A 60,948-nucleotide genomic window follows, 5' to 3' on the forward strand; every position below is an offset into this window, starting at 1 on the left:
TTGTTTACTGTGAGGATTACGTGACAACCAGGAAAACAAACGGAGGGAGATCTGTTTGTGTGTGGTGTGTTTAAAGCCAGATGTACTACGACAGCTCGGCCTTGCTTGCATCTGCTGGCACAAGTGTGCCATTTTCCATCCCCTGTGAAACCTTGGGCAGACTAGATTGAGGTCTTGCTATACATCACACACAAAGCCTGTCACAAACAGCCTCTGAGGACATTCAGCTGGCAGGGAGAACATCTGTAAAATAGTGATCGATAACAACTTGGCTGTCCGACTCTCTTCAACTCGCTTTTAACAGAGTTGTTGGTCAATTCGAAATGGAAATCCTGAACGGGCCAATTCATCAAAAAATAAATAAGGGCCTTTCTATTTTTGAAGAAGACACTGTTCAGTGAACGCTTGGCAGAGAGAGGCTTTCCCACTGAACTTGACAGTAAAGGAATGATTTACTCAGAGAAGCTAATGGGCTCCAGACCACAGCGGTAGCTACAGGGCTTTCTAGAGAGGGATCACAGAGAGACAAACCATTGGTCAAACCCCAGAACTGTGCTCTGGTGCATTGTTCTTCTTTGTGGCCATGAGAGTATTTCCATGCTATGAATATTTTTTACGGGCATGTTGTTGTAAGAGATTTGCACACATTTGCTTGTGGTTCAGAGACAGTTGAAAAGGCTTGTGAATCCAATGCCTTTTCGTTATTTAACACTGATACGTTGAAGGTCGACTATTACAGTGTGCAGTGTATGTAATCGTGAACGAGTTGAATTGAGGAGGTAAATTAACACATCTATGCAGGTCTTATTATAGATGGGCAATTCCACGGTAAGCGTGACATTAGCTCAGTTTCCATCCAATTTGATGGATTGTCATGTGAATATGCTCAAATCGGCATTTAAAAACATTTTCTATCAAATGGACTTGTGGCAGATAAGACTGTGTGTGATGTAGTCCACATAAAAACACCTATTGCAGTGAAATTCCCAATGTACCGAATAAAAATATACAAGTTAATGGGTTTCCATCACATTTTCAACTCTTGACGGTTCTCTCAGAAATTGGGTCTCGTTTTATATCAAGTGTGCCCACGCTGATAGAGGCACGTGCGCTCTAGCCATGATGATCATGCCACCAGAATAAGACCATCGATATTTATTGGAAAGGAGCATCAAGCGCACCAGCTTGCACTTTAACCAACCTGTGAAGTTCAATAACTTATTTCATCTGTAGCCTAATACACTGCATGCTTTCGCGGTGAGTTGTAGTGAGAGTTTACTTCGATATGATGGTTATTGTAGAAACATTTTGCGCACAAGAGTTTCCACCACCATTTCTCGCATAATTAATTTGATCAACAAAAAGATCCCACTTTGTGTAGCGCATTTTGTTTTGTCGACATTTGGAAAGTTTACCGACTACATTTCTGTTTCCACCAGGCTGGTTGTGACATTTTTTTTTATCCGACATGTACTTTACGGCTCATAAAAAAAGGTCAGACAGAATGACTGAGTTGACATTCGGCCATGTGCCTCTGTATGATCCAGTACGTCAAAGTGATATTTCGAAGCTTCAAGGGCAGAGACTCAAAACGATTTCCAAGTCTAGCCTGGGGACACCACTTCACTGCAGAAGACGGTCATCGCAATTTAGCACAATGAGAAATCCAATGTCCTCTGCCTGTCCTCCTACGTCTCTCTTTGGACTGCATTCACCAAATAACACGAAGATATAACGCAACAAAAAACTACTGCAGATTTGATATCGACTAAACTATCAATATTCTGATCACAAGCTGATAAAAAGGGATTCCAAATAGAGATTCCGAACAAACAAGTACCTCTAAAAATGCCACTTCGGCATGTTGGTTTCTTGTTTGGCAGTCCATCTCCTCTTTCCACCCACAGGAGGTTAAACAGCTCCTATTAACACACCATAACAGGTCATTATCCTGTCTGATCATGTCAGGGGGAGAGGCGGGCAGGCAGGAGTCCGAGGCTGAGGCTTGGTTAACACTTCACACAGACCAGGGCTGAGGGCCACGCCTCCGATTCTTCAGCTGGCACAGAGCACTTCCTCAGCACTGACTCAAGAGCACTCCAGTGCATGCCAATACAGAGAGCTCCCTGCTCCACAATACCCAATCTGTCCCTTGCTTCTCTACCAAAACCTCAACTCGGAGCTACTGAACATTGCACAAAGTTGCCATATACAGTGCCTTGCGAAAGTATTCGGCCCCCTTGAACTTTGCGACCTTTTGCCACATTTCAGGCTTCAAACATAAAGATATAAAACTGTATTTTTTTGTGAAGAATCAACAACAAGTGGGACACAATCATGAAGTGGAACGACATTTATTGGATATTTCAAACTTTTTTAACAAATCAAAAACTGAAAAATTGGGCGTGCAAAATTATTCAGACCCTTTACTTTCAGTGCAGCAAACTCTCTCCAGAAGTTCAGTGAGGATCTCTGAATGATCCAATGTTGACCTAAATGACTAATGATGATAAATACAATCCACCTGTGTGTAAACAGTGCAATGCTTGACGCACAACGAAGAGCTGCTGGCAAAACGCAAAGAAAGTGCTGTTTGAATGAATGTTTACACGCCTGCTTCTGCCTACCACTGCTCAGTTAGATACCTAGATACGTGTATGCTCAGTCAGATTATATGCAACGCAGGACACGCTAGACAATATCTAGTAATATCATCAACCATGTGTAGTTAACTAGTGATTATGATTTATTGATTGATTTTATAAGATAAGTTTAATGCTAGCTAGCAACTTACCTTGGCTTACTGCATTTGCGTAACAGGCAGTCTCCTTGTGGAGTGCAACGAGAGAGAGGCAGGTCATTATAGCGTTGAACTAGTCAACTGTAAGGTTGCAAGATTGGATCCCCCGAGCTGACAAGGTGAAAATCTGTCGTTCTGCCCCTGAATGAGGCAGTTAACCCACCGTTTCTAGGCCGTCATCGAAAATAAGAACGTGTTCTTAACTGACTTGCCTAGTTGAAAAAAGGTTATATAAAGATTAAATAAAGGTGTAAAAAAAAGCGGCCCTCGGTGCGCAAAAATACTGATTGTTATTTAAACTTGAAATCGGCCCTAATTAATCGGCCGACCTCCATCTGATATACCACGGTTGTCAACCAATCAGCATCCATGACAGTGTTTCCCCTGTATTCATTTAGTAGCGGCGCCACACCAGAAATGTAGAAAAGATAACTGGCCTACATATGTTTTTAATAATAGTATCTTGGAGAACTACAAAACCACCAAAATAAAAGCTAGAGAATCGAAAATTCTAAAAACAAAGAATTTAGGAATATTTTGGGCATGGCGAGACGCAATGAACGGCAAAATGCGTAGAACTGCAGGAAATTAGTTTTACACTGAAACATTCTCTCTCAGCTCAATGGAAAAATCTGCAGGAAACACTTTTCTCTCTGCCGCCAATTCCGGAGGGATTTAAGCCATGCCCCCAACCCCGCAAGCCGCCACCTCCCCCTTCCATGATGGTTGCCACCTCTGCTAAAAATAAATAAATAGGGGAAACACAGGAAATATATTATGTCCATCAGTGATGTGGGTGGCCCATGCTAAAATGTCAATTGGATGACATATTACTACAGTCTCTACTCTAGACAGTCTCTGCTTCACTCAGCATACTGGCATACATATGTTTACAGGAGCACAATTTTACAAACAACACGACAGTACCAGAGTTTATACAAGAAACAAAGCTGGCTGCAGAGAGAAGAGCAGAAACGCTCTCAGGAAGCATTGCACGCAGTTGGTTTTCTGGCAGCTTTGCGGCATGGTACAGTGGGAAGATGACGCACACTTACATCATCGCCTGGTCAAACAGAGAGAGAGCAGCTTTTCCTGTTCAACAGCATATGCTTTACACAGCATGTCCCATCGGAGGGCAACCAGTAACAGAGCTCTGTTCTGGTCTGTGTTGTTATGAGGACATTTTTGAGGCCGTATGCATCACGGGTGCTGATTTAGAAACAGTTTGCCTTTTAAATCCTAAAGAATAAGAGAATATGGAAAGGGTGGGCCTGATCTGTTGTGCACTCACTCGCTCCGAGAGTCTGACATCAGAATTGCCGGCCGTCCAGTCACAACACACCCTGGAAGACATCCTAAAAATATATATGGATTTAAATCAAATCCCTCCAAGTTAACCTGTCATAGAAAACCATTCTGCAGATATCAACATGCATTTGTGGTTTTGTACAGATGTCTGGGCTAGGTTATGCTTTAATAACTGCAGTCTGGCCTCAACCTCAGAGGTGCAGTCCCCAGGGAACGAAGCTCAAATCCTCATGACTGGGTCCCACATTTGATGAGGGCTCATTGGGCTCAGGTCAAAAGTAGTATTTAGGGAATAGGGTGCATTTGGGATACAGACCATGCCTCTGCTGCTCTACCAAAAGGGCAATCATCAAGTATCTGTCAGAAAGGAGAACTCTGTAGTCGAGCTCCTGCTATATATACAGATGAAGTCAGAAGTTTACATACACTTAAGTTGGAATTATTCAAACTCATTTTTCAACAACTCCAAACATTGTTAACAAACTATAGTTTTGGCAAGTCGGTTAGGACATCTACTTTGTGCATGACAAGTAATGTTTCCAACAATTGTTTACAAATTATTTCACTTATAATTCACTGTACACAATTTCAGTGGGTCAGAAGTTTACATACACTAAGTTGACTGTGCCTTTAAACAGCTTGGAAAATTCCAGAAAATTATGTCATGGCTTTAGAAGCTTCTGATAGGCTAATTGACATCATTTGAGTCAATTGGAGGTGTACCTGTGGATGTATTTCAAGTCCTACCTTCGAACTCAGTGCCTCTTTGCTTGACATCCTGGGAAAATCAAAAGAAATCAACCAAGATCTCATAAAACAAATTGTAGACCTCCCAAAGTCTGGTTCATCCTTGGGAGGAATTTCCAAATGCCTGAAGGTACCACGTTCATCTGTACAAACAATAGTACGCAAGTATAAACACCATGGGACAACGCAGCCGCCATACCGCTCAGGAAGGAGACGCGTTCTGTCTCCTAGAGATGAATGCACTTTAGTGTGAAAAGTACATATCAATCCTAGAACAACAGCAAAGGACCTTGTGAAGATGCTGGAGGCAACTGGTACAAAAGTATCTATATCCACAGTAAAACAAGTCCTATATCGACATAACCTGGAAGGCCGCTCAGCAAGGAAGAAGCCACTGCTCCAAAACCACCATACAAAAGCCAGACTACGGTTTGCAACTGCACATTGAAACAAAGACAGTACTTTTTGGAGAAAGGTCCTCTGGTCTGATGAAACAAAAATAGAACTGTTTGGCCATAATGACCATCGTTATGTTTGGAGGAAAAAGGGGGAGACTTGCAAGCCGAAGAACACCTTTTTTCAAGTATACCAACCATGAAGCACGTGGGTGGCAGCATCATGTTGTGTGGGCGCTTTGCTGCAGGAGCGACTGGTGCAATTCACAAAATAGATGGCATCATGACGAAGGTAAATTATGTGGATAGATTGAAGCAAACTCTTAAGACATCAGTCAGGAAGTTAAAGCTTAGTCGCAAATGGGTCTCTCGAATGGACAATGACCCCAAGCATACTTCCAAAGTTGTGGCAAAATGGCTTAAGGACAACAAAGTCAAGGTATTGGAGTGACCATCACAAAGCCCTGACCTCAATCCTATAGAAAATTTGTGGGCAGAACTGAAAAAGCATGTGCGAGCAAAGAGACCTACAAACCTGACTCAGTTACAACAGCTCTGTCAGAAAGAATGGGCCAAAAGCCACCCAAATTACTGTGGTAAGCTTGTGGAAGGCTACCCGAAACATTTGACCCAAGTTAGACAATGTAAGGCAATGCCAATCAAATACTAATTGAGTGCATGTAAACTTCTGACCCACTGGGAATCTGATGAAAGACATAAAAGCTGAAATAAATCACTTGACTATTAATCTGACATTTCACATTCTTAAAATGAAGTGGGATCCTAATTGACCTAAAACAGGGAATTTTTACTTGGATTAAATGTCAGGAATGGTAAAGTACAGTTTAAATGTATTTGCCTAAGGTGTATGTAAACTTCAGACTTCAACTGTATGTGTGTGTGTGTGTGTGTGTGTGTGTATAGTAGACAAATTGCCTGCGTCCCAAAGGGCACCCTATTCCCTATATAGTGCACCACTTTTGACCAGATGTCTGTGCAAGAAGTCTCTAAAGGGTATTGAATGGAAACAAATCAAATCTCATGAGTGGAATTGTTTTTTGTGGAAAGGAATCTTTTGTACAGTACATCTGAGCCATGTGGAGATGTTTATTCAAATGGTCAGACATTCCTCTGAGACAATCCTCTCCTTGTGCTCGGTGTTCCACACACTAGGCCTTGACATTTCAGAGAGGGTTTTCGGTTATGGAGAGCTCAGAACAGGCCAGCATCCCCACAGAGACGTGCTTCTGAAGAACACATTCATGGAGCTGGGGGAACAAAACTAGAGATAGGGAATAGGACGCCATTTGGGATGGAACCTATACATATTGTTCTACTTTTGACCAGGGCCCATAATACTATAGGTAAAAGCAGTGCACTATATAGGGAATAGGGTGCCATTTGGGACTTATTTATGGAGCTGGGGAACAAAACCAGAGATGAGAATGGAACCTGTACAAAATGTGATTTGATTTATATGATAATTAATAGTTGCCTACATAGAAAGTTGCTCCAGCCTAGCAACAGTACTAACATTATCGAGGATAATACAAAATAAAGGCCGAAGGCTTATTTCCATTGTGGTCCTCAAAATGTTCATTATGGTCCTACACTCCATATCCACCAAGCCAAACTGACACCTGGTTAAATTTCATAGTAAGCCAGCTTAATGTTACCCAAGACCCATACGAATGGTCTCATTGACACAATACTCTACCAAGTTTCTGGTAAATTCTGGGAGAAATGTGTCTGAATCCGAAGTGGAACCCTTTTCCCTACAAAGGCTCTGGCCAAAGGTAGTGCACTAATGGGTGTAGGTTGCCGTCTGCTGCCACTATCAAGTTATACTTGGCTTCCTCAGAATAAGGATCCGTGTCCCGGAACCATTTGAATGTTCTTGAGACTTGAATAGCAATGATCCTCTGTTTAATTCAACCTGAACTTAGGCTCCATTTCTTTATAACCTCAACATGAAGATGTCTGTAGCAAGAAGACAAGTTCCAACACCAATGGCCAATGCTAGACATAGATTGTTGATGAAGAAATAGAAACACCAAAAAAATGTAATCCCACTGTTAATGCTTCAAGGAGACCAAATAAGCCTGCTGGGATTCAAACTTGGGAGTTGCTTCAGCTTCTACAATGGCTGTCTTCTGCATGCCTGGGTTAGGCCAAACAGACCACCAGCTTCAGGAACATACCAGTGGCGTTCCTCAAACACTTCTGTGGAGGCTCCTGGAGAACCTTGTTCTCAAACAAACTCGCTCGGAGCGTCTGGAGATGAGCACCGAACCACTTGCGAGACAGTTATGCATCTGACAAAAGGTGGATGAAGATGTGCAATAACCTCAGAGAGCAAAGCAGGGAGCAGATGTCATAAAAGCTCTTGCTCGGTTTATGGAAGAATACCGTAAAAAAGGTAGAGCTTCTCAGCAGTGGCAAAAATGAAACTTCTTCCCATCTCAAGACAAAGCCTTGTAAAGTGTTATAAGTGTCCCGTAGTGGGGGCTGGTGTGGGGAGGAAGGGTCATCATAGTAAATGACTGGAATGTAAATGAATGGAACAGTATTCAACTCACAGAAACCAAGAGCAGTCATGGGATTTAAAAGTGCTACCAGCCACCACTAGACGAGACATGGGCACACACGAAAAGATATGCCACTCATTGGTCTGTTTTGTTTCCCATGGAGCCCTCATGGGGCCATGGACCATATGTAGCTATGCAACTAGACCTTGATTCACATGGCGGGCTTGGCGGCCAAGGATGGTGCAAAAACTCCGCTGACTGGATCTCTGCCAGGTTGCAAGTAATCTGTTTGCATAGCACTCTGTAAACCACTTACGCACATGTTATGAAGTGTTATGACTTAGATTCCCGTTAACAATGTTCCAGGAGGCCACGAGCGCTGCCCTTACAGATGCCCTCTCCTGGAAGAGACCTAATAATCCCTACTACTTGGTCACTTCCTGTAGCATGCCCAGTTCCCATGGCAGTCAAATTGTTTCAATCGGGGCCTGTATTCATAGTCTCAGAGTAGGAGTACTAATCTAGGGTGAATTTTACCTATTAAATCAGAATGACTAAGAAGGGGGACCTGATCCTAGATTATGGCCCCAGGTAGGGACTGTTGCAGTGACCGCATTACCACCACACCGGCGGTTACGAGTCATGAAGGCAGTCAAATTCCACGTGACCGTTTAATCATGGCAATTAGCAGTACCTACTTCTTTGTTAACCGCACTCCAGCCATGGAATTCTAAGCCAATCTTGTCTGCTAAATGGATTTGTGTAGGCCACAGCCATTTGGCATAGCCAGATCAGGACCTAACATAAGGACAACTCAGTGTATGCTATTCTGTTCTTCTGAAATAGACTACATTTTCATCACATCATGTTTATTTAGAACTGTCTAAAATAAATAGATTTATTATGAAGATGGGATTACATGGATTTATTATACTTTTTTAAATGTAGAGAGTCTGCATCAGTGGCTAGTAGGCTGAATGTGAAAGCCATAAGATGCTAAATGTGTTTATATTAATTAACGGTCAATTTGCTTGAAAATCACCGGTTGACGAAATTGTGTGACCGCCACAGCCCTAGCCCCAGGAGAACTACTGTATGTAAATGTAAATTTTAATAGCACATGCCTAAAGTATGAGCAATGCCTCTCAGGGAAGGCAGAACTAAACTGTGATGCTGGCTATGGCTCATGCCTCACATCAGTACAAATCACCTCTCCATTAGGAGGCCTAGGATACGTCCCAAATGGCACCTTCTTCCATTCATAAAATGCACTACGTTTGACCTGGCCCCACAGGGCTTTGGTCAAAAGTAGTGCACTATAAAGGGAATAGGGCTCCATCTGGGCCATTGGGCCACAGGCCTGAACAGCTGCTGGTTCACTAATGACAACACAATAGAGGTCGGCCGATTAATTAGGGCAGAATTCAAGTTATAACAATCGGTAATCTGCATTTTTTGGACACTGGTTGTTGCCGATTACATTGCACTCCACGAGGAGACTGCGTGGCAGGCTGACTACCTGTTATGCGAGTGCAGCAAGGAGCCAAGGTAAGGTGCTAGCTCGCATTAAACTTCTCATAAAAACAATCAATCTTCACATAATCACTAGTTAACTACACATGGTTGATGATATTACTAGTTTATCTAGCTTGTCCTGCGTTGCATATAAGCAATGCAGTGCCTGTTCATTTGTCATTGAATCACAGCCTACTTCGTCAAACAGGTGATTTAACAAGCGCATTTGCAAAAAAAGCACTGTCATTGCACCAATGTGTAACTAACCATAAACATCTATGTCTTTCTTAAAATCAAAAGACAAGTATATATTTTTAAATCCAATAAATTTTAACCAATATCCAATAGTCAAAGGTATATGAAGAACAAATGTTATAGAGAGAAATAGTTCTATAATAACTACAACCTAAAACTTCATACCTGGGAATATTGAAGACTCATGTTAAAAGGAACCACCAGCTTTCAAATGTTCTGAGCAAGGAACTTAAACCTTAGCTTCTTTACATGGCACATATTGCACTTCTATTTTCTTCTTCAACACTGTTTTTGCATTATTTAAACCAAATTGAACATGTTTCATTATTTATTTGAGACTAAATTGATTTTATTGATGTGTTATATTTAGTTAAAATAAGTGTTCATTCAGTATTATTGTAATTGTCATTATAAATAAATAAATAAATAAATAAATAAATAAATATATATATATATATATATATATAAAGCCAATACCGATTAAATCGGCCAATTTTATTTATAAAAAAAAAGTCATATATGCTTCAGTGGTTATATATATATATATATATATATATATATATATATATATATATATATATATATATATATATATTTTTTTTATTTATTATCTTCCAATAAATCAGTATCGGTGTTGAAAAAATGATAATCGGTCGACCTCTACAACACACCATGTTCTCCTTCACAGGGACCGAACTAACGTACGTGTGGGCTTTTCATGAACACATCATGTGTTCAAAAGCTGTAAATTCAAATATATGACCGCTTTTGTCAGTACCTTGCACGCAGCAGGAAACTGGTGAAAATCGTCATGGACGCAAAACCTACTACGCTATTAAAAAACGCCCTGCAATCAAATATTTAATCATGACACATTTTTAGAGCAATAAACTAATGATTTGAAACCAAACTTCCACCTCAATGATGTTTGCTCACTTCCCTTCATGGAGTTAAAAAGGAACCTCTGTCACTGGTATAAGATATATGATGGAAACTATTCAGAGAATGCTTGCCAAAGTCATGCTTCAGTGGTTGACTCCACAGTGAGCCTGTGGTCAAGGGCTGTGTCCCAAATGGCTCCCTATTCCCTTTTTAGAGCACTACTTTTGACCAGGGCCCAAAGGACTCTGGTCAAAAGCATTGCATGAGATAGGGCATAGAGTGCAGGGCAGAGTCATTGCCACAGGGATCATCACACATAATCACACAAGCTTTTAATCCAGCATTGTGCCCGTTTTTGGAGCTGGAAGCCAGGCCACTGTCTCACACAGCCCTGCTGTGACAGAGATCAAACAGTTCAGCAACAAAATGTGCAACATCCTAGCCTGGGTACCAGTAAATGTGGCATCATGCCACACCTTACCTGTTTGTTTGGCATGACAGGAAGTGGTAAGACAACACCAACAGACTGGTAGCAAGGCTAGCAACATTCTATGGACTCATAACACATTGTGGACTGTGGGATGTCAATAATTACTCTACGGTATTGGGAGGTTGTTTGAACTTGAGGTCGACCGATTAAAATCGGAATGGCCGATTAATTAGGGCCGATTTCATGTTTTCATAACAATTGGAAATCTGAATTTTTGGACACCGATTTTGCAGATTTTATAAAGACAATTACACCCTTATTTAATCTTTATTTAACTAGGCAAGTCAGTTAAGAACACATTCTTATTTTCAATGACGGCCTAGGAACGAACGGTGGGTTATCTGCCTCGTTCAGGGGCAGAACGACAGATTGTCACCTTGTCAGCACGGGGGAATCCAGTCTTGCAACCTTACAGTTAACTAGTCCAATGCAATAACGACCTGCCTGTTGTTGCACTCCACAAGGAGACTGCCTGTTACGCGAATGCAGTAAGCCAAGGTAAGTTGCTAGCTAGCATTAAACTCATCTTATAAAAAACAATCAATAATCACTAGTTAACTACACATGGTTCATGATATTACTAGATATTATCTAGCGTTTCCTGCATAATCTGACTGAGCATACAAGTATCTAAGTATCTAACTGAGCGGTGGTAGGCAGAAGCAGGCGCGTAAACATTCATTCAAACAGCCATTTCTTTGCGTTTTGCCAGCAGCTCTTCGTTGTGCGTCAAGCATTGTGTTGTTTATGACTTCAAGCCTATCAACTCCCGAGATGAGGCTGGTGTAACCGAAGTGAAATGGCTGGCTAGTTAGCACGCTAATAGCGTTTCAAACGTCACTCGCACTGAGACTTGCAGTGGTTGTTTCCCTTGCTCTGCATGGGTAACGCTGCTTCGAGGGTGGCTGTTGTCATTGTGTTCCTGGTTCGAGCCCAGGGAGGAGCGAGGAGAGGGACAGAAGCTATACTGTTACACTGGCAATACTAAAGTTTCTATAAGAACATGCAATAGTCAAAGGTTAATGAAATACAAATGCAACTACAACCTAAAACTTCTTACATGGGAATATTGAAGACTCATGTTAAAAGGAACCACCAGCTTTCATAAGTTCTCATGTTCTGAGCAAGGAATTTTAAACGTTAGCTTCCTTACATGGCACATATTGCACTTTTACTTTCTTCTCCAACACTTTGTTTTTGCATTATTTAAACCAAATTGAAATAATGTTTCATTATTTGAGGCTAAATTGATTTTATTGATTATATTAAGTGAAAATAAGTGTTCATTCAGTATTGTTGTAATTGTCATTATTATAAATAAAATACATTTTAAAAAACTGGTCGATTAATCGCTATCTGTCTTTTTGGTCCGCCAATAATCGGTATCGGCGTTGACAAAACATTAAATCGGTCGACCTCTAGTTAGAACATAACAAGAACAAGTCCATAATTGAGCCATTGCCTTGGATAGTCTTGTTTGAACGTTGATTGGAACGGCTGCATAGACTTTGATCATAGGGCGTTATCTAAGTGGTGCAGGACAGTGTGTGATGCACATGACCAGCGCAACAACTCGTTCTTCTCACAATCACATGCCCATCCTGAGGCATTGCAGATCAGATCAAAATTAAATGATATCCTTGGGCAAGCCCATCAAATGGAACCTATTCCTTTTGGTGGTTGCAATAATTAGGCTGTCAGTCAAACCCAAAACAACTCATCTCAATTCTTATTGCACAATATCGAGTAGGCCTATAGGTTTGACTAAGCACAGGAGTGAGGAAGATGACATTCATCCTTTCACACCCAGCACGGACAATGAAAAGGAAACACTGTCAACAAGTGGTCTGAGTGTTTTTCCTGTACCCCAATACTAGGCCTAATGGCATACATGTCACATCAGGATTTGAAACAACAGTCAAAAAAAGTTCCACTCGGTGGATGTCAGACTCAATACAGGCTACTCGATCGTTAGTCTTGTCAGAAGCAGTAATATTCCATCTGAACGACGTACGGTTTCTGAGGATTTTGTTCAAGAACAGGACAAAAAGAAAAAGCTTCCAAGAAAAGTAATGGCAGTCAGTCAACACCATTTCTTCTTATGAGGTGAATTAAGACCTGGGTTGTGTCCGAAATGGAACCCTATTCCCTACAGTGGCAAGAGTATGTGAACCCTTTGGAAATACCTGGATTTCTGCATAAATGTGATCTGATCTTCATCTAGGTCACAACAAACACGGTCTGCTTAAGCTAATAACACACGAACAATTAGACATTTTCATGTCTATTAAACACAGTGTAAACATTCACAATGCAGGGTTGGGGAAAGTATGTGAACCCTTGGATTTAATAACTGGTTGACCATCCTTTGGTAGAAATAAACTCAACCAAAAGTTTTCTGAAGTTGCGGATCAGACCTGCACAATGGTTAGGAGGAATATCCAGTAGCGCTGTGGAACATCCAGGTGCACTTTTGCAAAGTTCAGACGTGCAGCAATGTTTTATTTTGGACAGCAGTGGCTTCTTCCGTGGTATCCTCCCATGAACAACATTCTTGTTTAGTGTTTTACGTATTGTAGACTCGTCAACAGAGATGTTAGCATGTTCCAGAGGTTTCTGTAAGTCTTTAGCTGACACTCTAGGATTCTTCTTAACCTCATTGGGCAAACTGCGCTGTGCTCTTGCAGTCATCTTTGCAGGACAGCCACTCCTAGGGAGAGTAGCAACAGTGCTGAACTTTCTCCATTTACATACAATTTGTCTTAACGTGGACTGATAAACGTCAAGGCTTTTAGAGATACTTTTGTAATCCTTTCTAGCTTTATTCAAGTCAACACTTCTTAATCTTAAGTCTTCTGAAATCTCTTTTGTTCGAGGCATGGTTCACGTCGGGCAATGCTTCTTGTGAATAGCAAACTCAAATTTTGTGAGTGTTTTTTATAGGGCAAGGCAGCTCTAACCAACATCTCCAATCTCGTCTCATTGATTGGACTCCAGGTTAACTGACTCCAATTAGCTTTTTAAGAAGTCATTAGCCTAGGGGTTCACATACTTTTCCCATCCTACACTGTGAATGTTTAAATTATATATTCAATATAGACAATAAAAATACAATAATGTGTGTTATTAGTTTATGCACACCATGTCTATTGTTGTGACTTAGAAGATCAGATAAAAATTAGATGACCAATTTACGCAGAAATCCAGGTAATTCCAAACGGTTCACATACTTTTTCTTGCCACTGTATACAAAACCACACTTCTTTTGATGGGCCCAATATAGGTAAAAGTGTGCAATTTGGGGCATATCCATTGAGTTATGAGGTGAATTAAGGCCTGGTGTTTCTCTCTCTGCCGGAGGCATTCCACTATAAAACGGCAGGGAAGTTACCAGAGAGGGTCCTATACGGCAGACCAGTGCCGGAACACCCAAACTAAGCTAAATCCAGACCACTATTAAGCATGTGTTCAAAATGGCACCCTATTCCTTTTATACTGGGCTACTTTTGAGTGCACTACGTAGGGAATATGGTGCCATTTGGGTGCCAACCTGTGTCAAGTTGGCATTAATACTGACCTTAGTACATCCATGACCAAAGAGTTTTGTGACATGGTCACTTGACATCACACTGCTCTCAAACCCAACTAAAATTGCCAGTGTCGGGAGCAACAGCAGCAGCAATAGCTATATACTAAACGACTAAAGTGGGTTTATTTTCTGCTGTGGGTGAGAAGTTCACAGGGAGCTCTGGGTTTTTAGATCAAAGCACAATGCACACATAATGAGTCTTTGATTTTGGGCCTCATTTCCACCCTTGAAGCCCAATTCACTCTCAGCTTGAGAACAGTCAGTATTTCCCCACTTTTCGCTCCCTGCAATCAGGTCGGCTGCTTAGTTAGACTTCTACGCATGTTACGATTATTGTCTGTTTCTTACCATTGCGTTGATTGTCAGTTTGGTAAGACCAACAGAATTTCGATGCGAGGGCAAAGGAAAACTTTAACCAATGTGTAAACTACACTGACAACACACTCTGCAAAGTAATTCATATGCAGGATTATATTGATATAGAAAAGGCTAAGTGCAGGCTGAATCCCCCAGATATGCCACACCAGTCTGCCTCCCAGTCACAGCCTCGGGATAAGATTAGGCCAATTTTTCTCCAGGACTCCACAGTCAGACCTCACTGAATAATTGAAAAGACATGCACTGCACCATGTCATCTGGGTTATTAACATGAAAACAAATGAGACTGCTCCTCCACACAACGCTGTGCCATGCAGGATTTATTGATGGAATTCTCATGGTCCTGTAGATCTAATATCAATGTAATCAAGTGCAATATGGAGAAATTGCTGTGCCATTTCCTGGTTGCAGTAACTTGAATAGTTCGCCTAATTTCAGTTTGTGACAAAACAAGCAGTCATTGTGTAGAGAATCATTGTACCATCTAAACCGCTATGAAATATATTTTCCATAACCAAAAATATTGTATATTCAGCTGTTTGAAGCTGGTGTAGAAAACTGAAAGTCAAAGACGCAAAAACTCAACTTAACGGGAAGCATAGAAATAGCGCACATGGAACAGATCTACTGCTTCTTAGACTTGCTTTCAATGAGAATGACAGATCTATAACTCACCTGTCTATGTGAATTTGGTCAGGTCGCCCAAAAAGTTACATATTGTAGCTTTACATTAGATAACAATGCTCTTAAACACTAAATATATATAAAGGTCTTAAGCTTTGCAAAATGGTTTGCACACAGCAGCCATATTCAAAAACAACGTTTCTGCTCGTCTCCTCCTGTCTTAGTGGGAAAATGAACATTCTGTGGAAGTGAATCAAATAGCCTGCGACTGTATCAACAAATTGACATTCCCAAAACTGGGCAATCAAATGTAACCTGTTATCCTGCTCTCAGCTGTCCAGGCATGCCAGTACAACCATCATATGGTAAGAAATTGCACAATGTAATAGTCAACAGTACCATTTATAACTCCATCCTCCGGGGCTTTTTGCACTCAAGATGCATGAGGCCCAACTAAGCTTCTTCCACTTCCAGTTCAACCACTTGAGACAAAATTAAAACAAACCAAGGCGAGAACCATTGATCAAGGTGACCATGAACCTGGGAGAACCTTGCAGAAGGACAACCATCTCTGCAGCAATCCACCAATCAGGCCTTTATGGTAGTGGCCAGACAGAAGCCACTCCTCAGTAAAAGGCACGTCTCACAAAGACATGGCGGTTGGAACCAAAAATCAAACATCTGGACTCATCAGAACAAAAAGGAAACATTTCCACTGGCCTAATGTCTATTGCACATGTTTCTTGGCCCAAGCAAGTCTTCTTATTGGTGTCCTTTAGTGGTTTCTTTGCAGCAATACGACCATGAAGGCCTGATTCACACAGTCTCCTCTGAACAGTTGATGTTGAGATGTGTCTGTAGGGTTGCAAAGGGTCGGAAACTTCCCAGTAAATTTCACGGAAGTTTTCCATGGGAAGTTAACCCTGGGATTTTGCCTAAATTCATTCAAAAAAGTTAGCTGAAGACAGTGAGCCTTTTGTGTGGGAGACACATGGCAATTCTAGGTCATGTAGCATATTTTGGTTAAACTATCCCCAATTCAATGGAATTGCAACCCTCTGCATGCTCAGTGCATTCTTCTATCACATGTACAGCTGATTCTCAAGATCTTGCACACTGATGAGATGCTATTGAGCCCACACTACTACACTGTCTGAGCCAAGGACTACATGCTTTCTGGTAAGTTTTGATTAAAATACTGGGTGGGGTGAATGCATTTTATATGACATGCATGCCTTTTTGTTAACTAGTAAATAGTAGCCTACAGCAAAGTGTGCTTAAAAAAAATTCTAACCTGTTAGCAATTTCTGCTAGTTAGTTCTTGCTACCATGTGGGTTTCAACTTGCTTGAACCTGCTAACTGAGTGTTAATTCACCTGTTTTAATACATCTTAAAAAGGAGTTGTTTAATCTAACTGTTCGACTATTTATCTGTACGTGGAATTGTAATTTTTTTTTTTTTACAATTTTCTTCTTCTTAATCTTTACAGGAAAATGCCACGGGCACTATCTGATGTGTGGAGACATTTCACTGCAGCTAATGTAGAAGGAAAAGCGGTGTACATTTGCAAATACTGTGCCAAATCATGTGAAGAATGCAACAAAGATGCAGAATCATCTGCCAAGTACATACATTTCCCTCAGCGCTCACAACAACCAACCTCTGACAAAAGTCCCTCTACTTCTATTCGAGGTGAAAATTATGACCCAGACACCTTATCGATAGCAACAGCTCATGGTCCTCCTGGAATCAGAAGTGTTTTCTTTTGACTCAATGGAGGAACGTGGTCAGAGAAATGCTGATGAATGTCTTGCTCGAGCTGTGTATGCAACTGGGTTCACCTCTGATGCACACAGGCAATGTGTATTGGAAGAGATTTCTGAATGTTCTTTGCCCAGCATACACCCCTCCAACCAGACATGCTTTATCTACTCATTTGCTGGATGCAGAGTTCAACAGAGTTCAAGTGAAGGTCAAGCTCAAAAGCAGACTGTATTGCAATCATCTCTGATGGGTGGTTGAATGTTCGTGGGCAAGGAATAATTAACCACATCTCCACCACTCAACCAGTATTCTACAAAAGCACAGACAATGGACAGACAATGGTCTCCACATTGCAGATGAGCTGAAGGCAGTCATCAATGACCTTGGACCACAGAAGGTATTTGCACTGGTGATAGACAATCCTGCAAACATGAGGGCTGTTTGGTCTAAAGTGGAGGAGTCCTACCCTCACATCACACCATTGGCTGTGTTGCTCATGCATTTAATTTGCTCCTCAAGGACATCATGGCACAAAAAACAATGGATACACTCTACAAGAAAGCCAAGGAAATGGTTAGGTATGTGAAGGGTTATCAAGTTATAACAGCAATCTACCTCACCAAGCAAAGTGGGAAGAATAAGAGCACCACAATGAAGCTGCCCAGCAATACACATTGGGATGGTGTAGTCATCATGTTTCACAGTCTCCTAGAGGGGAAGGAGTCTCTCCCAGAAATGGCCATATCAGTCTGTCGATATGGACAGAACCCATAAAGAGGATTGTCCTGGATGATGTATTTTGGGAGAGAGTGGTAAGCAGCCTGAAAACCTATAGCAGTAGCCATTGCACGGATTGAGGGAGACAATGCCATCCTGTCTGATGTTCAGACTCCGCTTGCAGATGTAAGAGAAGAAATCCATACTGCCCTGCCCACTTCACTGTTGCTCCAAGCAGAGGTAACTGCAGTTCTGAAATACATCAAAAATGTCAGACTTCTGCCTGAAGCCCATACACGCCACAGCGTACATGTTGGAGCAGAGATCAACGAGGCCTATGGTGTCATCACTACCGCGTCTCGCCACCTTGGCCTGGATGAGGGCAAGGTTCTTCGCAGTCTGGCAAAGTACACTTTCAAGCAAGGGCTTTGGGATGGAGATGCAATATGGCAGTCGTGCCAACATATCTCATCAGCCACCTGGTGGAAGGGACTTTGTGGATCTGAGGCAAATACAAGGGTTGAACAATTGGTGGCCACCTGGGAAAATTTTAGGATTTGAGCCTGACAACAAGCTATCCTCAACAACGTTGGAAAGTGACTGAAGATCACTTTGTGACTGTCTCAGAGCGCTACGGACAATTCCTTTGCCCTCATGGCTTCGTTTTTGCTCTGACATGCACTGTCAACTGTGGAACCTTATATAGACGTAACAAAATGTAGGGAAAGTGAAGCAGTCTGAATAGTTTACGAATGCATTGTAGATGATTTACACCAACAGTACATACTCATCATGTACACACACAGAGAAGCCCAGCTCATGAGCTCCATCATCTGCAGACTTAAATTTAGAATAGAAAATGAATGTGTTTATGCAACAAATGTTACTGCATTGAATCGTATCGAACCGCATGGATTCATTCTCTAATCAAACCGAATCGTTTCAAACTAAAAAGTATCAGAGCCCATGTATCTAGACACGTATCTTATCGTCTTGAAAAGGAAAGATGCACATACCTAATATATATACTATTTCTTAAAGCTTTCTTCCTTGACTGATAGTTAGCCTAGCAAGCTACAGCTTCTTAGCCATCTTAACATAATAGGATAATTAGCAAGAGGAACAAAGACAAACGGGTGCAGGTGAAAATGTAGGCTATCCAATAGGCATGAAATCGATACGAAACGTTATGCTTTTTATCTAGTACCCCATTTCAAAAGATCCTGCAGTATGCTGGTGCTAACTAGCTAGCTAGTTAGCAAACAGTCAGCTAGCTAACAACTCTCAGGGAATCAAATCTCGGATTGTTAGCTAACTAGTTAGCTAACTAGCATCCTTATCCTCTACTTATAGACCACCTCATTAGGTTTGCATTTTATATCCCTGTTAGATCGGTAGTTAACGCTACATTTTAGTAGTCATCTACTATCTTTCCATGCACTATGGTAGGGAAAGGGTGAAGTCCAAAAGGAAGTTTTTCGTGGGGTTTGCAGAGGGCTCGACCAGTTATGACGATGCATCATTCAACATCAACAACTCAGCCGAATTTATAGCAAAATCATTGTTTTAGTTCCGCATCTTTGATGTACATTTCCCTTTCATCGCTGTTACAAATCTGCGACATGTTCGTTCGACACTCGCTCCAGGCATTTTGCACCATTGTTTCCAATCCGCTATGAACACTTGAAACAAACGCGTGATCCAAAGTAACAGCGACGTACCTTTGCAATGGCTTTTTTGTATCTCATGACGGCTTGCTGGATGAGAGTATGGACTTTGATATTTCCATCTCCGCACGGTACCACCACCCTAGTCCTTCCAAAACACACCGTCACTTTCATAGTTTAATATCCGATATATTTTGCCCAGATTCGGAGGTAAACCGACGATAAATTCTCTCTTTGAACGTCAGCCGAAACATGAAGTTTCTGTGGTTTTTAATCCTTAAAGAGTTGAGACCGAACGATCTTTCACCTTATCTCCAGGGACGACATTGTTCGCTTGTATTTCTGACCACCTGTTTAGTCTTTCTCCCTCTATTTCGACGTTCCCAGACGAGACTAGAGCAGGGAGCAAGAGATTCACCCAGGGATTGGGGAACGGCCTCCACCCGCTGGTCAAGTTTGGAACTGTCGAAGGTGATATAAAGCGCGGACAAGGCAAGCACAGCACACATTGCCTGCATAAATAATTGGGTCATTTCTAAATATTAGGAGATCTTACCAATATTCGTTATGGAAAGATAGCCCTATCACCAATCACTCCAAAATCTCACCAATTAATTTAATTGTTATAATTTGTGTGTGTATGTGAGTGAGTGAGTGAGTGAGTGAGTGAGTGAGTGAGTGAGTGAGTGAGTGAGTGAGTGAGTGAGTGAGTGAGAATATCTATGTTCTGCAACATGAAAGTTAATTTAAATAGAACAGCTTCCTGCTTAAATCTAAAAAAAAAGGCCTATTTTGAGAAATCCAACTTTAACAAAGATGCCCATCACTTACAATATAGTGTATTATTATTATTATTGAATAACAGCAGTCTCAAGTACATGTTCTGGCCACAGAACCTTGATCTCCACCTGCCCAATGACATTTTGGTGATTTGTTCTAGTGCCCAGCCCTAAAACTGAAACCAAGCCCCAATGAAAACCAGAGTAAATCCATGTGTGAAGCTTGTGAAACAGCTGCCTTGGCACATAGACCAGTTCTTCAGAGCATGACTATGTATGTGAGGATCCTCCTCTCACCATGCCTGTGTCCCAAATGGCACCCTATTCCCATAGGGCTTCGGTCAAAAGTAGTGCGCTATAAAGACCTATTCCCATAGGGCTCCGGTCAAAAGTAGTGGACTAGAAAGACCTATTCCCATAGGGCTCCGGTCAAAAGTAGTGCACTATAAAGACAATAGGTTGTCATTTGGGATGTATCCCATTGGTGTTTTTTTTTTTTTATATGGGCCTGTGCCCCATGAACATTATTGTCCCAAAAGCAGTCGCTCTAAGGCAGAACACCAAAGAGCTACTGAATACCAGGCAGTTTGTGTACCAACTACAGTATGGCTTAAATGACTTTTTTTATACAGTCCTATGCCCCATGATTGATCAGTGTATTTTACTGCCCTAAAAGTCTGAGTTTATGGGTGAGTCGCACAAGATACAAGGCAGGAAAACAATCTATATTATATTGTAACTTTTCCTAGCATAGGTTCATGGACTTACAGTGCAAACATAAATGTGTCTATCTGTGTTCACACTTTATAAAAAAGGTCATACAAAAGGGATGCTTCAAATGTTTGCTGTTCCTGTGGTTAGATTTGAATAAATATTTATCAACATTGACCACCTGATAGAAGATCTTGATCAGTTGCTGTAAATGCTTTGAAATGACCTTTAAATCAAATTGTATTTGTCACAGGCGCCGAATACAACAAGTGTAGACCTTACAGTGAAATACTTACTTACAAGCACAATGCAGTTAAAAAATGTCGAGATAAGAATAACAAATGATTAAAGAGCAGCAGTAAATTGAGGTAGTATGTACATGTAGATAGAGCTATTAAAGTGATTATGCATAGATAATAACAGAGTAGCAGCAGGGCTAGGGGGAGGGGGCCAATGCAAATAGTCTGGGTAGCCATTTGATTAGATGTTCAGGAGTCTTATGGCTTGGGGGTAGAAGCTATTTAGGAGTCTCTTGGACCTAGATTTGGCGCTCGCTTGCCGTGCGGTAGCAGAGAGAACAGTCTATGACTAGGGTGGCTGGAGTCTTTGACCATTTTCAGGGCCCTCCTCTGACACTGCCTGGTATACAGGTCCTGAATGGCAGGAAGCTTGGCCCCAGTGATGAACTTACTGGGCTGTTCGCACTAACCTCTGTAGTGCCTTGCGGTCGGAGGCCGAGCAGTTGCCATACCAAGCAGTGACGCAACTAGTCTGGATGCTCTCGATGATGCAGCTGTAGAACCTTTTGAGGATCTGAGGACCCATGACAAATCTTTCAGTCTCTTGAGGGGGAATAGGTTTTGTCGTGACCGCTTCATGACTGTCATGGTGTACTTGGACCATGTTAGTTTGTTGGTGATGTGGACACCAAGGAACGTGAAGCTCTCAATCTGCTCCACTACACCCCGTCGATGAGAATGGGGGCGTGCTCAGTCCTCTTTTTCCTGTAGTCCACAATCATCTCCTTTGTCTTGATCACGTTGAGGGAGAGGTTGTTGTCCTGGCACCACACAGCCAGGTCTCTGACCTCCTCCCTATAGTCTGTCTCGTAATTGTCAGTGATCAGGCCTACCACTGTTGTGTCATCAGCTAATTTAATGATGGTGTTGGAGTTGTGACTGGCTGTGCAGTCATGAGTGAACAGAGAGTACAGGAGGGGGCTGAGCACGCACCCCTGAGGTACCTCTGTGTTGAGGATCAGCGTGGTGGATGTGTTGTTACCTACCCTTACCACCTGGGGGTGGCCCGTCATGAAGTTCAGGATCCAGTTGCAGAGGGAGGTGTTCAGTCCCAGGGTCCTTAGCTTATTGATGAGCTTTGAGGGCACTATGGTGTTGAACGCTGAGCTGTTGTCAATGAATAGCATTCTCACACGTGTTCCTTTTGTCCAGGTGGGAAAGGGCAGTGTGGAGTGCAATAGAGACTGCATTATCTGTGGATCTGTTGGGGTGGTATGCAAATTAGAGTGGGTCTAGGGTTTCTGGGATGATGGTGTTAATGTAAGCCATGACCAGCCTTTCAAAGCACTTCATGGCTACAGAAGTGTGTGCTACATGTCGGTAGTCATTTAGACACTTAGGGTTCTTGGGCACAGGCACTATGGTGGTCTGCTAAAAACATGTTGGTATTACAGACTCGGACAGGGTGAGGTTGAAAATGTCAGTGAAGACACTTGCTAGTTGGTCAGTGCATGCTCACAGTACACGTCCTGGTAATCCGTCTGGCCCTGCGGCCTTGTGAATGTTGACCTGTCTATAGGTCTTACTCACATCGCCTGCGGAGAGCGTGATCACACAGTCTTCCTTTACAGCTGGTATGCATGTTTCAGTGTTATTTGCCTCAAAGCGTGCATAGAAGTAGTTTAGCTTGTCCGGTAGGCTCGTGTCACTGGGCAGCTCTCGGGTGTGCTTCCCTTTGTAGTCTGTAATGGTTTGCAGGCCATGCCACATCCGACGGGCATCAGAACCGGTTTAGTACAACTCAATCTTAGTCCTGTATTGACGCTTTGCCGGTTTGATGGTTCGTCAGAAGGCATAGTGGGATTTCTTATAAGCTTCCGGGTTAGAGTCCCGCTCCTTGAAAGTGGCAGCTCTAGCCTTTAGCTCAGTGCGGATGCTGCCTGTCATCCATGGTTTCTGGTTGGGGTATTTATGTACGGTCACTGTGTGGACGACTTCTTCAATGGACTTATTGATGAAGCCAATGACAGATATTACGCAGGAATCAGGAGGATAGAATTATGGTCAGATTTGCCAAATGGAGGGCGAGGGAGAGCTTTGTAAGCATCTCTGTGTGTGGAGTATAGGTGGTCCACAGTTCCTTTACCTCTGGTTGCACATGTAACATGTTGACAGAAATTAGGTAAAACTGATTTAAGTTTCCCTGCATTAAAGTCCCTGGCTACTAGGAGCGCAGCCTCTGGGTGAGCATTTTCTTGCTTGCTTAAGGTGGAATACATCTCATTCAATCCTATCTTGGTGCCAGCCTCTGACTGTGGTGGTATGTAAACAGCTACAAAGAATATAGATGAAAACTCTCTCGGCAGGTAATGTGGTCTGTAGCTTATCATGAGAAACTCTACCTTAGAGACATCCTTAGATATTGTGCACCAGCTGTTGTTTACAAAACTACATTAGACCGCCGCCCCTTGTCTTTCCAGATGCCGCTGTTCTATCCTGCCAGTACATTGTACAACCAGCCAGCTATGTTGTATGTTGATATTGTCGTTGTTCAGCCACGACTCTGTGAAGCTTAAGATGTTACAGTTGTTAATGTCCCGTTGGTAGTTTAATCCTCCCAATAACTTGTCCATTTTATTGTCCAAAGATTGCATGTTTGCGAGCAGAAGTGAGGAGAGTGGGGGTTTATTCAATCGCCTCCTACTCCTCCGAAGGCAGCCCGCCCTCCAGCCTCTCTTTCCCCGCCTCTTCACACAGATCACTGGGGTCGTGGCCTGTTCCCGAGGGAGCCGTCTATCCTCCGCCTTGGGCTCGTCAGAGGAGTGGAAGAAGAAAAAGGATTCTGCGAGTTCATGGTGAGTAATCGCAGTCCTGAAGTCAATAACTTATTTTTGGTCATATTAATTTTTGGACAACATTACGTCCAAAAATTGTTTCCATTTTTTTATTAAAGTTACAAACAATGCAGATAAACTAACAAAAAACACAACCTGTTGGGGGCACGTCAAACTTATGCCTTCTGCTCCGGCGCCATTTTGATCAAACTTAACAAATGTGATCTCATGCCAATTTATTGCGGTGACCCCGTCAACATTGCCACCATACCTGGTTACAAGGAAGTTAAATATTTAGGAATTGTTATCACTAGAAACATTCCAGATAGAGAATCTTTAAACATCGATAATAGGACTCATTCCATGAGAGTTTCATGAAGTCAGTGCTTTTGTCCAAGACAGATGGTTTATTTAGAATCATTTACCCAAGTCAGTCCCTTTTTCTTTCTTCTAGTAACACAAGTGTCAATTGTTTGGAGGAATAAAATGCATTATATTCAGAAATCACAATTAGGGAAAGACTACGATCGTGGAGGTTTACAGGCTATTGATTTTGAGTCATTAGTGGGTGCTTTTAGAATTAACTGGTTGAAATGTCTGTCTAATCCTAGCTCTATGTGGTATCATATCCCTAACAATCAGTTTAATAGACTTGGACTTGAAATCCTAATGAAATATGATTTGATTCTTATATTTACCTGTGAAATTGTCTAAGTTTCACCAGCCAAATGTTATTTTTCTAGAAAATGATATTCAAGCATAATTTTTCCCCCAACAAAACATTGACTTGGAATAAGAGTTAACAAAATTAATAGGAATTCCATTTTCAAAGGCCTTCGGTTTGACAAGTGTATTCATTTTTCACATGATTTGGTAGACAACACTGGGGAGTTTTTGCCGTTTGATGAGTTCATTGATAAATCTCAGGTTAATATTACTCAGAGAAAATACATGGTTTGCAAAGAAATTCAACTTCCTTTACTATGACTTAACAATGAGGTTCTCTTTTTTCCAAGTTAACAAATGAATGACAAATGAATGATAAAAAAATGCAACAATAAGTGGAAGTGATTGGCAATTAAGTAATTTTGGGTGATTATAATATATTGCTATGGAACTGACCAACCCATGCTATGGTCAAGAGAGACTACCTTGTCATGTTATCCCAAAAGTTTAAGAAACTCATTTTAAAATATACTTTTCCCATTTACCCTGTAAATGATATCTGGCACAAAAGTTTTTCATTTTTCACCCATTGTATTCACATAAATGTCCCTGTATTGATGTGTAATAGTGTTGTTGCAATAAGTAAATCAAGTGTTTGATAGCATTCCAGACATGAACCATCCTCCCCTAAGCAGCCTCCGCTGAACTAGCTGGAGAGGAACCATGCTCTGAGGAGTGGCCAGTCCTCTTTTGGCTGTGCCGGGTGGAGATTAGAGTACATTGCCATTAAGTACGGATCGTTCAAGTTGTTGAAACGTTCATAGTTGACCAGCACGGTCAAATATTAATCACAGTGGTTGTAGAGGGTGCAACAGGTCAGCACATCAGGAGTAAACGTCAGTTGGCTTTTCATAGCCGAACATTGAGGTCGAGAGACGAAAACAGCACGTCCGATGAACAGGTCCATGTTCAATATCCGCAGGCAGAACAATTGAAACCAGTTGGCTTTAATAAATACATCTTGTACGTACACACACGTCTTTACCCAGCAAGTGTGGAAACGCAAAGCTACATTCTGAGATTCGAACCACCATACAGCGGCCCCACTACATGGTCTACAGGGAACGGATGAGGTAAGGAAAGGTAACACTAATATTCACAGACAGCGCGCCAACATCCACGTGAAATGTTCTTTTAAAGCTACACAGTTTGTGGAATAAACTCAACAAAAAAACACATCCCTTTTACAGGACCATGTCTTTCGAAGAAAATTGGAAATTTACAAATTAACATCAGATCTTCATTGTGAAAGGTTTAAACACTTTCCCGGCGCTTGTTAATGACTTAATGAACATGCACCTGTGGAAAGGTTATTTGGACATTAACAGCTTACAGGCAAGTAAGGGCAGTCAGGAAAATGCACACTAGAGGCTTTTCTGACTGAAAGACAAGAAGCCCAGGGTCCCTGCTCATCTGCATGAACGTGCCTTAGGCATGCTGCAAGGAAGCATTACGGAAACAGGACAGACAGTTGATTGTCCTTGCAGTGGCAGACCACGTGTAACACCTGCATAGGATCGGAACATCACACCTGCGGGACAGGATGGCAACTGCCCAAGCTACACAAGGCACAATCCCGCCATCAGTGCGCAGACTGTCCAATAGGCTGAGAGGCGCTGGACTGAGGTCTTGTAGACAGGTCCTCAGACATCACCGGCAACAACGTCACCTATGGGCACAAACCCACCCTCGCTGGACCAGACTGGCAAAAAAAAAAAAAAAAAAGCCTGACGAGTCACGGATGTCTCACCAGAGGTGATGGTCAGTCGCATTTATCGTCTAAGTGTTACGAGGCCTGTACCCTGGAGCATGATGATTGGGAGGTTGAGGGTCCGTCTTAGTCTGGGGAGGTGTGTCACAACATCGGACTGTGGTTGCCATAGCAGGCAATCTCAATGCTGTACAGTACAGGGAAGACATCCATGTGGTACCCTTCCTGCAGGTTCATCCTGACATGACCCTCCAGCATGACAATGCCACCAGCCCATACTGCGCGTTCTGTGTGATTTCCTGCAAGACAAGAATGCCAGTGTTCAGACATGGCCAGTGAAGAGCCAGGATCTCAATCCCATTGAGCACGTCTGGGTCCTGTTGGATCAGAGGGTAAGTGCCATTTCCCCCCAGAATTATCCGGGAACTTGCAGGAGCCATTGTGCAAGAGTAGGGGTAACATCTTGCAGCAAGAACCGGCAAATCTGGTGCAGTCCATGAGGAGATGCACTGCAGTACTTAATGCAGCTGGTGGCCACACCAGATACTGACTTACTTTTGACCCCCCCCCCATTCAGAGACACATTCCATTTGTGGAACTTGTTAAGTTAAGGTCTGCTGAATCTCATGTTCATAAATATTTAAATGTGGTCAATTTCAGCAAAGCCCTCCCCTGCCCTCATTTTGGAAAATCTGACCACGACTCCATTTTGTTGCTGCCAGCCTATAGACAGAAACGCCCGATTCCACGCTTCAAGATTGCTTCGATCACGTGGACTGGGATATGTTCCGAATAGCGTCGGACAATAACATTGATGAATACGCTGATTCGGTGTGCGAGTTTATTAGCAAGTGCATAGGTGATGTTGTACCCACAGTGTCTATTAAACCCTTCCAACCAGAAACCGTGGATTGATGGCAGCATTCGCGCAAAACTGAAAGCGCGAATCACTGCTTTTAAATCTGGGCAAGGAAACCGGAAACATGACCGAATACAAACAAACAGTGTAGCTATTCCCGCCGCAAGGCAATCAAACAAGCTAAGCGTCAGTATAGAGACAAAGTAGAGTCGCAATTCAACGGCTCAGACACGAGAGGTATGTGGCAGGGGCTACAGTCAATCACGGACTACAAAAACAAAACCGGCTCCGTCGCGAACCACGATGTCTTGCTCCCAGACAAACAACTTCTTTGCTCGCTTTGAGGACAATACATTGCCACCGACACGGCCCGCTCCCAAAACCTGCGGGCTCTCCTTCACCGCAGCCAACGTGAGTAAAACACTTAAACGTATTACCGGGCCAGACGGCATCCCTAGCCGCGTCCTCAGAGCATGCGCAGACCAGCTGGCTAGTGTGTTCACGGACATATTCAAGCAATCCTTTCCATGTCTGCTGTGCCCACATGCTTCAAGAGGGCCACCATTGTTTCTGTTCCCAAGAAAGCTAAGGTAACGGAGCTAAATGTCTATCGCCCGTAGCACTCACTTGCGTCATCATGAAGTGCTTTGAGAGACTAGTCAACCCACTCCAATAGGTTCACAGACGCAATCACACTGCCCTAACCCATCTGGACAAGAGGAATACCTATGTAAGAATGCTGTTCATCGACTACAGCTCAGCATTTAACACCATAGTACCCTCCAAACCTGTCATTAAGCGCGAGACCCTGGGCCTCGACCCCACCCTGTGCAACTGGGTCCTGGACTTCCTGACGGGCTGCCCCCAGGTGGTGAGGGTAGGAAACAACTTCTCCACCCTGCTGATCCTCAACACGGGAGCGTTCTCAGCCCTCTCCTGTACGCCCTGTTCACCCATGACTGCGTGGACATGCACGCCTCCAACTCAAGTTTGTAGACAACACTAGTGGTAGGCTTGATTACCAACAACGAGACGGCCTACAGGAAGGAGGTGAGGGCCCTCGGAGTGTGGTGTCAGGAAAACAACCTCAAAACAAAGGAGATGATCGTGGACATCAGGAAACAGCCCCCTATCCATATCGACGGAACAGTAGTGGAAAGTTCCGGACACATTACGGACAAACTGAAATGATCCACACACACAGGCGGCACAACAGCGCCTCTTCAACCTCGGGAGGCTGAAGAAACTCGGCTTGTCACCAGAAACTCACAAGCGAGAGCATCCTGTATCACCGCCTGGTACGACAACTGCGCCGCCCACAACCGTAAGGCTCTCCAGAAGGTAGTGAGGTCTGCACAACCTACCTGCCCTCCAGGACACCGACACCACCCCATGTCACAGGAAGGCCAACCTGTTCACCCCACTATCATCCAGAAGGCGAGGTCAGTACAGGTGCATCAAAGCGGGGACAGAGACTGAAAACCAGCTTCTCTCTCAAGGCCATCACTGTTACCCCCATCACTAACATTGAGTGGCTGCTGCCAACCTCTAACCACTTGATATAATGTTTACATACCCGACATTACTCAGAGGTATATACACACTGTACTCTAAACCATTTTCTGCATCTTGCCTATGCCGGTCGGCCATCCATATTTTTTATGTACATATGTGAAATTGTTAGATATTACTGCATGGTCAGAACTAGAAGCACAAGCATTTCTCGACACTCGCATTAGCATCTGCTAACCATGTGTATGTGACAAATACAATTGATGGGGTAGGGAAATGTAACACTTAAAATTCACAGAAGGTGCTCTGACAACAGCATGATCATTTTCTACTTATTTTAAAGCTATATACACTGTTCCTTTACGTTAATGTTTGTGGAGTAAGACAACTTTTTGGGTCCTAAGAGAATTCTATTCTTCAAGAAACAAAGTGAAGCAATGTTTAATAACCACTCATGAGATGAAATACGTACACCCGTTTTATTGACAACAAGCTACAATTAGACAAGTCAAATGTCATTTACAGCAACAAATACCTTCAAAGTAATTCACTATAACATGAAACATTTACAGTTAAATGCTACTCTGGTGTCAGCATCCTTTGGTTTCAATTGACAGTTTGAAGGATTAAACAGGTTCTTATGGAGCACACGGAGGGATAGCTCTTTCCACATGATTCATCGTTCCAGCCGTTTTCAGCTTAAGAGGAAACACGAAATAGAAATGACCTCTCGATGTACACACGAAAAGAGAAAAGTAGGTCACATTTATTTGTTAAACTTACTCAAAAAGTTTAATTTGATGAATGATAATGTACCTCCAAAGTTGATCTGAATACATGGCTCTCTGGCACCATTGTGGTTATTCGGCTCCCCTTCAGCCCAGCTCTCGTGATCAAATTTGGAGCCGTCACTCCAGAACCATAGCCTGTCCTGTGTGGAAGTAGTGAGATCTCAGTATCAAATGTTACATGTGCTTGCTGAACAATTTCTAAAATACAACACTCATGGTCTTTCCTCCAACAAAACGGTAAAAGCACCACTACCAAAACGTGCAGACTGACACTGGAACTGTTGGGTGTTGATACACATTTCTAGAAATGCCAAAATTAGAAAAAGACAGCTAGTAAGTTGTTTCTGCGCCATTGCAAAGAGGAAGAGGCGAAGCGAGAAGGATAACTAAGCCCAAAATCTGTCTTCTCAAGCGGGTAGCGTTTTTCCTGGTCACCAAGCAACTCGTTTTTGTATGGCCGTCAATAAGATGTCGAATTTCATTAACGAAAAACATAATGGCTTATTTGAGCAAATATACGTTTTGTAATGCTTAGGTCGTTACGAGTACTGATACAAGTAGCACACATGACATGCCAGAAACTGAGAAAAACATTTCTCGGAGTTGTGCCTGTCCCTCGAATCTGCCCGACATTGCAGACTCTTCACATCGTTAGAGGCCAATGGAGTATCTGGTTCATCTAATGGATCATCTGTGGCAATTGCTCTGGATATTTCGAGATGCTCAACTCAAATCTAGACCTACAACCAACAGTATTTCTTTTGCTTTTGACAATGACTTCACACGAGGCCTAATACTTCAAATCACATTAATATCAGTTTAAAGAGATGACATTGGGCCATGTTTACTTGAATAGTGTTTGGTTAAAAGGTAGGCAAGTAACTTCATGCCTACTGTGCCAAAGCAATTTACAGTTATTAAAATGGGAGTGTGGATATAATGGTAATATCCAAATTCCACGTAGAACTCGAGTTGCGAATGTCAATCTTTCCTCTGCGGTACCTCAAACTGTGGTCATTACCAGCTGAGAAACTGGCGAGTTGATTACTCCTGGCACAGAGTTGTCTGACCAGTGTCTTAACACCTACTCCGAGCTGATGGTTTTATTAGTCTTAAGTATTAAGGCATCTTCACTTTGGGTACCTTTTCCACCTTTGCTTGAACAGCATCAAATCCGCCAATCCAGGTAAGAGGGAAACTGCCAGTCGTGATCAACACCACCGCCTGTAGAAATTGGGACTCTTCATAGCTGTGCACAGATGCCAGGTTTGCGCCAAGGTACTTTACAGTGTTGTACACAGGCTTCAGTTTTTCTCCAAGTAACTGACAGTGGCGCTAGAGCAAGCAGTACACAGACAAAGACATGTCATAATGGAAGTATTAGTCAGTTGTCCAGTCTGAGAATTTGTCTTCTGGAATCTCAAATATAGGAATTAGTTCATCTCAGTCTTAACCCATGCCTTGAGGGTTCTAATATACAAGAGGGCCCAACTCCACACAATATTGAAAAGCCTATAGAAAATTGCAATTACAGCATATTAAGGGGAGGTTCAGTATTTTACATGAGGCGCCTGTTAAAATAAGGCCAAAGCACCTTTAACTCAAAAAACTAAGTTGACTTCAATTGTAGAAAGTAAGCATTATACCTCTGCATTGGGCCATGTCCTTGCAGTTTTGACAAACATGAAGCAGCGTGAATTAAATTGGAACCAGCCTCTGGGGCATGGGTTTCTTTGGTCTGCTGCAAATGTCACCAAATCATCTGAAAGGAGAAGACAGGGAGGGTTCCGAAATTGCAGCAGACTTTAAAGGATAGTCCAGACTGACCCTTGCATCAAAAATAACATTTGGAGATCAGTCATGCCACACTACAACAAAACATACACAATCAATGATGTAAAGCACAAACTCATTCCACAGAGCACAGAGTGTCTACAGGTTTTCGCTCCTCCCTCGATCGATCAATTTAGGTCACTAATTAGTAAGGAACTCCCCTCACCTGGTTGTCTAGGTCTTCATTGAAAGGTAAGCCAACTGCAGATGCAAGAGACTCCGTGGAATGCGTTTGACACTCGTGATGTAAAGTGTGAGGCTGACTCTTACTTGCTATGCGCGCAGTCATTCTGTCGCCCAGTGTAAAGGCAGCGCTGAGAAGCAGTAGAAGGGTCAACATCGCCATGGTGATAGTCTCCTGAGAGACACACACACACACGAGATAAGCCATCAGTGTTTCCCCAACCTCTCCTCGAGTACCCCAGCAAGTCCACTTAACACATTCAACTAATGAAGGGCTAAGGAATACCAGGTATCATCTCTTCCACCACAGAGTAGATTAGCCTGGCACACGGGAATAAGGAGAAGTCTATGCTCTTGGGTTCTCTCCCCAAAACAGCACCCTAGATAACTAACCCCGATGCATGGCACACCTAGTAAGTCACCTTTTTGCAAATGAAATTGGCTGGTAAAGTACATTTTTCTAGAGCAGGAGACGCAACTTGCCTGGCATGAGCTACCTTTTTTTAATACACACGTCGCAAGCGACTTCTTTCAAATAGGCTCATTCTTCTCTGCCCTACAACTCTTCAGTGTACCGTTCTGGCAATAGACACAGTAAAATGAGTAATAAACTACTGTGATTTTAAACCCCAAATTACAGCCATTTTCATAAATGTTCTCAGTTCAATTTCCTGGTTTGCCACTCAATTACAATTGGTAATGGAGTCCAAGGCAGTGCTTAAATCACATCAGAATACCATTTATTTTATGTCTGGAAGAAAAGTAACACATGAGAAAGCAATGCGTGTTCTAATGTGCCAGTCTAGCGATGGTTCTGTATTGCCAATTGATGCTCATTTCATGGCAAGGTTTGCAAATAACAATAGATACTTGTCAAAAGTATAGAAATTGTATACCTTGCAGTTAATACTTAGCTGTGAAAGAATCTGGCAACCCACTAGGCATCAACTGGCTACACAGGGAGTGAGCGACAAGGCAATATTGCTGGAAATTAATTGGCAGATATGGTTTTAAATGTGACGTTTTAAGCCAATAGTTGACTAACCAGAGGTGGGATAACGTCAAGTCGCGTTGATTTAGTAACTTGCAGTGTCTGATACTTGAGATGTGTTTGACAGTTGAACACGTGATAAAAATAATAATAATTCAAATCTGAATTGTTTGGCAAACTACTATGACCTGTTGGAGACCCCTGCCCTATGTAACGCACTACATTTGAACAGGGTCACATATGCCCGATGGGTCCTGGTCAAAAGTAGTGCACCACATAGGTTACCATTTGGGATGAAAGCAGATACAGTACTAGATGACTATGTTGAACTCTCACCTGTAGTCTGGTCATGTCAGCGCTCTGTTTGTGAGTTGAGTTCTACTGCTTCCTGCTCTCCTTTTTTAAGGACCCATCCAGTCAGACCCCTCCCTCTCTCATCCTTTAACCGGTCAAATAATCAACTAATCATCAAGCTTTTATCATTTGAATCAGCTGTGTTGTGTTAGGGCAAAAACCAAAACGTATAGCCACGGGAAGAAGTTTGTTGGTGCAGGGTACTTTTAATGAATGTTATTTTCAATTGGGGTGCTGGAAAAATATCTTTGCCTGTGCTACAGGCGCTCTATTGGTCCACTATTATAGCACAACTTTTGTGAAAATGTAACAAATCTATAAAAAGTTAACATATATATATATATATATTGGACACACCTACTCATTCAAGGCTTTTTCTTTATTTTGACTATTTTCTTTGCAGAATAATAGTGAAGACATCAAAACTGTGAAATAACACATGAAGGCCTGATTCACACAGTCTCCTCTGAACAGTTGATGTTGAGATGTGTCTGTTACTTGAACTCTGAAGCATTTATTTGGGCTGCCATTTCTTTTCTTTTCTTTTTTTAATTTAACCAGGTAGGCAAGTTGAGAACAAGTTCTCATTCACAATTGCGACCTGGCCAAGATAAAGCCAAGCAGTTTGACACATACAGTGGGGCATAATTTGCGAAATAAAAATAATGGGATGCAAAGGAGCAAAATAAATAAATAAATAAAATAAAATAAATACAGTAGGGAAAGAGGTAGTTGTTTGGGCTAAATTATAGGTGGGCTATGTACAGGTGCAGTAATCTGTGAGCTGCTCTGACAGCTGGTGCTTAAAGCTAGTCAGGGAGATAAGCGTTTCCAGTTTCAGAGATTTTTGGAGTTCGTTCCAGTCATTGGCAGCAGAGAACTGAAAGGAGAGGCGGCCAAAGAAAGAATTGGTTTTGGGGGTGACCAAAGAGATATACCTGCTGGAGCGCGTGCTACAGGTGGGTGATGCTATGGTGACCAGCGAGCTGAGATAAGGGGGGACTTTACCTAGCAGGGTCTTGCAGATGACATGGAGCCAGTGGGTTTGGCGACAAGTATGAAGCGAGGGCCAGCCAACGAGAGTGTACAGGTCGCAATGGTGGGTAGTATATGGGGCTTTGGTGACAAAACGGATGGCACTGTGATAGACTGCATCCAATTTGTTGAGTAGGGTATTGGAGGCTAATTTGTAAATGATGACCGCAGCTGTTTTCCAATCTTTGGGACGACACGAAAGAGAGGTTGAATAGGCTAGTAATAGGGGTGGCAACAATTTCGGCAGATAATTTTAGAAAGAAAGGGTGCAGATTGTCTAGCCCGGCTGATTTATAGGGGTCCAGATTTTGCAGCTCTTTCCAGAACATCAGCTGAATGGATTTGGGAGAAGGAGAAATGGGGAAGGCTTGGGCGAGTTGCTGTGCGGGGTGCAGTGCTGTTGACCGGGGTAGGGGTAGCCAGGTGGAAAGCATGGCCAGCCGTAGAAAAATGCTTATTGAAATTCTCAATTATAGTGGATTTATCAGTGGTGACAGTGTTTCCTATCTTCAGTGCAGTGGGCAGCTGGGAGGAGGTGTTCTTATTCTCCATGGACTTTACAGTGTCCCAGAACTTTTTGGAGTTAGTGTTGCAGGAAGCAAATTTCTAGCTTTTGGCTTTTCTAACTGCCTGTGTATAATGGTTTCTAGCTTCCCTGAAAAGCTGCATATCACGGGGGCTGTTCGATGCTAATGCAGAACGCCATAGGATGTTTTTGTGTTGGTTAAGCGCAGTCAGGTCTGGGGAGAACCCAGGGCTATATCAGTTCCTGGTTCTAAATTTCTTGAATGGGGCATGCTTATTTAATTCATTGATAATTTGTGTGAGATTGAGGGCATCAAGCTTAGATTGTAGGATGGCTGGGGTGTTAAGCATGTTCCAGTTTAGGTCGCCTAGCAGAACGAGCTCTGAAGATAGATGGGGGGCAATCAGTTCACATATGGTGTCCAGAGCACAGCTGGGGGTAGAGGGTGGTCTATAGCAGGCGGCAACGGTGAGAGACTTGTTTTTAGAGAGGTGGATTTTTTAAAGTAGAAGTTCAAATTGTTTGGTTACAGACCTGGAAAGTAGGACAGAACTCTGCTTTGCAGTAGATTGCAAAACTGCCCCCTTTGTCAGTTCTATCTTGTCTGAAAATGTTGTAGTTAGGGATGAAAATTTCAGAATTGTTGGTGGTCTTCCTAAGCCAGGATTCAGACACAGCTGGAACATCCGGGTTGGCAGAGTGTGCTAAAGCAGTGAATAAAACAAACTTAGGGAGGAGGCTTCTAATGTTAACATGCATGAAACCCAGGCTATAACGGTTACAGAAGTCATCAAAAGAGAGCGCCTGGGGAATAGGAGTGGAGCTAGGCACTGCAGGGCCTGGATTCACCTCTACATCACCAGAGGAAAAGAGGAGGATAAGGGTATGGCTAAAAGCAATGAGAATTGGTCGTCTAGAACAGAGAGTAAAAGGAGGTTTCTGGGGGCGATGAAATAGCTTCAAGGTATAATGTACAGACAAAGGTATGGTATGATGTGAATACAGTGGAGGTAAACCTAGGTATTAAGTGATGATGAGAGAGATATTTTCTCTAGAAACATCATTGACACCAGGGCAGTAAAACGGGTCCGGATAGGTGATTGTAGCCCAGGAGTGGCTGATGGAACTCTTCAGCTGGCTAGCTCCGGAATAATTGATGTTTGCTCCGGGATCGAAGTAAGCCGGTAGTCACACGGATAGCAGCTAGCTAGCTGCGAGATCCAGGTATAAATGTCCAGAGCTTGCGATTGAAATCCGGGAACATGGAGAGAAAAATAGGTCCGGTGTGTTCCGGTCCGAGCCGCTCCGTACAAAACTGGCGATAGATTTTCGAGCTAAAGGATAGCTGATGAACACAAACCGTGGTTAGCTTAATACTAACGATTAGCCAGTAAAGAAGCTAACTAGCTTCTGGCTAGCTTCTGATTAGCTTCTGATTAGCTTCTGGTTAGCTTCAGGGTAGCTTCTGGCTAGCTTCTGGTTAGCTTCTATGGAGGATTACAGATGAGGGAAATAATACTTTCTTTTATTTTTATAAATTTGGTGAGGCGGGTTGCAGGAGAGTGTTTTGAAGTTGAGTTTATGGAAAAGAAAAAATATATATAAAAAGGTATGCGAAGAAAGTTGTAAATATATATATATACGGGACACGACAAGACGAGGACAAAAGACGTCTGACTGCTATGCCATCTTGGTGACAGTGTGAGGCTGGTAACTCTCATGAACTTATCCTCTACAGCAAAGGTAACTCTGGGTCTTCCTTTCCTGTGGCGGTCCTCAGGAGACCCAGTTTCATCATAGCGCTTGATGGTTTTTGCGACTGCAATTGAAGAAACTTTCAAAGTTCTTGAAATGTTCCTCATTGACTGACCATGTCTTAAAGCAATGATGGACTGTCATTTCTCTTTGCTTATTTGAGCTGTTCTTGTCAAATAAATGGAATGATCTTCTGTATGAAACACAACTGACTGAACACATTAAGAAGGAATGAAATTCAACAAATTCAGTTTTAATAAGGATGTTAACTGAATGCATTCCAGATGACTACATCATGAATCTGGATAGAAAATAAAGCTGTCGTCAAGGCAATAAAGAAAAATAAAAAGATTTTGATTTGTTTAACACTTCTTTGGAATGATTCCATGTGTGTTACGTCATAGTTTTGATGTCAAATTCTACAATTTAGTAAAGAATAAAGAAAAACCCTGGAATATATATATGTGTCCAAACTTTTGACTGCTACTGCTCTTTACTTGTCAGTTTTCCAAATGGGGACCTTATTTGTATTTTGACCTAAACACGCAAATAGAATTATTAGCAAGCAGTGCACTGGGTTAGTCAGATTTGATTAAATATAACAGAACAGATGAACTGGCGCGACACTCACTCTCATGGGATGGGTTGCCAAAAAGAACTAACTGAAAGCCACACTCCCAGATCTGTTTATGCTGTTCTGTCAATGCTATCACTGTTTTGGTTTACAGCAAAAATACAGTTGAAGTTCAGCTGATATTTTGATGCTTCTATATCCCTGGATATCACCTGCAGGAATAAGTTAAGCTTATTCCTACTCTGCTCCTGTATTTTTTCCAAACATCGACCAGTAGCATTGAGATGATAGAATTTGCCTTTGGAAAAATTTGAGGCTTTTTGACACTGGCTTGAGCGGGTCTTACCAGAGTATGTGTATACAAGCGTCAACAAGCCTTGTTACCATATACCCTTTGAGAATGAATGAACAAATTGTTACTTCACACAAACATATGTACCAGATTCCTTTTGGGAAATTCATTTGGGTAGTTTTCTTTGCACATTGGAGGACCCCTGCAAAACCAAGCGTGAGGTAATGGCAATGATGTCATGTGTGCTATCCACATCCTGGTGCTGAACTGTGAAAAGTCATGCGGTGCTGAACAATTTGAATCAGCTTGGCTCGTGTCTTGTGGAATCAAAACTGATACATTAATGAAATCGTTGCACTAAATGAATTATTTGGAAACTAGAATCTGATTAAGGGAAAGTTACACACTTTTTTCTGTGAGCGCAATCAACAAACTATTTGTGCATGCCCAACGGAATGAACCTTGTGGTGCGGGGACTGCCATATTGTGTCATCATTTTGCCATAAGGTGTAGACATTTTTGCGGTTTTGAAGCTAATTTCCAGTAATTGTACACATTTTGCTATATGAGTGAGAGACTAATACATTCAATGGGGGCCTGTCATGCCAAATACTGTCCCCCACTGCGTCACAATGGGATTCGATCGACTATTAGCGTCCATTGCTATATCGACGGAGTGATTAGAATTTGAGATCACAGCCTAAATTGTGTTCTTTTCTTCATCGCTATGCAAACAAGGCTGATTTCTGCGACAATTTCTCTGTTTAAACAAACTCTGTTTAGCTTGTGACATGGAAACGTTCATTCAAACTACTTTTTGGGGTACCTCGTCAACATTACAACATGAAATCCATGTCTTAAACGTTGCTACGTTTCGGGAAATGGCAAAGAAAACGTGTATTCTGCTTGACACATTAAAGTTACTTACCTTACAGATCACAAAGTAAGCTGATGTCCACTCCATTCAGATGTAAATCCTTTTGATTCAGTCACTGGCTTGTCTGGCTGTCATGTTTTATTTAACCTGCCCTCATCTACACTGAAATAAATGATTCATCCCCCGCCCCCTCATATATATCATCTGGTGTAGGTCCAAGGATACAACAATGAATAACCTGGAACAAATAAATACCATCAAAGGATACCTTACAGCTTCCAATAATGAACACCTTGTGAAACCCAACCTGTCAATATATTTTCATACATAAACTTTAATCGTTTTTGGTACAGTTGTGTCATGAATTTTTTCAACTGATTTTCTGTACACTCACATGGCAATCATAGACTAAAATACTGAATTCTGGTTTGTGGAATATAGAGGTGGTGGTTGCTGTGTGGGTGGGAGGTTCTGCCTGTCCCTTGTTCTCAACAGGCAGCCAGTCTCGGAAGGGGGACTGCAAAGTCCAGGCACTGCTGCTCTCTTGAGAACAGGAGCAGAGTTAAAGGGAACAAGGTAGGAGACAGACACAAACAAGCAAACACACAGGTTACACTGAGAACATGTCATGGATTGGTGCAGTGTTACAAATGGGAGATATGTACTTCAACACTTTTGGAAGATATAGCCTAACTGGTCCCACTCCGACTCAGAGCACAGCAAACCAAACTGATCCGAACTCACTGGTTCTGGTGGATGGGATACCTCCTGGGGGGCTCGGCCAGTCGATGGTCCAAAAACTTCCACCACATCAGATGGGGTTTCAGGGATCTGAAAGTACGTTATACAAACATTTGAAAGACTACAGTATGTGCAATAACAATTGCATTGTTTACCTCAGTCAACAGCTGCGGCTCCCGTTTGTACTCGGTGGAGGCCTGGAGCTGCTGTTGTGTGCAAAGAGAGACTCACCTTCAGGTTGTTCTCACATCCTTCCTGGTACCAATCAAGGGACTTGCCCATGGCGGTCTTGAGGGTCTCGTTGGTCCAGTCACCAAACCTGGAGGAGGGGGTAGGAAAGCGATATTGAAATATGTCTAATTATGTACCATGGAAAAAACAAAAGAAATTGTAAAAAAATAACCATTCATGACCTCGGTCACTCAAGATTACCGTGGGTGTTGATGTCCACCGTCGTCTTGGAGGTGGCCTCGCCAGTCTCGTCCTTGATGGGTATCATACAAAACAAAAATCTATTTTTGGTTCCAAGCACCTTTAATGGTTCACAGAAGGGAATTTAGATTTAAGCACGTACTCTTCTTTCCCTTACTGACCCTAATGGGTATTGCCTCCACCCACTTGGTAAAGTGACGGCCTTCAGTTCAATACCATGATCACGGTGATGAAATTATACTAGCTAGCTGTGCACGGAGGGAGTAAACACGTCACACTGCGCATCATGGGATTCCATATGTAATTCATTTCTAAAGCCCTTTTTAGGTCAGATTTCACACAAAGTGCTTCTACAGAAAACCAGCCTAGAACCCCAAACAGCAAGCAATACAGATGTAGAAGCACGGTGATCCGCAGGCAGAACAGTTGAAACCAGTCTAATACATTTGGCTCTAATAAATTCCATCTGTACTCACACGTCTATACCCAGCGAGAGTTTGGAAACGCAAAGCTACATTCTGGGATTCGAACCACCAAACGGCTGCCCCACTACTTGGTATTTGTTATTTCTTACATTGTTACCCCAGGAAATCTTAAGTTTCATTACATGCAGCCGGGAGGAACTATTGGATATAAGAGCAACGTCAACTCCCCAACATTACGACTTTCCCGAAACGGCTCCTCTGTTTGGTCCACCACTCAGGACAATGGATCGGATCCCAGCCGGCGACCCAAAACAAGCAGCGCGTAGAAGGGGCAGACGGAGCGGTCTTCTGGTCAGGCTCCGTTAGACGGGCAAATCGCGCACCGCTCCCGAGCATACTACTCGCCAATGTCCAGTCTCTTGACAACATGGTAGACGAAATTCGAGCAAGAGTCGGTACAGCCACCTGGTTTCTTCACGTATCGCGCCGACAGAAACAAACATCTCTCTGGCAAGAAGAAGGGCGGGGGTGTATGCCTTATGATTAACGAGACGTGGTGTGATCATAACATACAGGAACTCAAGTCCTTTTGTTCACCAATCAAATGCCAACCGCATTATCTACCAAGAGAATTCTTCGATACCCCACCCAAGCAGACACATCGACGGCCCTGAAAGAACTTCATTGGACTCCATGTAAACTGGAAACCACATATCCTGAGGCTGCATTTATTGTAGCTGGGGATTTTAACAAGGCTAATCTGAAAACAAGGCTCCCTAAATGTTATCAGCATATCGAATCATTGTTATTCTAACTTCCGCGACGCATACAAAGCCCTCCCCTGCCCTCATTTTGGAAAATCTGACCACGACTCCATTTTGTTGCTGCCAGCCTATAGACAGAAACGCCCGATTCCACGCTTCAAGATTGCTTCGATCACGTGGACTGGGATATGTTCCGAATAGCGTCGGACAATAACATTGATGAATACGCTGATTCGGTGTGCGAGTTTATTAGCAAGTGCATAGGTGATGTTGTACCCACAGTGTCTATTAAACCCTTCCAACCAGAAACCGTGGATTGATGGCAGCATTCGCGCAAAACTGAAAGCGCGAATCACTGCTTTTAAATCTGGGCAAGGAAACATGACCGAATACAAACAAACAGTGTAGCTATTCCCGCCGCAAGGCAATCAAACAAGCTAAGCGTCAGTATAGAGACAAAGTAGAGTCGCAATTCAACGGCTCAGACACGAGAGGTATGTGGCAGGGGCTACAGTCAATCACGGACTACAAAAACAAAACCGGCTCCGTCGCGAACCACGATGTCTTGCTCCCAGACAAACAACTTCTTTGCTCGCTTTGAGGACAATACATTGCCACCGACACGGCCCGCTCCCAAAACCTGCGGGCTCTCCTTCACCGCAGCCAACGTGAGTAAAACACTTAAACGTATTACCGGGCCAGACGGCATCCCTAGCCGCGTCCTCAGAGCATGCGCAGACCAGCTGGCTAGTGTGTTCACGGACATATTCAAGCAATCCTTTCCATGTCTGCTGTGCCCACATGCTTCAAGAGGGCCACCATTGTTTCTGTTCCCAAGAAAGCTAAGGTAACGGAGCTAAATGTCTATCGCCCCGTAGCACTCACTTGCGTCATCATGAAGTGCTTTGAGAGACTAGTCAACCCACTCCAATAGGTTCACAGACGCAATCACACTGCCCTAACCCATCTGGACAAGAGGAATACCTATGTAAGAATGCTGTTCATCGACTACAGCTCAGCATTTAACACCATAGTACCCTCCAAACCTGTCATTAAGCGCGAGACCCTGGGCCTCGACCCCACCCTGTGCAACTGGGTCCTGGACTTCCTGACGGGCTGCCCCCAGGTGGTGAGGGTAGGAAACAACTTCTCCACCCTGCTGATCCTCAACACGGGAGCGTTCTCAGCCCTCTCCTGTACGCCCTGTTCACCCATGACTGCGTGGACATGCACGCCTCCAACTCAAGTTTGTAGACAACACTAGTGGTAGGCTTGATTACCAACAACGAGACGGCCTACAGGAAGGAGGTGAGGGCCCTCGGAGTGTGGTGTCAGGAAAACAACCTCAAAACAAAGGAGATGATCGTGGACATCAGGAAACAGCCCCCTATCCATATCGACGGAACAGTAGTGGAAAGTTCCGGACACATTACGGACAAACTGAAATGATCCACCCACACAGGCGGCACAACAGCGCCTCTTCAACCTCGGGAGGCTGAAGAAACTCGGCTTGTCACCAGAAACTCACAAGCGAGAGCATCCTGTATCACCGCCTGGTACGACAACTGCGCCGCCCACAACCGTAAGGCTCTCCAGAAGGTAGTGAGGTCTGCACAACCTACCTGCCCTCCAGGACACCGACACCACCCCATGTCACAGGAAGGCCAACCTGTTCACCCCACTATCATCCAGAAGGCGAGGTCAGTACAGGTGCATCAAAGCGGGGACAGAGACTGAAAACCAGCTTCTCTCTCAAGGCCATCACTGTTACCCCCATCACTAACATTGAGTGGCTGCTGCCAACCTCTAACCACTTGATATAATGTTTACATACCCGACATTACTCAGAGGTATATACACACTGTACTCTAAACCATTTTCTGCATCTTGCCTATGCCGGTCGGCCATCCATATTTTTTATGTACATATGTGAAATTGTTAGATATTACTGCATGGTCAGAACTAGAAGCACAAGCATTTCTCGACACTCGCATTAGCATCTGCTAACCATGTGTATGTGACAAATACAAATTGATGGGGTAGGGAAATGTAACACTTAAAATTCACAGAAGGTGCTCTGACAACAGCATGATCATTTTCTACTTATTTTAAAGCTATATACACTGTTCCTTTACGTTAATGTTTGTGGAGTAAGACAACTTTTTGGGTCCTAAGAGAATTCTATTCTTCAAGAAACAAAGTGAAGCAATGTTTAATAACCACTCATGAGATGAAATACGTACACCCGTTTTATTGACAACAAGCTACAATTAGACAAGTCAAATGTCATTTACAGCAACAAATACCTTCAAAGTAATTCACTATAACATGAAACATTTACAGTTAAATGCTACTCTGGTGTCAGCATCCTTTGGTTTCAATTGACAGTTTGAAGGATTAAACAGGTTCTTATGGAGCACACGGAGGGATAGCTCTTTCCACATGATTCATCGTTCCAGCCGTTTTCAGCTTAAGAGGAAACACGAAATAGAAATGACCTCTCGATGTACACACGAAAAGAGAAAAGTAGGTCACATTTATTTGTTAAACTTACTCAAAAAAGTTTAATTTGATGAATGATAATGTACCTCCAAAGTTGATCTGAATACATGGCTCTCTGGCACCATTGTGGTTATTCGGCTCCCCTTCAGCCCAGCTCTCGTGATCAAATTTGGAGCCGTCACTCCAGAACCATAGCCTGTCCTGTGTGGAAGTAGTGAGATCTCAGTATCAAATGTTACATGTGCTTGCTGAACAATTTCTAAAATACAACACTCATGGTCTTTCCTCCAACAAAACGGTAAAAGCACCACTACCAAAACGTGCAGACTGACACTGGAACTGTTGGGTGTTGATACACATTTCTAGAAATGCCAAAATTAGAAAAAGACAGCTAGTAAGTTGTTTCTGCGCCATTGCAAAGAGGAAGAGGCGAAGCGAGAAGGATAACTAAGCCCAAAATCTGTCTTCTCAAGCGGGTAGCGTTTTTCCTGGTCACCAAGCAACTCGTTTTTGTATGGCCGTCAATAAGATGTCGAATTTCATTAACGAAAAACATAATGGCTTATTTGAGCAAATATACGTTTTGTAATGCTTAGGTCGTTACGAGTACTGATACAAGTAGCACACATGACATGCCAGAAACTGAGAAAACATTTCTCGGAGTTGTGCCTGTCCCTCGAATCTGCCCGACATTGCAGACTCTTCACATCGTTAGAGGCCAATGGAGTATCTGGTTCATCTAATGGATCATCTGTGGCAATTGCTCTGGATATTTCGAGATGCTCAACTCAAATCTAGACCTACAACCAACAGTATTTCTTTTGCTTTTGACAATGACTTCACACGAGGCCTAATACTTCAAATCACATTAATATCAGTTTAAAGAGATGACATTGGGCCATGTTTACTTGAATAGTGTTTGGTTAAAAGGTAGGCAAGTAACTTCATGCCTACTGTGCCAAAGCAATTTACAGTTATTAAAATGGGAGTGTGGATATAATGGTAATATCCAAATTCCACGTAGAACTCGAGTTGCGAATGTCAATCTTTCCTCTGCGGTACCTCAAACTGTGGTCATTACCAGCTGAGAAACTGGCGAGTTGATTACTCCTGGCACAGAGTTGTCTGACCAGTGTCTTAACACCTACTCCGAGCTGATGGTTTTATTAGTCTTAAGTATTAAGGCATCTTCACTTTGGGTACCTTTTCCACCTTTGCTTGAACAGCATCAAATCCGCCAATCCAGGTAAGAGGGAAACTGCCAGTCGTGATCAACACCACCGCCTGTAGAAATTGGGACTCTTCATAGCTGTGCACAGATGCCAGGTTTGCGCCAAGGTACTTTACAGTGTTGTACACAGGCTTCAGTTTTTCTCCAAGTAACTGACAGTGGCGCTAGAGCAAGCAGTACACAGACAAAGACATGTCATAATGGAAGTATTAGTCAGTTGTCCAGTCTGAGAATTTGTCTTCTGGAATCTCAAATATAGGAATTAGTTCATCTCAGTCTTAACCCATGCCTTGAGGGTTCTAATATACAAGAGGGCCCAACTCCACACAATATTGAAAAGCCTATAGAAAATTGCAATTACAGCATATTAAGGGGAGGTTCAGTATTTTACATGAGGCGCCTGTTAAAATAAGGCCAAAGCACCTTTAACTCAAAAACTAAGTTGACTTCAATTGTAGAAAGTAAGCATTATACCTCTGCATTGGGCCATGTCCTTGCAGTTTTGACAAACATGAAGCAGCGTGAATTAAATTGGAACCAGCCTCTGGGGCATGGGTTTCTTTGGTCTGCTGCAAATGTCACCAAATCATCTGAAAGGAGAAGACAGGGAGGGTTCCGAAATTGCAGCAGACTTTAAAGGATAGTCCAGACTGACCCTTGCATCAAAAATAACATTTGGAGATCAGTCATGCCACACTACAACAAAACATACACAATCAATGATGTAAAGCACAAACTCATTCCACAGAGCACAGAGTGTCTACAGGTTTTCGCTCCTCCCTCGATCGATCAATTTAGGTCACTAATTAGTAAGGAACTCCCCTCACCTGGTTGTCTAGGTCTTCATTGAAAGGTAAGCCAACTGCAGATGCAAGAGACTCCGTGGAATGCGTTTGACACTCGTGATGTAAAGTGTGAGGCTGACTCTTACTTGCTATGCGCGCAGTCATTCTGTCGCCCAGTGTAAAGGCAGCGCTGAGAAGCAGTAGAAGGGTCAACATCGCCATGGTGATAGTCTCCTGAGAGACACACACACACACGAGATAAGCCATCAGTGTTTCCCCAACCTCTCCTCGAGTACCCCAGCAAGTCCACTTAACACATTCAACTAATGAAGGGCTAAGGAATACCAGGTATCATCTCTTCCACCACAGAGTAGATTAGCCTGGCACACGGGAATAAGGAGAAGTCTATGCTCTTGGGTTCTCCCCAAAACAGCACCCTAGATAACTAACCCCGATGCATGGCACACCTAGTAAGTCACCTTTTTGCAAATGAAATTGGCTGGTAAAGTACATTTTTCTAGAGCAGGAGACGCAACTTGCCTGGCATGAGCTACCTTTTTTTAATACACACGTCGCAAGCGACTTCTTTCAAATAGGCTCATTCTTCTCTGCCCTACAACTCTTCAGTGTACCGTTCTGGCAATAGACACAGTAAAATGAGTAATAAACTACTGTGATTTTAAACCCCAAATTACAGCCATTTTCATAAATGTTCTCAGTTCAATTTCCTGGTTTGCCACTCAATTACAATTGGTAATGGAGTCCAAGGCAGTGCTTAAATCACATCAGAATACCATTTATTTTATGTCTGGAAGAAAAGTAACACATGAGAAAGCAATGCGTGGTCTAATGTGCCAGTCTAGCGATGGTTCTGTATTGCCAATTGATGCTCATTTCATGGCAAGGTTTGCAAATAACAATAGATACTTGTCAAAAGTATAGAAATTGTATACCTTGCAGTTAATACTTAGCTGTGAAAGAATCTGGCAACCCACTAGGCATCAACTGGCTACACAGGGAGTGAGCGACAAGGCAATATTGCTGGAAATTAATTGGCAGATATGGTTTTAAATGTGACGTTTTAAGCCAATAGTTGACTAACCAGAGGTGGGATAACGTCAAGTCGCGTTGATTTAGTAACTTGCAGTGTCTGATACTTGAGATGTGTTTGACAGTTGAACACGTGATAAAAATAATAATTCAAATCTGAATTGTTTGGCAAACTACTATGACCTGTTGGAGACCCCTGCCCTATGTAACGCACTACATTTGAACAGGGTCACATATGCCCGATGGGTCCTGGTCAAAAGTAGTGCACCACATAGGTTACCATTTGGGATGAAAGCAGATACAGTACTAGATGACTATGTTGAACTCTCACCTGTAGTCTGGTCATGTCAGCGCTCTGTTTGTGAGTTGAGTTCTACTGCTTCCTGCTCTCCTTTTTTAAGGACCCATCCAGTCAGACCCCTCCCTCTCTCATCCTTTAACCGGTCAAATAATCAACTAATCATCAAGCTTTTATCATTTGAATCAGCTGTGTTGTGTTAGGGCAAAAACCAAAACGTATAGCCACGGGAAGAAGTTTGTTGGTGCAGGGTACTTTTAATGAATGTTATTTTCAATTGGGGTGCTGGAAAAATATCTTTGCCTGTGCTACAGGCGCTCTATTGGTCCACTATTATAGCACAACTTTTGTGAAAATGTAACAAATCTATAAAAAGTTAACATATATATATATATTGGACACACCTACTCATTCAAGGCTTTTTCTTTATTTTGACTATTTTCTTTGTAGAATAATAGTGAAGACATCAAAACTGTGAAATAACACATGAAGGCCTGATTCACACAGTCTCCTCTGAACAGTTGATGTTGAGATGTGTCTGTTACTTGAACTCTGAAGCATTTATTTGGGCTGCCATTTCTTTTTTTTCTTTTTTTTAATTTAACCAGGTAGGCAAGTTGAGAACAAGTTCTCATTCACAATTGCGACCTGGCCAAGATAAAGCCAAGCAGTTTGACACATACAGTGGGGCATAATTTGCAAATAAATTCATTAAAAATCCTACAATGTGATTTTCTGGATTTTTTTCTTCATTTTGTCTGTCATAGTTGAAGTGTACCTATGATGAAAATTACAGGCCTCTGTCATTTTTTTAAGTGGGAGAACTTGCACAATTGGTGGCTGACTAAATACTTTTTTGCCCCACTGTACAACAACACAGAGTTACACATGGAGTTAAACAAACATACAGTCAGTAATACAGTAGAAACAAGTCTATACACGATGTGAGCAAATGAGGTGAGATAAGGGAGGTAAAGGTGAAAAAAAGGCCATGGTGGCAAAGTAAATACAATATAGCAAGTAAAACACTGGAATGGTAGATTTGCAGTGGAAGAATGTGCAAAGTAGAAATAAAAATAATGGGATGCAAAGGAGCAAAATAAATAAATAAATAAAATAAAATAAATACAGTAGGGAAAGAGGTAGTTGTTTGGGCTAAATTATAGGTGGGCTATGTACAGGTGCAGTAATCTGTGAGCTGCTCTGACAGCTGGTGCTTAAAGCTAGTCAGGGAGATAAGTGTTTCCAGTTTCAGAGATTTTTGGAGTTCGTTCCAGTCATTGGCAGCAGAGAACTGAAAGGAGAGGCGGCCAAAGAAAGAATTGGTTTTGGGGGTGACCAAAGAGATATACCTGCTGGAGCACGTGCTACAGGTGGGTGATGCTATGGTGACCAGCGAGCTGAGATAAGGGGGGACTTTACCTAGCAGGGTCTTGCAGATGACATGGAGCCAGTGGGTTTGGCGACAAGTATGAAGCGAGGGCCAGCCAACGAGAGTGTACAGGTCGCAATGGTGGGTAGTATATGGGGCTTTGGTGACAAAACGGATGGCACTGTGATAGACTGCATCCAATTTGTTGAGTAGGGTATTGGAGGCTAATTTGTAAATGATGACCGCAGCTGTTTTCCAATCTTTGGGACGACACGAAAGAGAGGTTGAATAGGCTAGTAATAGGGGTGGCAACAATTTCGGCAGATAATTTTAGAAAGAAAGGGTCCAGATTGTCTAGCCCGGCTGATTTATAGGGGTCCAGATTTTGCAGCTCTTTCCAGAACATCAGCTGACTGGATTTGGGAGAAGGAGAAATGGGGAAGGCTTGGGCGAGTTGCTGTGCGGGGTGCAGTGCTGTTGACCGGGGTAGGGGTAGCCAGGTGGAAAGCATGGCCAGCCGTAGAAAAATGCTTATTGAAATTCTCAATTATAGTGGATTTATCAGTGGTGACAATGTTTCCTATCTTCAGTGCAGTGGGCAGCTGGGAGGAGGTGTTCTTATTCTCCATGGACTTTACAGTGTCCCAGAACTTTTTGGAGTTAGTGTTGCAGGAAGCAAATTTCTAGCTTTTGGCTTTTCTAACTGCCTGTGTATAATGGTTTCTAGCTTCCCTGAAAAGCTGCATATCACGGGGGCTGTTCGATGCTAATGCAGAACGCCATAGGATGTTTTTGTGTTGGTTAAGCACAGTCAGATCTGGGGAGAACCCTGGGCTATATCAGTTCCTGGTTCTAAATTTCTTGAATGGGGCATGCTTATTTAATTCATTGATAATTTGTGTGAGATTGAGGGTATCAAGCTTAGATTGTAGGATGGCTGGGGTGTTAAGCATGTTCCAGTTTAGGTCGCCTAGCAGAACGAGCTCTGAAGATAGATGGGGGGCAATCAGTTCACATATGGTGTCCAGAGCACAGCTGGGGGTAGAGGGTGGTCTATAGCAGGCGGCAACGGTGAGAGACTTGTTTTTAGAGAGGTGGATTTTTTAAAGTAGAAGTTCAAATTGTTTGGTTACAGACCTGGAAAGTAGGACAGAACTCTGCTTTGCAGTAGATTGCAAAACTGCCCCCTTTGTCAGTTCTATCTTGTCTGAAAATGTTGTAGTTAGGGATGAAAATGTCAGAATTGTTGGTGGTCTTCCTAAGCCAGGATTCAGACACAGCTGGAACATCCGGGTTGGCAGAGTGTGCTAAAGCAGTGAATAAAACAAACTTAGGGAGGAGGCTTCTAATGTTAACATGCATGAAACCCAGGCTATAACGGTTACAGAAGTCATCAAAAGAGAGCGCCTGGGGAATAGGAGTGGAGCTAGGCACTGCAGGGCCTGGATTCACCTCTACATCACCAGAGGAAAAGAGGAGGATAAGGGTATGGCTAAAAGCAATGAGAATTGGTCGTCTAGAACAGAGAGTAAAAGGAGGTTTCTGAGGGCGATGAAATAGCTTCAAGGTATAATGTACAGACAAAGGTATGGTATGATGTGAATACAGTGGAGGTAAACCTAGGTATTAAGTGATGATGAGAGAGATATTTTCTCTCGAAACATCATTGACACCAGGGCAGTAAAACGGGTCCGGATAGGTGATTGTAGCCCAGGAGTGGCTGATGGAACTCTTCAGCTGGCTAGCTCCGGAATAATTGATGTTTGCTCCGGGATCGAAGTAAGCCGGTAGTCACACGGATAGCAGCTAGCTAGCTGCGAGATCCAGGTATAAATGTCCAGAGCTTGCGATTGAAATCCGGGAACATGGAGAGAAAAATAGGTCCGGTGTGTTCCGGTCCGAGCCGCTCCGTACAAAACTGGCGATAGATTTTCGAGCTAAAGGATAGCTGATGAACACAAACCGTGGTTAGCTTAATACTAACGATTAGCCAGTAAAGAAGCTAACTAGCTTCTGGCTAGCTTCTGATTAGCTTCTGATTAGCTTCTGGTTAGCTTCAGGGTAGCTTCTGGCTAGCTTCTGGTTAGCTTCTATGGAGGATTACAGATGAGGGAAATAATACTTTCTTTTATTTTTATAAATTTGGTGAGGCGGGTTGCAGGAGAGTGTTTTGAAGTTGAGTTTATGGAAAAGAAAAAATATATATAAAAAGGTATGCGAAGAAAGTTGTAAATATATATATATACGGGACACGACAAGACGAGGACAAAAGACGTCTGACTGCTATGCCATCTTGGTGACAGTGTGAGGCTGGTAACTCATGAACTTATCCTCTACAGCAAAGGTAACTCTGGGTCTTCCTTTCCTGTGGCGGTCCTCAGGAGACCCAGTTTCATCATAGCGCTTGATGGTTTTTGCGACTGCAATTGAAGAAACTTTCAAAGTTCTTGAAATGTTCCTCATTGACTGACCATGTCTTAAAGCAATGATGGACTGTCATTTCTCTTTGCTTATTTGAGCTGTTGTTGTCAAATAAATGAATGAATGAATGAATGAAATTCATGTAGATGTAGAATGTAGATGTAGAATATAGAAAATAGTAAAGAATAAAGAAAAACCCTGGAATGAGTAGGTGTGTCCAAACTTTTGACTGCTACTATATATATGTATGCTCTTTACTTGTCAGTTTTCCAAATGGGGACCTTATTTGTATTTTGACCTAAACACGCAAATAGAATTATTAGCAAGCAGTGCACTGGGTTAGTCAGATTTGATTAAATATAACAGAACAGATGAACTGGCGCGACACTCACTCTCATGGGATGGGTTGCCAAAAAGAACTAACTGAAAGCCACACTCCCAGATCTGTTTATGCTGTTCTGTCAATGCTATCACTGTTTTGGTTTACAGCAAAAATACAGTTGAAGTTCAGCTGATATTTTGATGCTTCTATATCCCTGGATATCACCTGCAGGAATAAGTTAAGCTTATTCCTACTCTGCTCCTGTATTTTTTTCCAAACATCGACCAGTAGCATTGAGATGATAGAATTTGCCTTTGGAAAAATTTGAGGCTTTTTGACACTGGCTTGAGCGGGTCTTACCAGAGTATGTGTATACAAGCGTCAACAAGCCTTGTTACCATATACCCTTTGAGAATGAATGAACAAATTGTTACTTCACACAAACATATGTACCAGATTCCTTTTGGGAAATTCATTTGGGTAGTTTTCTTTGCACATTGGAGGACCCCTGCAAAACCAAGCGTGAGGTAATGGCAATGATGTCATGTGTGCTATCCACATCCTGGTGCTGAACTGTGAAACGTCATGCGGTGCTGAACAATTTGAATCAGCTTGGCTCGTGTCTTGTGGAATCAAAACTGATACATTAATGAAATCGTTGCACTAAATGAATTATTTGGAAACTAGAATCTGATTAAGGGAAAGTTACACACTTTTTTCTGTGAGCGCAATCAACAACCTATTTGTGCATGCCCAACGGAATGAACCTTGTGGTGCGGGGACTGCCATATTGTGTCATCATTTTGCCATAAGGTGTAGAGACATTTTTGCGGTTTTAAAGCTAATTTCCAGTAATTGTACACATTTTGCTATATGAGTGAGAGACTAATACATTCAATGGGGGCCTGTCATGCCAAATACTGTCCCCCACTGCGTCACAATGGGATTCGATCGACTATTAGCGTCCATTGCTATATCGACGGAGTGATTAGAATTTGAGATCACAGCCTAAATTGTGTTCTTTTCTTCATCGCTATGCAAACAAGGCTGATTTCTGCGACAATTTCTCTGTTTAAACAATCTCTGTTTAGCTTGTGACATGGAAACGTTCATTCAAACTACTTTTTGGGGTACCTCGTCAACATTACAACATGAAATCCATGTCTTAAACGTTGCTACGTTTCGGGAAATGGCAAAGAAAACGTGTATTCTGCTTGACACATTAAAGTTACTTACCTTACAGATCACAAAGTAAGCTGATGTCCACTCCATTCAGATGTAAATCCTTTTGATTCAGTCACTGGCTTGTCTGGCTGTCATGTTTTTATTTAACCTGCCCTCATCTACACTGAAATAATACCATTTCAGTAGTCCTCTATTATGATTCATCCCCCCCGCCCCCCCTCATATATATATCATCTGGTGTAGGTCCAAGGATACAACAATGAATAACCTGGAACAAATAAATACCATCAAAGGATACCTTACAGCTTCCAATAATGAACACCTTGTGAAACCCAACCTGTCAATATATTTTCATACATAAACTTTAATCGTTTTTGGTACAGTTGTGTCATGAATTTTTTCAACTGATTTTCTGTACACTCACATGGCAATCATAGACTAAAATACTGAATTCTGGTTTGTGGAATATAGAGGTGGTGGTTGCTGTGTGGGTGGGAGGTTCTGCCTGTCCCTTGTTCTCAACAGGCAGCCAGTCTCGGAAGGGGGACTGCAAAGTCCAGGCACTGCTGCTCTCTTGAGAACAGGAGCAGAGTTAAAGGGAACAAGGTAGGAGACAGACACAAACAAGCAAACACACAGGTTACACTGAGAACATGTCATGGATTGGTGCAGTGTTACAAATGGGAGATATGTACTTCAACACTTTTGGAAGATATAGCCTAACTGGTCCCACTCCGACTCAGAGCACAGCAAACCAAACTGATCCGAACTCACTGGTTCTGGTGGATGGGATACCTCCTGGGGGGCTCGGCCAGTCGATGGTCCAAAAACTTCCACCACATCAGATGGGGTTTCAGGGATCTGAAAGTACGTTATACAAACATTTGAAAGACTACAGTATGTGCAATAACAATTGCATTGTTTACCTCAGTCAACAGCTGCGGCTCCCGTTTGTACTCGGTGGAGGCCTGGAAGCTGCTGTTGTGTGCAAAGAGAGACTCACCTTCAGGTTGTTCTCACATCCTTCCTGGTACCAATCAAGGGACTTGCCCATGGCGGTCTTGAGGGTCTCGTTGGTCCAGTCACCAAACCTGGAGGAGGGGGTAGGAAAGCGATATTGAAATATGTCTAATTATGTACCATGGAAAAAACTAAAAGAAATTGTAAAAAAATAACCATTCATGACCTCGGTCACTCAAGATTACCGTGGGTGTTGATGTCCACCGTCGTCTTGGAGGTGGCCTCGCCAGTCTCGTCCTTGATGGGTATCATACAAAACAAAAATCTATTTTTGGTTCCAAGCACCTTTAATGGTTCACAGAAGGGAATTTAGATTTAAGCACGTACTCTTCTTTCCCTTACTGACCCTAATGGGTATTGCCTCCACCCACTTGGTAAAGTGACGGCCTTCAGTTCAATACCATGATCACGGTGATGAAATTATACTAGCTAGCTGTGCACGGAGGGAGTAAACACGTCACACTGCGCATCATGGGATTCCATATGTAATTCATTTCTAAAGCCCTTTTTAGGTCAGATTTCACACAAAGTGCTTCTACAGAAAACCAGCCTAGAACCCCAAACAGCAAGCAATACAGATGTAGAAGCACGGTGATCCGCAGGCAGAACAGTTGAAACCAGTCTAATACATTTGGCTCTAATAAATTCCATCTTGTACTCACACGTCTATACCCAGCGAGAGTTTGGAAACGCAAAGCTACATTCTGGGATTCGAACCACCAAACGGCTGCCCCACTACTTGGTATTTGTTATTTCTTACATTGTTACCCCAGGAAATCTTAAGTTTCATTACATGCAGCCGGGAGGAACTATTGGATATAAGAGCAACGTCAACTCCCCAACATTACGACTTTCCCGAAACGGCTCCTCTGTTTGGTCCACCACTCAGGACAATGGATCGGATCCCAGCCGGCGACCCAAAACAACAGCGCCGTAGAAGGGGCAGACGGAGCGGTCTTCTGGTCAGGCTCCGTTAGACGGGCAAATCGCGCACCGCTCCCGAGCATACTACTCGCCAATGTCCAGTCTCTTGACAACATGGTAGACGAAATTCGAGCAAGAGTCGGTACAGCCACCTGGTTTCTTCACGTATCGCGCCGACAGAAACAAACATCTCTCTGGCAAGAAGAAGGGCGGGGGTGTATGCCTTATGATTAACGAGACGTGGTGTGATCATAACATACAGGAACTCAAGTCCTTTTGTTCACCAATCAAATGCCAACCGCATTATCTACCAAGAGAATTCTCTTCGATACCCCACCCAAGCAGACACATCGACGGCCCTGAAAGAACTTCATTGGACTCCATGTAAACTGGAAACCACATATCCTGAGGCTGCATTTATTGTAGCTGGGGATTTTAACAAGGCTAATCTGAAAACAAGGCTCCCTAAATGTTATCAGCATATCGAATCATTGTTATTCTAACTTCCGCGACGCATACAAAGCCCTCCCCTGCCCTCATTTTGGAAAATCTGACCACGACTCCATTTTGTTGCTGCCAGCCTATAGACAGAAACGCCCGATTCCACGCTTCAAGATTGCTTCGATCACGTGGACTGGGATATGTTCCGAATAGCGTCGGACAATAACATTGATGAATACGCTGATTCGGTGTGCGAGTTTATTAGCAAGTGCATAGGTGATGTTGTACCCACAGTGTCTATTAAACCCTTCCAACCAGAAACCGTGGATTGATGGCAGCATTCGCGCAAAACTGAAAGCGCGAATCACTGCTTTTAAATCTGGGCAAGGAAACCGGAAACATGACCGAATACAAACAAACAGTGTAGCTATTCCCGCCGCAAGGCAATCAAACAAGCTAAGCGTCAGTATAGAGACAAAGTAGAGTCGCAATTCAACGGCTCAGACACGAGAGGTATGTGGCAGGGGCTACAGTCAATCACGGACTACAAAAACAAAACCGGCTCCGTCGCGAACCACGATGTCTTGCTCCCAGACAAACAACTTCTTTGCTCGCTTTGAGGACAATACATTGCCACCGACACGGCCCGCTCCCAAAACCTGCGGGCTCTCCTTCACCGCAGCCAACGTGAGTAAAACACTTAAACGTATTACCGGGCCAGACGGCATCCCTAGCCGCGTCCTCAGAGCATGCGCAGACCAGCTGGCTAGTGTGTTCACGGACATATTCAAGCAATCCTTTCCATGTCTGCTGTGCCCACATGCTTCAAGAGGGCCACCATTGTTTCTGTTCCCAAGAAAGCTAAGGTAACGGAGCTAAATGTCTATCGCCCCGTAGCACTCACTTGCGTCATCATGAAGTGCTTTGAGAGACTAGTCAACCCACTCCAATAGGTTCACAGACGCAATCACACTGCCCTAACCCATCTGGACAAGAGGAATACCTATGTAAGAATGCTGTTCATCGACTACAGCTCAGCATTTAACACCATAGTACCCTCCAAACCTGTCATTAAGCGCGAGACCCTGGGCCTCGACCCCACCCTGTGCAACTGGGTCCTGGACTTCCTGACGGGCTGCCCCCAGGTGGTGAGGGTAGGAAACAACTTCTCCACCCTGCTGATCCTCAACACGGGAGCGTTCTCAGCCCTCTCCTGTACGCCCTGTTCACCCATGACTGCGTGGACATGCACGCCTCCAACTCAAGTTTGTAGACAACACTAGTGGTAGGCTTGATTACCAACAACGAGACGGCCTACAGGAAGGAGGTGAGGGCCCTCGGAGTGTGGTGTCAGGAAAACAACCTCAAAACAAAGGAGATGATCGTGGACATCAGGAAACAGCCCCCTATCCATATCGACGGAACAGTAGTGGAAAGTTCCGGACACATTACGGACAAACTGAAATGATCCACCCACACAGGCGGCACAACAGCGCCTCTTCAACCTCGGGAGGCTGAAGAAACTCGGCTTGTCACCAGAAACTCACAAGCGAGAGCATCCTGTATCACCGCCTGGTACGACAACTGCGCCGCCCACAACCGTAAGGCTCTCCAGAAGGTAGTGAGGTCTGCACAACCTACCTGCCCTCCAGGACACCGACACCACCCCATGTCACAGGAAGGCCAACCTGTTCACCCCACTATCATCCAGAAGGCGAGGTCAGTACAGGTGCATCAAAGCGGGGACAGAGACTGAAAACCAGCTTCTCTCTCAAGGCCATCACTGTTACCCCCATCACTAACATTGAGTGGCTGCTGCCAACCTCTAACCACTTGATATAATGTTTACATACCCGACATTACTCAGAGGTATATACACACTGTACTCTAAACCATTTTCTGCATCTTGCCTATGCCGGTCGGCCATCCATATTTTTTATGTACATATGTGAAATTGTTAGATATTACTGCATGGTCAGAACTAGAAGCACAAGCATTTCTCGACACTCGCATTAGCATCTGCTAACCATGTGTATGTGACAAATACAATTGATGGGGTAGGGAAATGTAACACTTAAAATTCACAGAAGGTGCTCTGACAACAGCATGATCATTTTCTACTTATTTTAAAGCTATATACACTGTTCCTTTACGTTAATGTTTGTGGAGTAAGACAACTTTTTGGGTCCTAAGAGAATTCTATTCTTCAAGAAACAAAGTGAAGCAATGTTTAATAACCACTCATGAGATGAAATACGTACACCCGTTTTATTGACAACAAGCTACAATTAGACAAGTCAAATGTCATTTACAGCAACAAATACCTTCAAAGTAATTCACTATAACATGAAACATTTACAGTTAAATGCTACTCTGGTGTCAGCATCCTTTGGTTTCAATTGACAGTTTGAAGGATTAAACAGGTTCTTATGGAGCACACGGAGGGATAGCTCTTTCCACATGATTCATCGTTCCAGCCGTTTTCAGCTTAAGAGGAAACACGAAATAGAAATGACCTCTCGATGTACACACGAAAAGAGAAAAGTAGGTCACATTTATTTGTTAAACTTACTCAAAAAGTTTAATTTGATGAATGATAATGTACCTCCAAAGTTGATCTGAATACATGGCTCTCTGGCACCATTGTGGTTATTCGGCTCCCCTTCAGCCCAGCTCTCGTGATCAAATTTGGAGCCGTCACTCCAGAACCATAGCCTGTCCTGTGTGGAAGTAGTGAGATCTCAGTATCAAATGTTACATGTGCTTGCTGAACAATTTCTAAAATACAACACTCATGGTCTTTCCTCCAACAAAACGGTAAAAGCACCACTACCAAAACGTGCAGACTGACACTGGAACTGTTGGGTGTTGATACACATTTCTAGAAATGCCAAAATTAGAAAAAGACAGCTAGTAAGTTGTTTCTGCGCCATTGCAAAGAGGAAGAGGCGAAGCGAGAAGGATAACTAAGCCCAAAATCTGTCTTCTCAAGCGGGTAGCGTTTTTCCTGGTCACCAAGCAACTCGTTTTTGTATGGCCGTCAATAAGATGTCGAATTTCATTAACGAAAAACATAATGGCTTATTTGAGCAAATATACGTTTTGTAATGCTTAGGTCGTTACGAGTACTGATACAAGTAGCACACATGACATGCCAGAAACTGAGAAAAACATTTCTCGGAGTTGTGCCTGTCCCTCGAATCTGCCCGACATTGCAGACTCTTCACATCGTTAGAGGCCAATGGAGTATCTGGTTCATCTAATGGATCATCTGTGGCAATTGCTCTGGATATTTCGAGATGCTCAACTCAAATCTAGACCTACAACCAACAGTATTTCTTTTGCTTTTGACAATGACTTCACACGAGGCCTAATACTTCAAATCACATTAATATCAGTTTAAAGAGATGACATTGGGCCATGTTTACTTGAATAGTGTTTGGTTAAAAGGTAGGCAAGTAACTTCATGCCTACTGTGCCAAAGCAATTTACAGTTATTAAAATGGGAGTGTGGATATAATGGTAATATCCAAATTCCACGTAGAACTCGAGTTGCGAATGTCAATCTTTCCTCTGCGGTACCTCAAACTGTGGTCATTACCAGCTGAGAAACTGGCGAGTTGATTACTCCTGGCACAGAGTTGTCTGACCAGTGTCTTAACACCTACTCCGAGCTGATGGTTTTATTAGTCTTAAGTATTAAGGCATCTTCACTTTGGGTACCTTTTCCACCTTTGCTTGAACAGCATCAAATCCGCCAATCCAGGTAAGAGGGAAACTGCCAGTCGTGATCAACACCACCGCCTGTAGAAATTGGGACTCTTCATAGCTGTGCACAGATGCCAGGTTTGCGCCAAGGTACTTTACAGTGTTGTACACAGGCTTCAGTTTTTCTCCAAGTAACTGACAGTGGCGCTAGAGCAAGCAGTACACAGACAAAGACATGTCATAATGGAAGTATTAGTCAGTTGTCCAGTCTGAGAATTTGTCTTCTGGAATCTCAAATATAGGAATTAGTTCATCTCAGTCTTAACCCATGCCTTGAGGGTTCTAATATACAAGAGGGCCCAACTCCACACAATATTGAAAAGCCTATAGAAAATTGCAATTACAGCATATTAAGGGGAGGTTCAGTATTTTACATGAGGCGCCTGTTAAAATAAGGCCAAAGCACCTTTAACTCAAAAAACTAAGTTGACTTCAATTGTAGAAAGTAAGCATTATACCTCTGCATTGGGCCATGTCCTTGCAGTTTTGACAAACATGAAGCAGCGTGAATTAAATTGGAACCAGCCTCTGGGGCATGGGTTTCTTTGGTCTGCTGCAAATGTCACCAAATCATCTGAAAGGAGAAGACAGGGAGGGTTCCGAAATTGCAGCAGACTTTAAAGGATAGTCCAGACTGACCCTTGCATCAAAAATAACATTTGGAGATCAGTCATGCCACACTACAACAAAACATACACAATCAATGATGTAAAGCACAAACTCATTCCACAGAGCACAGAGTGTCTACAGGTTTTCGCTCCTCCCTCGATCGATCAATTTAGGTCACTAATTAGTAAGGAACTCCCCTCACCTGGTTGTCTAGGTCTTCATTGAAAGGTAAGCCAACTGCAGATGCAAGAGACTCCGTGGAATGCGTTTGACACTCGTGATGTAAAGTGTGAGGCTGACTCTTACTTGCTATGCGCGCAGTCATTCTGTCGCCCAGTGTAAAGGCAGCGCTGAGAAGCAGTAGAAGGGTCAACATCGCCATGGTGATAGTCTCCTGAGAGACACACACACACACGAGATAAGCCATCAGTGTTTCCCCAACCTCTCCTCGAGTACCCCAGCAAGTCCACTTAACACATTCAACTAATGAAGGGCTAAGGAATACCAGGTATCATCTCTTCCACCACAGAGTAGATTAGCCTGGCACACGGGAATAAGGAGAAGTCTATGCTCTTGGGTTCTCCCCAAAACAGCACCCTAGATAACTAACCCCGATGCATGGCACACCTAGTAAGTCACCTTTTTGCAAATGAAATTGGCTGGTAAAGTACATTTTTCTAGAGCAGGAGACGCAACTTGCCTGGCATGAGCTACCTTTTTTTAATACACACGTCGCAAGCGACTTCTTTCAAATAGGCTCATTCTTCTCTGCCCTACAACTCTTCAGTGTACCGTTCTGGCAATAGACACAGTAAAATGAGTAATAAACTACTGTGATTTTAAACCCCAAATTACAGCCATTTTCATAAATGTTCTCAGTTCAATTTCCTGGTTTGCCACTCAATTACAATTGGTAATGGAGTCCAAGGCAGTGCTTAAATCACATCAGAATACCATTTATTTTATGTCTGGAAGAAAAGTAACACATGAGAAAGCAATGCGTGGTCTAATGTGCCAGTCTAGCGATGGTTCTGTATTGCCAATTGATGCTCATTTCATGGCAAGGTTTGCAAATAACAATAGATACTTGTCAAAAGTATAGAAATTGTATACCTTGCAGTTAATACTTAGCTGTGAAAGAATCTGGCAACCCACTAGGCATCAACTGGCTACACAGGGAGTGAGCGACAAGGCAATATTGCTGGAAATTAATTGGCAGATATGGTTTTAAATGTGACGTTTTAAGCCAATAGTTGACTAACCAGAGGTGGGATAACGTCAAGTCGCGTTGATTTAGTAACTTGCAGTGTCTGATACTTGAGATGTGTTTGACAGTTGAACACGTGATAAAAATAATAATAATTCAAATCTGAATTGTTTGGCAAACTACTATGACCTGTTGGAGACCCCTGCCCTATGTAACGCACTACATTTGAACAGGGTCACATATGCCCGATGGGTCCTGGTCAAAAGTAGTGCACCACATAGGTTACCATTTGGGATGAAAGCAGATACAGTACTAGATGACTATGTTGAACTCTCACCTGTAGTCTGGTCATGTCAGCGCTCTGTTTGTGAGTTGAGTTCTACTGCTTCCTGCTCTCCTTTTTTAAGGACCCATCCAGTCAGACCCCTCCCTCTCTCATCCTTTAACCGGTCAAATAATCAACTAATCATCAAGCTTTTATCATTTGAATCAGCTGTGTTGTGTTAGGGCAAAAACCAAAACGTATAGCCACGGGAAGAAGTTTGTTGGTGCAGGGTACTTTTAATGAATGTTATTTTCAATTGGGGTGCTGGAAAAATATCTTTGCCTGTGCTACAGGCGCTCTATTGGTCCACTATTATAGCACAACTTTTGTGAAAATGTAACAAATCTATAAAAAGTTAACATATATATATATATTGGACACACCTACTCATTCAAGGCTTTTTCTTTATTTTGACTATTTTCTTTGTAGAATAATAGTGAAGACATCAAAACTGTGAAATAACACATGAAGGCCTGATTCACACAGTCTCCTCTGAACAGTTGATGTTGAGATGTGTCTGTTACTTGAACTCTGAAGCATTTATTTGGGCTGCCATTTCTTTTCTTTTCTTTTTTTAATTTAACCAGGTAGGCAAGTTGAGAACAAGTTCTCATTCACAATTGCGACCTGGCCAAGATAAAGCCAAGCGGTTTGACACATACAGTGGGGCATAATTTGCAAATAAATTCATTAAAAATCCTACAATGTGATTTTCTGGATTTTTTTTTCTCATTTTGTCTGTCATAGTTGAAGTGTACCTATGATGAAAATTACAGGCCTCTGTCATTTTTTTAAGTGGGAGAACTTGCACAATTGGTGGCTGACTAAATACTTTTTTGCCCCACTGTACAACAACACAGAGTTACACATGGAGTTAAACAAAC

At 42.8% G+C, this 60,948-nt stretch overlaps 4 protein-coding genes and 2 long non-coding RNA genes across 14 annotated transcripts in view; all 6 read right to left on the reverse strand.

Moving 5' to 3' along the window:
- LOC112260417 (partitioning defective 3 homolog) overlaps positions 1–20,077 on the reverse strand; it is a 251,869-nt gene extending 231,792 nt beyond the window's left edge. For all 6 annotated transcript variants that reach the window (XM_024435500.2, XM_024435501.2, XM_024435497.2 and 3 more), the window contains exon 1: positions 19,715–20,077. In XM_024435500.2, coding sequence (XP_024291268.1) covers positions 19,715–19,834 — 120 coding nt within the window. In that variant the 5' untranslated portion in view covers positions 19,835–20,077. The remainder of the gene's footprint in view (positions 1–19,714) is intronic.
- A 9,419-nt stretch (positions 20,078–29,496) lies between these two features.
- LOC121847461 (ladderlectin-like) lies at positions 29,497–33,268 on the reverse strand. Of its 2 annotated transcripts, XM_042328705.1 has the most exons (6): positions 33,166–33,268; positions 31,926–32,013; positions 31,469–31,584; positions 30,966–31,157; positions 29,848–29,962; positions 29,497–29,729 (listed from the first exon to the last, which is right to left on the reverse strand). In XM_042328705.1, exons 1-6 carry the CDS (start codon positions 33,178–33,180, stop codon positions 29,638–29,640), a joined length of 618 nt encoding a protein of 205 aa, XP_042184639.1. In that variant the 5' UTR covers positions 33,181–33,268; the 3' UTR covers positions 29,497–29,637. The 2 variants fall into 2 exon arrangements, with proteins under 2 accessions (XP_042184639.1, XP_042184640.1); XM_042328706.1 differs by lacking the exon at positions 30,966–31,157.
- Positions 33,269–38,671: 5,403 nt separating this feature from the next.
- On the reverse strand, positions 38,672–39,741 carry LOC121847632. Its single transcript, XR_006084469.1, has 3 exons — positions 39,416–39,741; positions 39,215–39,302; positions 38,672–39,073 (listed from the first exon to the last, which is right to left on the reverse strand). It is a non-coding gene; the product is annotated as an uncharacterized LOC121847632 (long non-coding RNA).
- A 3,099-nt stretch (positions 39,742–42,840) lies between these two features.
- Positions 42,841–46,606, reverse strand: LOC121847462 (ladderlectin-like). 2 transcript variants are annotated; one of them, XM_042328707.1, is made up of 6 exons: positions 46,504–46,606; positions 45,269–45,356; positions 44,812–44,927; positions 44,310–44,501; positions 43,193–43,307; positions 42,841–43,073 (listed from the first exon to the last, which is right to left on the reverse strand). In XM_042328707.1, the coding sequence occupies exons 1-6, from the start codon at positions 46,516–46,518 to the stop codon at positions 42,982–42,984; spliced, it is 618 nt and encodes a 205-aa protein (XP_042184641.1). In that variant the 5' UTR covers positions 46,519–46,606; the 3' UTR covers positions 42,841–42,981. The 2 variants fall into 2 exon arrangements, with proteins under 2 accessions (XP_042184641.1, XP_042184642.1); XM_042328708.1 differs by lacking the exon at positions 44,310–44,501.
- A 5,623-nt stretch (positions 46,607–52,229) lies between these two features.
- Positions 52,230–53,301, reverse strand: LOC121847633. The gene is made up of 3 exons (XR_006084470.1): positions 52,976–53,301; positions 52,774–52,861; positions 52,230–52,631 (listed from the first exon to the last, which is right to left on the reverse strand). It is a non-coding gene; the product is annotated as an uncharacterized LOC121847633 (long non-coding RNA).
- A 3,108-nt stretch (positions 53,302–56,409) lies between these two features.
- On the reverse strand, positions 56,410–60,179 carry LOC121847463 (ladderlectin-like). Of its 2 annotated transcripts, XM_042328709.1 has the most exons (6): positions 60,077–60,179; positions 58,839–58,926; positions 58,382–58,497; positions 57,879–58,070; positions 56,761–56,875; positions 56,410–56,642 (listed from the first exon to the last, which is right to left on the reverse strand). In XM_042328709.1, the coding sequence occupies exons 1-6, from the start codon at positions 60,089–60,091 to the stop codon at positions 56,551–56,553; spliced, it is 618 nt and encodes a 205-aa protein (XP_042184643.1). In that variant the 5' UTR covers positions 60,092–60,179; the 3' UTR covers positions 56,410–56,550. The 2 variants fall into 2 exon arrangements, with proteins under 2 accessions (XP_042184643.1, XP_042184644.1); XM_042328710.1 differs by lacking the exon at positions 57,879–58,070.
- Positions 60,180–60,948: the final 769 nt, after the last annotated feature.

The sequence above is a fragment of the Oncorhynchus tshawytscha genome, linkage group LG10 (genome assembly GCF_018296145.1).
Source record: "Oncorhynchus tshawytscha isolate Ot180627B linkage group LG10, Otsh_v2.0, whole genome shotgun sequence".
NCBI lineage: Eukaryota > Metazoa > Chordata > Actinopteri > Salmoniformes > Salmonidae > Oncorhynchus > Oncorhynchus tshawytscha.

Bases quoted from the DNA above. Each gene is read 5' to 3' on its own strand.
- LOC121847463 (XM_042328709.1), bottom strand. The intron at 58,071-58,381 runs GTATAATGCTTA...TGCTTGCTCTAG, and splicing joins GGACATGGCCCAATGCAGAG to CGCCACTGTCAGTTACTTGG. The intron at 56,876-57,878 runs GTACCCAAAGTG...ACTTCCACACAG, and splicing joins TTCAAGCAAAGGTGGAAAAG to GACAGGCTATGGTTCTGGAG.
- LOC121847462 (XM_042328707.1), bottom strand. The intron at 44,502-44,811 runs GTATAATGCTTA...TGCTTGCTCTAG, and splicing joins GGACATGGCCCAATGCAGAG to CGCCACTGTCAGTTACTTGG. The intron at 43,308-44,309 runs GTACCCAAAGTG...ACTTCCACACAG, and splicing joins TTCAAGCAAAGGTGGAAAAG to GACAGGCTATGGTTCTGGAG.
- LOC121847461 (XM_042328705.1), bottom strand. The intron at 29,963-30,965 runs GTACCCAAAGTG...ACTTCCACACAG, and splicing joins TTCAAGCAAAGGTGGAAAAG to GACAGGCTATGGTTCTGGAG. The intron at 29,730-29,847 runs GTACATTATCAT...TTTCCTCTTAAG, and splicing joins TATTCAGATCAACTTTGGAG to CTGAAAACGGCTGGAACGAT.